Below are 72,089 nucleotides of genomic sequence, written 5' to 3' on the forward strand. Positions count from 1 at the left end.
TTATTTTTATTATTATTGTCTATTTTTAATCATTTATATATGTAATGATCATACTAAAATAAACAGGTAAAAGATATTCTTCTGTCATCCAAATTAAATCTAATTTAATAGAAAATTTGAGTACATCAACAAGATGTTTATTTTCTCTATTATAGGTAGAGCCATTAAAATTGGAGATAACCACTGCATTTTTAAAGAATCTACAGTATAAATAACAAAAAATTAACGACCCAGTTCTTTCTTAGTCATTTAGACAATAAATGCAGCCATAATCAAAGTAGGCTACTGTTTCAAGGTAAGGTAAGGTAAGGTAAACACAGGGAAATTTGTCTTGGGCCCATCACCCATGCTGCAATTAATTGACAGACAAACAAAGCACACCAATAACAATGCAAATAACACAACAATAAATAGATAAATACATAACCCCAATAAAAATAAATAAATAAATAAAATGTTACAGCTCCATACTACAATTATTTAACCACTTTATAGACACAGTGGTGAATGAATTTTTAAATCTATTCATTCTACAATAAGGAACTCTAAACCTCCTCCCAGAAGGCAACAACTCATATTCTGTGTACAAAATGTGTGTTGAATCACAAACAATCTTATTAGCTTGTCTTAGAGTAGCCTTTTCATAGTCTGCAGTGATGTCTGTTCATTAACAATATTCAAAGTGCAAATAGAGACCGAATTTTTGAAGCATGATACAGTTATAGACAACTACAAAACTTAATATATAGCCCACATATTAATAACAGCCTAAATATGTTATATAGCCTAATTTGCGCGCATTGTGGGTTCGCTCTCTAAACACGGGGTATTAAAATAGTATTTGAATGCGCGTGCTACTTTCGGTTTCGTTTTAACGACCGCGCGAAACTCTCAGCAGTACATAGCGTCCATTCTACAATAAAATAGATTGCTTTAACAAAACCTTGTTTTGAAAGTGGCAATACACAAACGGGATTTTGAAAAAAGCGTGTCCCCACAGTGGAAATGATGCCTATGAGTGAGCGGTCCTCTGCAGCTGAGTTATCATTTGATTTGAATGTGTGCCGCGTTGTACCGTAGCCTATATTAAGACTGAGGCGGCAGAATTGTATTTGACAGAATGTGCGCGCTCTAACACAAAATATAGATTGTGTGGACCTTTTAACTGTCCACAGTAAAACATCGTCATATCACACACACCTAATTGCAATGCAGTTTTTGCAGATCCGGAACAGAGGATAGTTGAGAGAAAAAAAACAGCCGGTTCCTAGTTCAGCGGAGCGCAGTGTCAGTGACAGGGAGTGACTGACGGCTAATTTCTCAAAAGTTAATTATAGGGAATAATATAAAGATTACGTTTAAATGGTTATGTAATGCTGGAGAGAAAGGCAAACCTGTCACACTGCAGCTCACAGCAGTCTGTGCAGTAGTTAGCCTAGCGAAAGTTTTGTAAAGAAATGAAACCAATTAAATGCCATTTATCGCAACTCTCTACGATACCAATATCGCATAGACTGTTATCGCGATAACAATATAGTTAATTTAGATATATCGTGCAGCCCTACTTTGTGGCACGAAAATTTTCACGCAATCGTGCTGTTCGTATGAGGAGGTTTTTAATTACCAGCTGAAGTGCAGCAAGGACTTTGCAGCTTTGATTATGGACTATAAAAAAGCTGATTACCTCGCAAAAGCGTGACATCACGCGTCCTGTTCCGTGCTCCAGCACGGTTAGCGCTCACACTGCATGCGAACCGCGCCCGAGTCCAACTGAACCGTGCTCTGGACCACCTCTTCCAAGCGGGCCAGGGCCGGCTAATCGAGCCGCGCCCGGGCACGGTTCGGAGCACTCACACTAGTCAAACGAACCGCGCTTTGGTGGTCAAACGCACTCGGGCACGGTTCAAACTGCCTAGTGTGAGTACACCCTTAGAGAGCATACATGTGCTGCAATCTCAGCACTGCCACAAGGGGTGCTATAATGTTGAAGCCCATTGCGTGACTTTACCTCCCACATTTGAGACTTTATATCTTGCAATTATGAGTGTATTTCTTGCAGTAACAGAAAGTTGCATTTTCAAGAACTCTATATCTCATAACTGCGACTTTGTATCTCTATTGCGACAATTTATTTTTGCAAACTTTCACACAAATTACCAATTTTATAGTTGTCTCAGAGTTGAAAACAGGCTTCCATATTATAGTGTGCATTCATGGGTGTACTTCTCACAGTAACAGCAAAGTTGCACTTGCAAGAAACTAAGATCTTCATATCTCATTATTACAATTTTGTATCTCAGAGTTACAAGTTTGTTTCTTTTTTGCAAACTTTCTTACAATTATTCATTTTACTTTTTACACTGAGATGGAAAAGGGCTTCTATAATAAAGAGTGCAATAGCATATTTCTCACAGTTACTGGAAATAAAGTTGCATTTGCAAGAAACTAAGATCTTTAAATTGCAATTCTGTATCTCACAGTTGCAAGTTTGTTTCTTTTTTGTAAACTTTCTTACAATTATTTATTTTACTTTATACATTAAGGTGGAAAAGGGCTTTTATAATAACGTGGGCAATAGAGTATTTCTCAAAGTAAAAGAAAAAAAGTTGCATTTGCAAGAAACTTAGATCTTCTAATTTCATAATTGCAATTTTGTATCTCACAGTTGCAAGTTTGTTTCTTTTTTGCAAACTTTCTTACAATTATTCATTTTACTTTTTACATTAAGGTGGAAAAGGGCTTCTATAATAAAGTGTGCAATTATTTCTCACAGTTACAGGGAAAAAAGGTGCATTTGCAAGAAACTAAGATCTTCAAATTTCATAACTGCAACTTTGCATCTCAAAGTTGTTCCTATTTCTTTTTGTTGTGTATCTCACAGTTGCAAGTTTGTTTCTTTTTTGCAAACTTTCTTACAATTATTCATTTTACTTTTTACATTGAGGTGGAAAAGGGCTTCTATAATAAAGAGTGCAATTATTTCTCACAGTTACTAGGGGTGCAACGGATCGTAGGTGATCCGTGATCCGTATGGACCGGACTCCACGGTTCGGTACGCATGTGGTTCGCGGATTAACTGTTGAGTTTAACCATCATAGAGTAAAGGTTTATAATTTGCACGTGTTTTGTCTTGCCAATTTAGCCATTCAAACTGTTTAAACCGCTGCAGCAAAAGAGAAGACGCGCGTTGTTTTTTATGTATGTTTGTTGTTGCGCGAGCACGCGCACAGAGAGAGAGAGCGAGAGAGAGACAGAGAGAGACTCGCGATTCAGACTGCGTGATTCACAGATTGATTCCTCTTCAAAACTTCTCTTAACATACATACAAAGTTATTTTTAAATACCCCTTTTTGTATTCTGGTAAACACAGTCACACATTAGGCCTTAAAGAGACAGCATCCTATAAATACCTGCAGTGAGAAGCACTAGTTGTTTTACAATTAATTATTACATTTCTGCACCTGAATACTAGTGTTATTGATTTTATTAGTAACTTTGTTGTATTCATCTACACTTGTCATTTGTGTAATTGTTCTTGTTTTGTTACTGACTTTATTAGTTCAGCTAGTAGTTTTTGCTATGGATTAGAAGTACTTAAAGCATTCAGAAATTATTAAAAAACAAACTTTTTTTTGTTTTGTTTGTTTTTTGCTGATCCGAAAAATGATCCGATCCGTGACTCAAAATCCGTGATGTGATCCGAACCGTGAGCTTTGTGATCTGTTGCACCACTAACAGTTACAGGAAAAAGTTGCATGTGAGAGAAAATTCAATCTTTTATATCTCATAATTGCGACTTTGTGGGAGTTTTAAATAGTGATGCTCCGATTGATCGGCCACCGATCATGATCGGCTGATATTGGCTTAAAATAGCTTGATTGGCGAACCCCAAAAGCGCCAATCAAAAAAGCCGATCACTTAACATAAATTACTCGCGCGACTTTTTCACACGTGCATGCAGGGCGCACAGGTAAACAACAGCAGAGCGGAGCTTACCAGTGGCAACATGAGTACTAAATTCCTTATTCGTTTTGTAAGGGTAGTCTTGTTACTGGGCATGTGACTAAGTTGTGCGTGTACAGAGCGCTATAGTTTTTCCGGAGACGTTCAAGTTTACTTTCGGTTTCATTCTCTGCTATCGTCAGTGAGTGGTAAATGTGCGTGCTTTAATGTAAATGGATGTATCTTTTTATACCCGTCAACCCGTCATATTGCAATAATGTTACCGCTGTATGTCTGATTGTTGTCATCAGTTCATGTTGTAGTTCAGTTCATATAGAATGAGGAGAAACGGTGCCCGTGTAATTCACGTGCGTATGTTTAGCGCCATTTTATCGCATCGTAATTCTAATGAACGCATATAGATGTTACTGAGGTGAATGTTTATGTTTCCTATATAGAGACGGATTCTGATATATCGTATTTAATTCAGCCTAAACCACATTTTACTACCTTTATCCTAATGACTGTGCAATGCTGGATAATATAATCCTTACATCAACAACATTATCAAAGAACTTCATCACTAACTAGTGTAGCCTAGTCTAGTGCGAGGTGTACTTTAAAAAACACTCCCGTTATAATCAGTTTATCTATCTACACCAGGGGTCCCCAAACTAAGGCCCGCGGGTCGAATGCGGCCCGCCCCCACATTTGGACATTTGGACCGGCCCTCTGAACAATGCCAGAAAAATGAAATGAAAATGAACATTAGATATCTCTAACTATTGTCGATATATATATATTTCAATATAGTTAATTTAGAGTTAGTTTCATTTCTACAAATGGTGCAAACTCTGCTAGATTATAGATAAAAGATTCCCATTCCCCTGCCATTCTGTGATCGGCAGATCATGATCTTGGTGAACGGTAATCGGTGACAAAAATCGGAGCATCTCTAGTTTTAAAGAAAAAGTTGCAACTAAAAATACAAATACCCACTATATTTCACTCTGAGAATGGAAATGGGCTTCCAAACTAGTGTGCATTAATGTAATTAGCTAAACTGTTGCTAGGTTTATAGCAGGCTGCATGAATAACTAAGCATACTCAAAGAAATGAAACATACAAATATAGTATGAATTAAGACTACACTCAAGGGCCTACCTTCTCAATGCCAGCGTGATGTCTGTGCCTGAATATGTTCAATCTCCAAGCAGAATATCCTAGCAGACGTAGATGGCTTTTCTGTTTAGTTTGGGGCTGCCTGGCTCTGGCCGGACTCTCTAATGATTTCGGAAGCGTGGCTTCAGCCATGTAAACAGACTGTGTGGCCTGTAAACTCTGCTTTTCCTGTTATCTGCTGCTAGTCGAACATTTGGACAAGAGTCTGCGTGCCTTGCGCCTCATTTTCTGCTCCAAACACAGCGCGATAAACAAATGGGGGGACAGTCACACACACATAGACGCAGAACAAGTAAAGCAGACCCTCGCTGAACAAGTGCTCTCTCACACACAGAGGCCTGCACACATCAATAAACACAAGACCACTTTAAAAAGACAGATTTCCTGATGTTCACTCTGTGCAAAAGGGTTGCAACTTGAAGATCAGTAGCATGACAAGAAACATGTCTATAGTAGTAGAGTTTTTAATGCCAGGTCAGCAACTAGAGTTAAGGTTTTCTGGTAAAATCTTACTAAACAAGTCCTTAAGTGAGCTTACTGAATAAAATATACTTGTATTAAAAGCAAGACAAGTCTCATCAAATGTTTAAACATTTTCAATGTTTGTACAAAGCATTGTGAAACATCCCTTCAACTACTATGTACACTTGCACACACTCTCCTTTAATGGGAGAAACTGTTTTGTGTACCATTAGGAGCGTGCAAAATAAAAATAAACCAAGCTTCCTTTATGAATTCTCATTTGAAAAATTCTCTACATTATTCGGTTACATCAGCAACCAGGAAGGTACCTAATGTTATTGGCCAAGCCTAGTGCTCTCCGTTCAACAACTGAGGTAGACCATAAATCTTACACTTGTCAAAACCTGGTCATTTATGGTAAACTCCAGGGTAAGGGCAACAAAGAGCACAGTAACTAAACACATGAGCTTGTGCCTCCAGGCCACAAGCGAATTTGGGCAATTAACGGACACAACGGCGCGAAAAAGTTACTAACAAGGTTCACCGACTACACATTTTGCAATCTTTGAGCAACGTCATGAATGACGCATTGAGATGTAGCTGGAGATCAAGATGATGACAAGCTAAATCTCAGTGACTCATTAAATTGTAAGTGCAGATCAAAGAGATTCAAGAAGTGATTCACTTCAGATTCACTTTCTAAGCCAAAAGTGAAACGTGAACTGTGAATTGAGTACATGGCCACCATCTCTAAAACAGGTTTGTTGAAATCAAAACAAAGGAACTTTTAACAGCTAAATGTACTTTCAGACTGATCATGTCATAAGGAGAAAATATCCAATTAAAATCTTTGCTTTATTGTATGCTTTATCATCTCTGTCCTGTAATCGTATTCAAGACCTGATGAAAAGACAACATGGGTCAAAGACATTAGGATGTCCACATTAAAGGAAATTTACAAAAGTGATTATATGTCCATAGAAAGAACATTAAAAGTAAGTAAAGTGTCTACTTTTAAGGTTTCAAATACGTTTTTGGAGAATAAAATGTCAAACTTATTGCATGAACACAATATTCATGTAATAATTTAAACAACATACTTATTCTGACTTTATATATATTAAATATATATATAATATAATCATTAATATATATATATATATATATATATATATATATATATATATATATATATATATTAAAATATATAAACGAGCATATTAAATTTATAAATAGAAAAATGGGAACATTTTGAAAAAGGTAGAATTACAACTAATAAGTATTTGGGGTGAAAGCAATTCCTCTTTTGATATGTCACAAATTGATTTTTGTTGTAAACATGCCTGAATGACGTTTTAGTGGGTGTCTTCTGTAAATTAGTGGAAAATGTATGATATTTATTTTTTGCCACACCAATTTAAAGCAGTATTACACTCATTGTTTTTATGCTTAAACCCTTTTTCATCTTTGACCCACATATGTGTGATCCTGGACCACAAAAACAGTCTTGCATGGTTATATTAGTAGCAATAGCCAAAAATACATTGTATGGGTCAAAGTTATACATTTTTCTCATGCAATTATTAGGATATTAAGATCATGTTCCAAAAAGACATTTACAAGTACTAGTAATATGCATTGCTAAGAACTTTATTTTGGACAACTTTAAAGGCGCTTTTCTCAGTATTTTGATTTTTTTGCACCCTCAGATTCTAGATTTTTGATGTTACAAATTGGTTTTTGTTGTAAATATGCCTGAGAAGACACATTTTAGTGGGTGTCTTCTGTGAATTAGGGGAAAATGTCTGATATTTATTTTTTGCTCAGAAAAACAAAAACAAAAATGCAATTAAATGCAATTTTTGAAAAAACACAACAATTTAAAGCAGTATTACACTTATTGTTTTTATGCTTAAACCCTTTTTCGTCTTTGACCCACATATGTGTGACCCTGGACCACAAAAACAGTCTTTAAGTAGCATGGTTATATTAGTAGCAATTGCCAAAAATACATTGCATGGGTCAAAATTATAAATTTTTCTTTTGCAATTATTAGGATATTAAGATCATTAATTATCATCAATTTCCTACCATAAAGTACTAGTAATATGCATTGCTAAGAACTTCATTTGGGACAACTTTAAAGGCGCTTTTCTCAGTATTTTGATCTTTTGCACCCTCAGATTGTAGATTTTCAAATAGTTGTATCTCAGCCAAATATTGTCCTATCCGAACAAACCATACACCAATTGAAATCGTATGTATTCATCTTTCAATATAAATATATAAATATAAATCTCAATTTAATCAAAATGACCCTTACGACTGGTGTTGTGGTCCAGGGTCACATATTACAATCCTTCTACCCTAGTATTGTGGTTCTGGTTACATCTGAATCTAAATCTAAATCAATCAAGCTTCACACGACACTTCAGGATAGCGGAATAACAGTCGACTGACAAGGCCTTATGTATCAAAACACCAGCAAAGGAAGTAGCGGTTATTGTGGGATCGGTGGTAACGAAGACAAGCGTCGTTCTCATCGCCTTGTAGACCGTTTGACCTGGTTGGGAGGACCTACCGCGTTTATATTAACCAGTAGTGCGTGTTTGTGTGGAAGAACGTTAAAAAGGTGGCAGCTGTAACATATCTACCATTTCCTCACACACGGCAGGCGTTATGTAGCCTAACGTTGCCTCAGAGAAAACTTAGCATATAGCGAACACGCTCCCTACACGGAATAACTTGCATTTTTAAAAATCACGACGCGGAAAACGGATGTAGGAGGCTGATGTTTCGACCCGTAACACGTACCAACTGTCAAACGGTAGTGTTACAGCATTGTGACGGCGGTGTTACGTCGGTTACAGATGAACTCGCTGGAGGTGTCCGAAACAATGTTTCGGGTCGCGCTGGATAAATTCACACAGCATCTGCTTGAGATTACATCATCACGATGGGTGCACGAGCAGCGGTTCCGCGGCTGTAAAATTTGGCAAAGTACATGCGATGAAAACATGATTCGCGATAGTTTTCCGTACTCACCCTCTCTTGCCTTCAGGAGTACCGTGTTTGCAACAATATTCTCCAGCTCCATCAAAAAACCCCTCCGTGATATTGCCGTGGAAGCCGAAGAGTAGATCCTTATTGCTCCTCCCAGGCGAATACGCTATTTTCCGTCGGTGTAAAAGTGTTTAAATGAAAAACCTAGGCATTTTAAACTCTCAACGCACGTATAGAGCTGTAAAACACCGAATCGCTGACATACGCGTGAGGTTGTTGTAGTTTGCGCCACTGAACGCGTAAGGAAGGCATTGCCTGTTCAAACACAGCGTTGTCGAGCCACTGGCGACAAGTCCCGTTAAAACGAACATGCCAAAGACTGCAGGCCGAGGTCTACATCCTTTGAGGCTGCACGGCAGAAAACGGATCAAGTATCGTACGGTCGATCACAGATGAGTTGTTGAAGTGCCGCTGTCACTATCAGCGTGCTCCCTCTCTCGGTGCGTAATCAAAGCAGGGCTGGGTTTCTGCTTTCAGTTGTAATTTTTGGCCGCGTCCCAAGCGGCTTTCCCCGTGGCTCCGTTCAGATTTACAGCGGCGGAGCGGCGGTCAAATGGCGGAGCGGTGCGAAGGGATGCGAGGACGCGCGCGGTTATAACTGTATATGAGATTCATCTTTAGCGCTTGTCATGTTTCCTTGTCATTCCTATTCAACAAGCGTTTGGAAGGGGCGTGTTCAAATGCAGCTGTGACGCACGAGACTGAGAACAAGCATGCATGGCTGTCAAAGGATATTTGATAGCAGGGACATTCAAGCCGCTCCCGCTCATTCAGTCGGCGCTGGGCGCAATAATAGAAAATGGGATAGCCCGGGATCGAAAGTCAAGGCCAATAAATAGCAAAGGAGAAGAGTTACACTCCTGTTTTCATTTAAACGGTGGCCATTTCTACTCAACATAACATTTAGGCTACATGGCGACTGTAAGTTGTGTGTGCTTAGGCTAATTGAGCAACCTTTGATTAGGACTTTGACTGTACAGATCCAAATTAGATATAAACAAAAATGAAGGCCTATCAAGCCAACTGTGATTCGGCTGTAAACACAGAGTTAATTACTGATAATATTCAGACCGACACAAATGCAATGCAATTTGTTGTGTTGGTTTTATAACCAGGTATGACCTGTTAGTAGATTTTTGCTTATTTGTCAGAAAAAATAGTGCCAATAGCAAAACGTCAAGTTTTGTATCAGTGTACATACTGAAATCCGGATTGGATTAGCTGATGAGTGGACGGAAATTTCACCTGGCCCGGTTCAAATTCCACTCCGAGCTTTCTCTGAAACTTTAGCTATTAATACTAATAATAGACACTTTTACATCCAATAAAGGGAAATTTAGGGAATTTACTCCTTAACAACAATGCTTTACATTTTACATATTCTCTATTCTCAAGAAACGATGTAATATACACTATAAAATGATTTTTCGAAGTTGAAAATATAAGATTAAGATTATAGAAATTTGTTGGGAGTACGTTTTACAAGAAAATGCTATAAAAATTTGACCTGTTAGTAGATTTTTGCTTATTTGTCAGCAAAAATAGTGCCAATAGCAAAACGTCAAGTTTTGTGTCAGCGCACGTACTGAAATCCGGACTGGAATAGCTGATGAGTATACGGAAATTTCACTTCGCCACGTTCTGTAGTCGTCCGGTTCAAATTTTCAACTCCGAGATTTCTCTGAAACTTTAGCTACTAATACTAATAATAGACACTTTTACATCCAATTAAGTGAAATTTAGAGAATTTACTGCTTAACAACAATGCTTTACATTTTACATATTCTCAAGAAACTATGTCATATACAATGTAAAATAATTTTTCGAATTATTTTCGAATTTCGAATAATTTGAAAGTTGAAAATGTAAGATTAAGATTAAAGAAATTTGTTGGAGTACGTTTACAAGAAAACGCTACACAAGTGTTACACATACCCAATTTTGTTAGTGTAGGCAAAATTATTAGACTCACTGACACATGCAGAAACTATAAACAGGATAAATATATAAACAAAACTTAAGGATTATCACAAATTGTCAGCGAAAGTAGTGCCAAAATCAAAACATCATTTTTTGTGTCAGTGCACATACTGAAATCCAGACCGGAATAGTGGATGGAAATTTCACCTCACCCGGTTTGAATTCCACTCCGGGTTTTCTCTGAAACTTTAGCTGTTTTTTCCAGGTATATAGTAAGATTAAAGAAGTTTGTTGGAGTATGTATTGCAAGAAAACCCTCTTTACAGTCTACTGTAACTTGAATTCCACTCTGGGTTTTCTCTGAAATCTTAGCTACTTCTAATTGACGCTTTTAAATCCAATAAAGTAAAATTTAGGGAATTTACCACTTAACAACAATGCTCTGCATTTCACATATTCTCAAGAAACTATATAATATATAACAATATAATCCACAATATAAAAATGTTTGTTGGAGTACAGGTGCATCTTAATAAATTAGAATGTCATGGAAAAGTTAATTTTTTTAAGTAATTCAACTCAAGTTTATTAAATAAATTCAGTGCACACAGACTGAAGTAGTTTAAGTCTTTGGTTCTTTTAATTGTGATGATTTGGCTCACATTTAACACAAACACACCAATACACTCAACAAATTAGAATACTTCATAAGACCAATGGAAAAAAAAAAAAAACATTTTTAGTGAATTGTTGGCCTTCTGGAAAGTATGTTCATTTACTGTAAATGTACTCAATACTTAGGGGCTCCTTTTGCTTTAATTACTGCCCCAATTTGGCGTGGCATGGAGGTGATCAGTCTGTGGCACTGCTGAGGTGGTGTGGAAGTACAGGTTTCTTTGACAGTGGCCTTTAGCTCATCTCCATTTTTTGGTCTCTTGTTTCTCATTTTCCTCTTGACAATACCCCATAGATTCTCTGTGGGGTTCAGGTCTGGTGAGTTTGCTGGCCAGTCGAGCACACCAACACCATGGTCATTTAACCACCTTTTGGTGCTTTTGGCAGTGTGGGCAGGTGCCAAATCCTGGTGGTAAATGAAATCAGCATCTTTTAAAAGCCGGTCAGCAGAAGGAAGCATGAAGTTGCTCTAAAATTTCTTGGTAAATGGGTGCAGTGACTTTAGATTTTAAAACACAGTGGACCAACACCAGCAGATGACATTGCACCCCAAATCATCACAGACTGTGAAAACTTAACACTTCAATTCTTCAAAATCAACTTGGGCTATGAGCTTCTCCAACCTTCGTCCAGACTCTAGGACCTTGGTTTCCAAATTAAATACAAAACTTGCTCTCATCTGAAAAGAGGACTTTGGACCACGAGGCAACAGTCCGATTCTTCTCCTTAGCCCAGGTATGATGTCTCTGATGTTGTCTGTGGTTCAGGAGTGGCTTAACAAGAGGAATATGACAACCGTAGCCAAATTCCTTGACACATCTGTGTGTGGTGGCCCTTGATGCCTTGAACCCAGCCTTAGTCCATTCCTTGTGAAGTTCACCCAAATTCTTGAATCGATTTTGCATGACAAGCCTCTCAAGGCTGCGGTTCTCTCGGTTGGTTGTGCATCTTCTTCTTCCACACTTTCTCCTTCCACTCAACTTTCTGTTAACATGCTTGGATACAGCACTCTGTGAACAGCCAGCTTCTTTGGCAATGAATGTTTGTGGCTTATCCTCTTTGTGAAAGGTGTCGATGACTGTCTTCTGGACAACTGTCAGATTAGCAGTCTTCCTCATGATTGTGGAGCCTAGTAAACCAAACAGAGAGACCATTTTGAAGGCTCAGCAAACCTTTGCAGGTGTTTTAAGTTGATAAGCTGATTGGCATGTCACCATATTCTAATTTGTTGAGATTGCGAATTGGTGGGTTTTTGTTAAATGTGAGCCAAATCATCACAATTAAAAGAGCCAAAGACTTAAACTACATCTATGTGCATTGGATAATATTTAATACAACAGTTTCACAATTTGAGTTTAATTACTAAAATAAATATTCTGATTTATTGAGATGCACCTGTATGTATTGCGAGAAAACGCAAAATAGTGAGTAAAATAGTGAGTTAATCGTTTATGATATTCAGATAAACCCAAATGAGATTTGTGGTATTGCTTTTATAGAAACGATTCAAAAAAGGTGTCAAAACCAAAAAAAAAAACAAAAAAAAAAACGTATGTTTCAGGTAAACATTTGACCGGTTAGTAAATTTGTACTTATTTGTCAGTGAAAACTATAACACACACTATAAAAATGATTTTTAAGGTTAAAAATGTATATTATTATTAGATAAAATAAGATGATTTGATTGTTTATTTTCAGTCCTGCTGCTTCCAAATTTCATCAGTGTAATGTGCAACATTTCTTTGTAATATTTACAAGCGATTTCTAAGTGAAAATTGTTACACATACCAAATTTTGTTAGTGTCACTGTAATAAATCTGCAGTTTAGTCTAGTTTTTAATATATTCACTGTAGCCACGGCCTGCCCTTTTCTAAGTCTATAAAAACAGTGTTGTGCCATTTTAGCCTGTGTCTAATAGAAGCTTTAAACCATGTCCTGCTCTTGGAGAACTATTGCCTCAAAACACAACTAAGGCAAAATCACCCCCTAGCTACCGTTTAATGCAAGGACATGTTTCAAAAAATCCTAATTGGGAAATAAGGCACTGTACAAACATATAATACAGCTACACTACCAGCCAAAAGTTTATGAACAGATTTTTAATGTTTTTTAGAAGTCTCTTCTGCTCACCAAGCCCACATTTATTTGATTCAAAGTACAGCAGAAACTGTAATATTCTGAAACATTTTTACTATTTAAAATAACTGTTTTCTATTTGAATATATTTTAAAATGTAATGAATAAAGCTGAATTTTTAGCATCATTACTCCAGTCACATGATTCTTCAGAAATAATTCTAATATTCTGATTTGCTGCTCAAAAACCATTTATTATTTTGTTAAAAACAGTAGTTTTTTTCAGCTTTCTTTGATGAATAGAACGCTCAGAAGAACTGCATTTATCTGAAATAAAAATCTTTTGCTATATATATGTAATTATAAATGACTTTATCATCAGTTTTGATAAATTTAAAGCATCCTTGCTAAATAAAAGTATTAATTTCTATAATTTTCCAAGCTTTTGAATGGTATAGTGTAGAATGTTACAAAAACTTTTTATTTCAGATCAATTCTGATCTTTGGTTCTTCATATTCATCAAAAAATCCTGAAAGAACCTGTTTTAAATATTGATAATAATAAAAATGTTTCTTTAACAGCAAATCAGCATATTAGAATGACTTCTGAAGGATCACGGGACTCTGAAGACTAGAGTAATGATGCTGAAAATGTAACTTTGATCACAAAAATCTATTACATTTTCAAATGTATTTAAACAGAAAACAGTTATTTTAAATAGTAAAAATATTTAAAAATTTTGGATCAAATAAATGCAGGCTTGGTGAGCAGAAAATACTTATTTAAAAATACATTAAAAATCTTTTGACTGGTAGTGTATATAAAAGACTTATTATATATTTTATAATATTCTGTGTTCTAATTAAACATCTATTTTAAATGCACTTTAATATTTTAATACCAAGTTGATTGGCTTCTAAGAGCACTTTTGAAGATGAATCATCAAAAATCATTTTACACCAAAATTAAATGTGATTTCTCAGAGTCAAGTAGAGTAAAACAATTAACTAAAAGTAGATTGCCATCGGTATAAAATAGGTTTAATAGAACAAAAATATTTTCAGTGTTATTTCATACATACCAACTTAATAACCATAGCGCCATATCCATAACATAGTGAACACTGAATTCAACTTTTTTCTTGTATACCATTATTGATGTTTACAACGATTAAACCTAAAAGCCAACAGGCCAAGTGCTTCAGTTTGGTGCTCCATTCTTCATTTCGCTATGGCATCTGCCATACAAGAAACAAAGATGGTGAGCAATTCTCAAAACATGCCTTTACAACAACTAGTGAAACAAAATCTTGTGAGACTCACTCCTCTATCATCAGACCGCATGATTTTAAAGTCAAGACAGAATGCCGTCTCAAACCAAACAAAACCATCCAATAAACAGAAATAAAATCATCCAAAAAGAACTAAAGTCGTTTCAGAAATCATCTAATGTGTCAGCTTTAGGGATCGATAGCCCTCGCTCTTTCACCGCCTGTAGCTTCAGTCTCTCTGACTCTTGCTTGGCTTGCTGCTCTGTCCTCTGCTCCTCCAGAATCTCCTCAATGGAAACTCTCTGGAGGATCTGATCACACTCTTTATCCAGATCCTAGAAGGAAAAAGGTACATGGTTAAGTAGTGGCAAGATTTAGGATTTGTCACCCTCATGGAATTTTGTTCCATGCCATACAAATATTACACAAATTCATAAATCCTTCCAAGGGCAGAATGAACACATGCACTTACTACTTCTCCAAGCAAGACGACATTTTCTCCTCTGACGACAAATATCCCACGAGGTATGTCACCAAATTTCTTACCTACGTGGATACGTTCAACCGTCTGATGCAAAACTAAATTAGCTGTGGAAAGTAATAAACGTAACAAATTGTCATTTTCACATTTTTACTGGTCAAAAAAAGTCTTGACTTTTATTTTTATCATTTACTTTTTCTAAATGTGTACGACTTTCTTTTTTACGGAACAAATTTTTTTTTTTTTTTTTGAAGAATTCTGGGGTCCAAACATCACAGACTGCATTTATTTGATCCAACAGTAACATTTTGAAATATTTGTACTATTTAAAATAACTGCTTTCTATTTGAATATATTTTAAAATGTAATTTCTATGATTTCAAACCTGATTTTTTTAGCGTCGTTACTCCAGTCACATGATCCTTCAGAAATCATTTTAATATTCTGATTTGCTGCTAAAAAAGAAATGTATTATTATGTTGAAATAAGCGGAGTAAAATTATTTCAGGTTTCTTTGAAGAATAGAAAGTTCAGAAGAACAGCATTAATCCAAAATAGAAATATTTTGTAACATTATAAATGTCTTTATCATCACTTTATAAGCACTTTAAAGCATCCTAGCTAAATAAAAGCATTCATTCCTATATTTATTTCCCTAAAAAAAAAAAAAAGATTCTGACTCGTAGCTTTTGAATGGTGTAGTGCGTAATGTTACAAAAGCTTTTTTTTTTTTTTTTTTCTCAGATAGATGCTGATCTTTGACTCTTTTATCAAAGAATGCTGAAAAAAGTAGTTTTAAATATTGAGAATAGTAATAAAAAAATGTTCCTTGAACAGCAAACCAGGATATTAGAATGATTTCTGAAGGATCATGTGACTAGAGTATTCATGCTAAAAATTAAGCTTTAAAATCACAGGAATAAATTACATCTTAAAATATATTCAAATAGAAAACAGTTATTTAAAATAGTAAAATATTTCCAAATTGTATTGTTTTTGCTGTACTTTGAATAAAAAAAGTATTAAAAATATTAAAAAAAATATATATATATATATTAAAAAAAACTTTTGACTGGTGGTGTGTGTATACATATATATTGCAAATTAACAACGTCAGGCCACTTTTAAGCATTCTAGCTAAATAAAAGTATGTGTGTAATGTTACAAAAGCTTTTTATTTCAGATAAATAATGATCTTTGGATCTTTTATCAAAGAATGCTGAAAAAAATGTACTTAACTGTTTTAAATATTGATAATAATAATAATAATAAAAGACATTCCTTGAACAGCAAATCAGCATATCAGAATGATTTCTGAAGGATCATGTGACTGAAGTATTCATGCTAAAAATTAAGCTTTAAAATCACAGGAATAAATTACATCTTAAGATATATTCAAATAGAAATCAGTTATTTAAAATAGTAAAAATATTTTCAAATTGTATTGTTTTTGCTGTACTTTGAATAAAAAAAAATTAAAAAATATTACTTTTTTTAAAACGTTTTACTGGTAGTATGTGTGTAGCCTACATATATTGCAAATTAACAACGTCAGGCCACTTTTAAGCAGTTTAAAGCATCCTTGCTGATTGATTCTGACTCTTAGCTTTTGAATGGTATAGTGTATAATGTTACAAAAACTTCTTATTTCAGATATATGCTGATCTTTGCATCTTTTATCAAAGAATGCTAAAAAAAAAAGGTACTCAACTATTTTAAATATTGAGAATAATAATAAAAAATGTTCCTTGAATGACTTCTGAAGGATCATGTGACTGGAGTAATCGTGGTAAAAATTAAGCTTCAAAATCACAGGAATAAATTACATCTCATTACTATCTAAAATAGTACAAATATTTCCAAATTTGATTGTTTTTGCTGTAATTTAAATTAAAAAATGTTAAAAAAAAAATTACTTTTCAAAAACTTTTGACTAGTAGTGTGTGTGTAGCCTACATATATTGCAAATTAACAACGTCAGGCCACTTTTAAGCACTTTAAAGCATCCTAGCTGATTGATTCTGACTCTTAGCTTTTGAATTGTATAGTGTATAATGTTACAAAAGCTGTTTATTTCAGATATATGCTGATCTTTGGATCTTTTATCAAAGAATGATAAAAAAAGGTACTCCACTATTTTAAATATTGAGAATAATAATAAAAAATGTTCCTTGAATGACTTCTGAAGGATCATGTGACTGGAGTAATCGTGGTAAAAAATTAAGCTTTAAAATCACAGGAATAAATTACATCTTAAGATATATTCAAATAGAAATCAGTTATTTAAAATAGTAAAAATATTTTCAAATTGTATTGTTTTTGCTGTACTTTGAATAAAAAAAATATTAAAAATATTACTTTTTAAAAACGTTTGACTGGTAGTATGTGTGTAGCCTACATATATTGCAAATTAACAACGTCAGGCCACTTTTAAGCACTTTAAAGCATCCTAGCTGATTGATTCTGACTCTTAGCTTTTGAATGGTATAGTGTATAATGTTACAAAAACTTATTTCAGATATATGCTGATCTTTGCATCTTTTATCAAAGAATGCTAAAAAAAAAGGTACTCAACTATTTTAAATATTGAGAATAATAACAAAAAATGTTCCTTGAATGACTTCTGAAGGATCATGTGACTGGAGTAATCGTGGTAAAAATTAAGCTTCAAAATCACAGGAATAAATTACATCTCATTACTATCTAAAATAGTACAAATATTTCCAAATTTGATTGTTTTTGCTGTAATTTAAATTAAAAAATGTTAAAAAAAAAATTACTTTTCAAAAACTTTTGACTAGTAGTGTGTGTGTAGCCTACATATATTGCAAATTAACAACGTCAGGCCACTTTTAAGCACTTTAAAGCATCCTAGCTGATTGATTCTGACTCTTAGCTTTTGAATTGTATAGTGTATAATGTTACAAAAGCTGTTTATTTTAGATATATGCTGATCTTTGGATCTTTTATCAAAGAATGATAAAAAAAGGTACTCCACTATTTTAAATATTGAGAATAATAATAAAAAATGTTCCTTGAATGACTTCTGAAGGATCATGTGACTGGAGTAATCGTGGTAAAAAATTAAGCTTTAAAATCACAGGAATAAATTACATCTTAAGATATATTCAAATAGAAATCAGTTATTTAAAATAGTAAAAATATTTTCAAATTGTATTGTTTTTGCTGTACTTTGAATAAAAAAAATATTAAAAATATTACTTTTTAAAAACGTTTGACTGGTAGTATGTGTGTAGCCTACATATATTGCAAATTAACAACGTCAGGCCACTTTTAAGCACTTTAAAGCATCCTAGCTGATTGATTCTGACTCTTAGCTTTTGAATGGTATAGTGTATAATGTTACAAAAACTTCTTATTTCAGATATATGCTGATCTTTGCATCTTTTATCAAAGAATGCTAAAAAAAAAGGTACTCAACTATTTTAAATATTGAGAATAATAACAAAAAATGTTCCTTGAATGACTTCTGAAGGATCATGTGACTGGAGTAATCGTGGTAAAAATTAAGCTTCAAAATCACAGGAATAAATTACATCTCATTACTATCTAAAATAGTACAAATATTTCCAAATTTGATTGTTTTTGCTGTAATTTAAATTAAAAAATGTTAAAAAAAAAATTACTTTTCAAAAACTTTTGACTAGTAGTGTGTGTGTAGCCTACATATATTGCAAATTAACAACGTCAGGCCACTTTTAAGCACTTTAAAGCATCCTAGCTGATTGATTCTGACTCTTAGCTTTTGAATTGTATAGTGTATAATGTTACAAAAGCTGTTTATTTTAGATATATGCTGATCTTTGGATCTTTTATCAAAGAATGATAAAAAAAGGTACTCCACTATTTTAAATATTGAGAATAATAATAAAAAATGTTCCTTGAATGACTTCTGAAGGATCATGTGACTGGAGTAATCGTGGTAAAAAATTAAGCTTTAAAATCACAGGAATAAATTACATCTTAAGATATATTCAAATAGAAATCAGTTATTTAAAATAGTAAAAATATTTTCAAATTGTATTGTTTTTGCTGTACTTTGAATAAAAAAAATATTAAAAATATTACTTTTTAAAAACGTTTGACTGGTAGTATGTGTGTAGCCTACATATATTGCAAATTAACAACGTCAGGCCACTTTTAAGCACTTTAAAGCATCCTAGCTGATTGATTCTGACTCTTAGCTTTTGAATGGTATAGTGTATAATGTTACAAAAACTTCTTATTTCAGATATATGCTGATCTTTGCATCTTTTATCAAAGAATGCTAAAAAAAAAGGTACTCAACTATTTTAAATATTGAGAATAATAACAAAAAATGTTCCTTGAATGACTTCTGAAGGATCATGTGACTGGAGTAATCGTGGTAAAAATTAAGCTTCAAAATCACAGGAATAAATTACATCTCATTACTATCTAAAATAGTACAAATATTTCCAAATTTGATTGTTTTTGCTGTAATTTAAATTAAAAAATGTTAAAAAAAAAATTACTTTTCAAAAACTTTTGACTAGTAGTGTGTGTGTAGCCTACATATATTGCAAATTAACAACGTCAGGCCACTTTTAAGCACTTTAAAGCATCCTAGCTGATTGATTCTGACTCTTAGCTTTTGAATTGTATAGTGTATAATGTTACAAAAGCTGTTTATTTTAGATATATGCTGATCTTTGGATCTTTTATCAAAGAATGATAAAAAAAGGTACTCCACTATTTTAAATATTGAGAATAATAATAAAAAATGTTCCTTGAATGACTTCTGAAGGATCATGTGACTGGAGTAATCGTGGTAAAAAATTAAGCTTTAAAATCACAGGAATAAATTACATCTTAAGATATATTCAAATAGAAATCAGTTATTTAAAATAGTAAAAATATTTTCAAATTGTATTGTTTTTGCTGTACTTTGAATAAAAAAAATATTAAAAATATTACTTTTTAAAAACGTTTGACTGGTAGTATGTGTGTAGCCTACATATATTGCAAATTAACAACGTCAGGCCACTTTTAAGCACTTTAAAGCATCCTAGCTGATTGATTCTGACTCTTAGCTTTTGAATGGTATAGTGTATAATGTTACAAAAACTTCTTATTTCAGATATATGCTGATCTTTGCATCTTTTATCAAAGAATGCTAAAAAAAAAGGTACTCAACTATTTTAAATATTGAGAATAATAATAAAAAATGTTCCTTGAATGACTTCTGAAGGATCATGTGACTGGAGTAATCGTGGTAAAAAAATAAGCTTCAAAATCACAGGAATAAATTACATCTCATTACTATCTAAAATAGTACAAATATTTCCAAATTTGATTGTTTTTGCTGTAATTTCAATTAAAAAATCTTTTTTTAAAAATTACTTTTCAAAAACTTTTGACTAGTAGTGTGTGTGTGTACACATATATTGCAAATTAACAACTTCAGGCCACTTTTAAGCACTTTAAAGCATCCTAGCTGATTGATTCTGACTCTTAGCTTTTGAATTGTATAGTGTATAATGTTACAAAAGCTATTTATTTCAGATATATGCTGATCTTTGGATCTTTTATCAAAGAATGATAAAAAAAGGTACTCCACTATTTTAAATATTGAGAATAATAATAAAAAATGTTCCTTGAATGACTTCTGAAGGATCATGTGACTGGAGTAATTGTGGTAAAAAATTAAGCTTTAAAATCACAGGAATAAATTACATCTTTAAAATATATTCAAATAGAAAAAGTTATTTAAAATAATAAAAAATTTCCAAATTGTATTGTTTTTGCTGTACTACTAATACTAAAATATTACTTTTCAAAAACTTTGACTGGTAGTGTGTGTGTACATATTGCACATTTACAACATCAGGCCTCTATACCTACCAAATTGATCTATGCTTCTAAGGATCCCAATCAATGTTCTTCCATCGCGAAGGAGAACAAGGTGTTTCTCTATAACAAGGAGGAAACCAAAGCATCGTCAGGTACATGAATGTTGAACTTGAATATTTTCCAAAGATTTAATTATGTATGATCATACGAACATCTGCATTGATTGAGGCAATTATCATTCATGCGAACTAGTTCAGCTTGCGGAACAATAACAGGACAGGATTTCTACTTTTAGCGTATACATGTACCACCAACGTGACTTTTATAAATGCTTAAAGATGCTAGGCGAACATCATTACACAAACGCCAACTGTGTCTCTGAGCGGGTGAATTCAATTATACTTTTCATTGTTTTGCAGTGAACTTACTATCAATGTCCTCGATGAGGCTCGCAGTCCCTGGCATGTAATTCATTTTGCTCACATTTGGGAGATATGTATATATTTTTAAACGTAAAGTATCAAGCCATGGACCATTTCAAACGTGTATCCTTATTCCACAGGATGTAACACTGTGAAAGTGCTTCCGGTTCAGTTTAACCCTTTAAACTCTCGCTTGCTTGTTCTAAATGTCCCAAGCTTAACTTAACTAATATTTATAAAATATAGTGACAGCAAAATGGCGCTGTTTTCTGGTTTTTAGTTAGATCCACTGATAACCAGTAACCTTAGTTAGATTACATAACGCGAACACGAACGAATCGTTCAACTGAGTCGAATCTTTTCAATGAACCGATTGAACTGATTCACATAACCGCTCAACCTAATTAGACTGAATCGTAAACCTTCTTTTCTGACAAGAGATTCATTTCAGATAGATTTTAGATAAATTTTAGTCTCTAAGAAAAGACTTTAAAAATACAGCCTAATGTGACTAGATAAGGTGTTTTTTAACGAATTTTGAATTACGCATTGTTTTGTGTTTTACGAAATGTCCGTAAACTTAACGGAAATACTACCATGAAATGATCCGTGTTTGTATGGATTTTTCTTACATTGTAGTATTATTTAAAGTAACTAAAATTATATTATCGGTATAAATTATTTTTTTTTTTTATGAATGCTACGAACTGAACGGTGAAACGTGAAACTGAAATCAAAATTCTTATTAATAACTCTGTTATTAATTATTAAATTGATTACAGTACCAGTCAAAAGTTTTTTAACAGTAAGATTTTAAATGTTTTTTAAAGAAGTCTCTTCTGCTAACCAAACTTGAATTTATTTAAAGTATTTAAAGTACAGCAAAAACAGTAAAAAATGTTTAAATATTTTTACTATTTAAAATAATTATTTTCTATTTGAATATTTTTTTAAATGTAATTTATTCCTGTGATTTCAAAGCTGATTTTTTTAGCATAATTACTCTAGTCACATGTTCCTTCAGAAATCATTTAAAATATACATATGTATTAGTTATTATTATTATGCTAAGATCAGCTGAGTAGAATTTTTTCAGGTTTCTTTGATGAATAGAAAGTTCAGAAGAAGAGCATTTATCTGAAATAGAAATATTTTGTAACATTATAAAGGTCTTTCTCATCCCTTTTGGTCAATTTAAAGCATTCTTGCTAAATAAAAGTATTTACTTTTTATTTCAGATAAATGCTGATCTTTGGATCTTTCAATTCAGCAAAGAATTCAGAAAAAATGTACTCAACTGTTTTAAATATTGATAATAATAATAAAAAATCTTAAACAGCAAATCATCATATTAGAATAATTTCTGAAGAATGTAAGAATGTAACACTGAAGACTGGAATAATTATGCTTTTAATTCAGCTTTGAAATCACAGGAATAAATTACATTTTAAAATACATTTAATGGTAAATACATTAAATGGTAAAAATATTTCACAATATTCCTGTACTTTAAATCAAATAAATGCAGGCGTCAGCAGAAGAGAATTCTGACGATTACGTTTTAATGTAAAAGAATCACTGAACCGAATCTTTTGAAAAGAACCGATTCGCAGAAACGGACTTCCCATTACTATAAACTTTGCCGCTGTCACATCAGAGCCATATAAAAAGAGAGTTGCGACACGCTTTGATCTCGCCGCCGCACGGTCACGTGGTTCATGGAGCTCTCAATAGTTCCAAACAGCTCCGCGCTGTCAATGTGTTTGAATGGGGTTAAATAGGATAGACAGCAGTTTTACTATATTTGCAGCAATTTCGAGTAATTATTAACACATAATGTGCATTGATTGTGTATTGATAACTTCTCTGAATACGCTTTACAATCGCATTTTATTCTGGGGAGTGATAAAGAGACATAATTAATATGTTCTCATACTCTTTGGCAGTCAAATGTGACCAAACACCTTAAGTGTAACTTTTATTCAATTAAATAACTGTAATATATATAGTTAAGTTCTATTTAGTAAATATTTTGAGGTTTTTTTTGTACTTAATATGTGCAATAATGATCCTGACCATTTAAAAGATAACATTTTCTAATATAGTATTTAGATTACAGTTAGTGTAATATTTAAGGTTAAATACATCTGTATGTGTATTTGGACATGATCAAACACTTTTTTATACAGTATGTTTCGATTTAACGATTTAATGTTAAATAAAAAAAAGTAATTTACTCTTGTTTTATGATATTCAAATATACAACATAAGTGAATATTATAAAAGGCAAGCAAAAATGGCATTTAACATAATAGAAAAGATGAAAATAATGTTTAAAAAACACAAGGCAACGAATTGCATTCGGCATACATTTTTATCGTGTTTCTTGAATGCAGTCTTTACTGAAACTCATTCAACCTCCTACAGTGAGAGAAAGATTGCAGAAAGACTAAAAACATAAAAATATAACAACTAGTATCTGGTTATGGTCGCTATTACGGTGTTTCTCACGTTATCCAGCTGCATTTACAGTTTAACTGTTTATTTTTTAACGATAAACATTAACTATAACACGCTTCATAAAACACCACTATTGGCCAGTTTTTCGAGAGGTCAGCTGATGCGTTAAAATGTAAAGAAATGCAGTAATTTCTTCAATATACTTGCGACTGTGCTTGAGAAGCGCTGAAATGAATGGGCTTCAATGGAGGAGCTATTGGTTGTTTGGAACTATTGACCGCTCCATGACACGCTTTACTTCCGCATTCCTCAGTTCCTATGGAAGCCTATGGGAGTGTCGCAACTCTCTTTTTATATGGCTCTGTGTCACATGAGTGTGGCATCACCGCAGCGCTCGTCTTCTATTGGCCGGTTGAGCTGTCAATCAAGCGGCGTCGGCTGGCGAGTTGAACTGAATGACAGCGCCGTGCCTCAGCAGTGCATATACCAGACAAAATGGGAAATATATCCAGTTGACGCACTGTAGCGACGGCGTTTTGTGAAACGTGGCGGCAGATCACTAAACACCGGTTTTGAGAAGTCCTCTTTCATTCTAAACCAAGCTGTGAATTAACAAAAGTGAACTTAAGACAGCAAGAGTTAGTGGTTTAGTCACGAATGGCTTTCGATTCAGTTGGCAGCGACAGAGGCGGAGGTGAGGCTGCGTGGATCATGCATCAGCAGATGCAGTCTGATCCCAAGTCATCCTGGCCTTCCAGCTACAACTCAGAGAACAATAACTGGAACAACGGCATGGTGAGTCTTTTGTCATAGGATACCGATAGAGGCTGCGAGGAAAAAGCAGCATGGACGCTGTTACGGCGTTTAGACTGTTTTCTCACACGGAAAACAACGAGCGGTACACCACTGACTCAACAGTATGGCCCGCGGGGTTTGTTAGTAAATCACCAGGCAAACGCACATGCTTTCTGTCTAGCGCGCACGGGTATACGTGGACAGTCTTGTTTACTAGCGAAATGACTCTTACTGAAACAGTCATTTAGCGTGAACATAACGCTTCATTGATGACTCATACGGAGTTACAACATGCATTGTATTTACAGCTTGTGCAGTCCCACCTGAAGTAACCTGGGTTTAAATGCCTTAAAGAGCACACAGGGTTGATAAACCTCCACTGTGTTCTCAGTAAGTCTTTATTTCCTGGATAACTTCTACTTGAACCTGAGCTTGAATACTTAGCACTCTCTAAGTGGAAGGACAAAATGTGTTTTTATATCAGTCATTATAGGACACCATCATGAGATACTAAAACAATGTGTCAAATATGTATTGTGAATATTGACTATATCTTGAAGGAATGAGTTTACACAACAGCATGGTTTCGAAATGATTTTCAATTCTATTTTCTGTCAGAAAACTCAACGTGACAGGTGTTAAAAGAGTAGTTCACTTTCAGAATTAAAATGACAGGTAATGTACTCGCCCCCTTGTCATCCAAGATGTTCATGTCTTTCTTTCTTCAGTCGTAAGGAAATTGTTTTTTGAGTAAAGCATTTCAGGATTGCTCTCCATATAGTGGACTTCTATGGTGCCCCCGAGTTTGAACTTTCAAAATGTAGCTTCAAATGGCTCTAAACGATCACAGCCGAGGAAAGAAGGGTCTTATCTAGCAAAACAATGGGATATTTTCTAAAAAAAAAACAAAAAAAAAAAAAATACAGTTTAAATACTTTTTAACCTCAAATGCTCGTCTTGTCTAGCTCGGCAAAACGAGCGTTTGAATTAAAGTATATAAATTGTAAATGTTTTTAGAAAATAACCGATCGTTTTGCTTGATAAGACCCTTCTTCCTCGGCTGGGATCATTTAAAGCCCTTTGAAGCTGCATTTAAACTGCATTTTGGAAGTTCAAATTCGGGGCAGCATAGACGTCCATTATATGGAGAGAAATCCTGAAATATTTTCCTGAAGAAAGAAAGACATGAACATCTTGGATGACAAAGGGTGAGTACATTATCTGTAAATTTTTGTTCTGAAAGTGAACTACTCCTTTAAATGTAGTAGGCATTTGTTTTTCTGGTGTTTCTAATAATGGGAGCCACGTATATATCTACTTGTAATAAGGCAAATTATGTAATAATCCCATATAATTTCTAAAAATGTTGTTTGAGGGAGTTAACATATGGTTGTGACTCAGAAAACATCATTAAAATCATTGCACAAGAAATATGGAATAATAACCTTGATAGTGGTAATGAATGTCTGACAGCGAGAAGGAAAACAGCTGTGAGACTTGTTTAAAAAAGGTAATTAACCGTTTATTTCAATTTTTATGCAAGTCTAATTAATAAAAGTTAAATTTTTCTGTGAGTCTAATATATATATATATATATATATATATATATGCATATGCAAGACACAAACTTTAGGGGAATAAAGAAAGAAATCTATAAAGAAATCTTTAACAGATTCATGCAAAAAAAAAAAGGTATACAGTATATACAGTCGTGGAGAAAAGTTTTGAGAATTACAAAAATATTGGAAATTGGAAAAGTTGCTGCTTAAGTTTTTATAATAGCAATCTGCATATACTCCAGAATGTTATGAAGAGTAATCAGATGAATTGCATAGTCCTTCTTTGCCATGAAAATTAACTTAATTCCGAAAAAAACTTTCCACTGCATTTCATTGCTGTCATTAAAGGAGCTGCTGAGATCATTTCAGTAATCGTCTTGTTAACTCAGGTGAGAATGTTGTCCAGCACAAGGCTGGAGATCATTATGTCAGGCTGATTGGGTTAGAATGGCAGACTTGACATGTTAAAAGGAGGGTGATGCTTGAAATCATTGTTCTTCCATTGTTAACCATGGTGACCTGCAAAGAAACGTGTGCAGCCATCATTGCGTTGCATAAAAATGGCTTCACAGGCAAGGATATTGTGGCTACTAAGATTGCACCTAAATCAACAATTTATAGGATCATCAAGAACTTCAAGGAAAGAGGTTCAATTCTTGTTAAGAAGGCTTCAGGGCGTCCAAGAAAGTCCAGCAAGCGCCAGGATCGTCTCCTAAAGAGGATTCAGCTGCGGGATCGGAGTGCCACCAGTGCAGAGCTTGCTCAGGAATGGCAGCAGGCAGGTGTGAGCGCATCTGAACGCACAGTGAGGCCAAGACTTTTGGAAGATGGCCTGGTGTCAAGAAGGGCAGCAAAGAAGCCACTTCTCTCCAAAAAGAACATCAGGGACAGATTGATCTTCTGCAAAAAGTATGGCGAATGGACTGAGTAGTGATGGGAAGTTCGGATCATTTTACCGACTCGGATCTTTGAGTCTCGTTCAGCAAAATGAACGAATCTTTTTTTGAGTCATTTCGTTCATTTTAGCAAAATATAATTAAAAAGCTATGTGTTACTTCCATGACACATGTACTGCTTATACAAACGTTGATCACACTACAAACAAGACAAAACTATAATGCTATTAGAAACAGAAAAGATTAATTCATTTTTTACCTGGATCTTCAGTCTATGATTAGCTCCCTCACCTCTATCTGTCCGGGTTTGAGTCGTTCGTTCATCACGTGACAGCCCCATATTAACTTAACTAACTAGAAATAGAAACAGAATTGATTAGTTCATCTCTCGAGTCTTTCGGGTTTGAGTCGTTCGTTCATCACGTGACAGCCCCATACGCTTAACCTATGCTGGCTGAGCCGGAAACAGAATTGATTAGTCCATCTCTCGAGTCTTTCGAGTTTGAGTCGTTCGTTCATAGTTGCGCAATTGCGCATGCGCGACTGAACGAATCACTCCCGAGACGACTCGTTCTTCCTGAGTCACATTAAAGATTCGTTCAAAATGAACGAATCGTTCAAGAACGACCCATCACTACTGCTGAGGACTAGGGCAAAGTCATATTCTCCGATGAAGCCTCTTTCCGATTGTTTGGGGCATCTGGAAAAAGGCTTGTCCGGAGAAGAAAAGGTGAGCGCTACCATCAGTCCTGTGTCATGCCAACAGTAAAGCATCCTGAGACCATTCATGTGTGGAGTTGCTTCTCATCCAAGAGAGTGGACTCACTCACAATTTTGCCCAAAAACACAGCCATGAATAAAGAATGGTACCAAAACACCCTCCAACAGCAACTTCTTCCAACAATCCAACAACAGTTTGGTGAAGAACAATGCATTTTCCAGCACGATGGAGCACCGTGCCATAAGGCAAAAGTGATAACTAAGTGGCTCGGGGACCAAAACGTTGAAATTTTGGGTCCATGGCCTGGAAACTCCCCAGATCTTAATCCCATTAAGAACTTGTGGTCAATCCTCAAGAGGCGGGTGGACAAACAAAAACCCACTAATTCTGACAAACTCCAAGAAGTGATTATGAAAGAATGGGTTGCTATCAGTCAGGATTTGGCCCAGAGGTTGATTGAGAGCATGCCCAGTCGAATTGCAGAGGTCCTGAAAAAGAAGGGCCAACACTGCAAATACTGACTCTTTGCATAAATGTCATGTAATTGTCGATAAAAGCCTTTGAAACGTATGAAGTGCTTGTAATTATATTTCAGTACATCACAGAAACAACTGAAACAAAGATCTAAAAGCAGTTTAGCAGCAAACTTTGTGAAAACTAATATTTGTGTCATTCTCAAAACTTTTGGCCACGACTGTACACTGCCAGGCAAAAGTTTTTAAACTATAAGATTTTTTTTATGTTTTTTAATGTTAAAGTCTTTTCTGCTCACCAAGCCTGCATTTATTTGATTCAAAATACAGCAAAAGCAGTAATATTGTGAAATATTTTTAATATTTAAAATAACTGCTTTCTGTTTAAATATATTTCAACAAGTAATTTATTCCTGTGTTCCAAGCTTAATTTTCAGCATCATTACTCCAGTCTTCAGTGTCACAAGATCCTTCAGAAATCATTCTTATATGCTGATTTGCTGTTCAAGAAACTTTTTTTATTATCATTAATTATCATCATCAATATTTTAAAAAGTTGAGTACATTTTTTTCATGATTCTTAATGAATAGAAAGAGCCAAAGATTTAGCATTTATCTGAAATAAAAACATTATACACTATACCATTAAAAGCCTTGAAGTCAGTTTATATTTTTAGCAAGGATGCTTTACATTGATTAAAAGATGATAAAGACATTTATAATGTTACAAAAGATTTCTATTTTAGATAAATGTTCTTCTGAACTTTCTATTCATCAAAGAAACCTGAAAAAAATCCTACTCAGCTGTTTTAACATAACAATGTTTTTTGAGCAGCAAATCAGAATATTAGAATGATTTTTTTTTTAAGGATTATGTGACTGGAGTAATGATGCTGAAAATTCAGCTTTGAAATGATAGGAATTTTGAATGTATTTAAATAGAAAACAGTTCAAAATTTTATTGTATTTTGGATCAATTAAATGCATTTATCAGATTGGAGCAGATAAAAAAATCTTACTGTTCAAAAACTTTTGACTGGTAGTGTGTATATATAGTTCTGCACCCTAGTTTCTGTCTTATACTCTATAACCATATATGCATGAACCCATTTTTATTTCAGGAATCTCAGTATCCCGGCTACTCAAATTATTGGTATCCCCAGTCGCACACGGCGGGACCTTACGGAAACACATACCCCCCAGGAACAGAGGTCAATGGACAGGCGTCATACAGTCCCCAGGTACCCGACATTTCATGCTTATGTAACGCCTTCTGTCAGTCAAATACATAGCAGACTCATCCCGGTTCACTCTGCTGTGCCCTTTTCAGGCAATGTCAGCCTATCCCAATGGGGTGTACAATCCAGGACAGTACTCCGCGAGTATGCTACATCCCTCCAATCCCTTCTACTGCAGTGACCAAGTTCCTTCAAGACAACCTCAGTATCACAGCCAGACCTGCCCTGAGCAAAATGCAGGGGGTTCAGCTCCTCCGCCCTACCCCGTACCTCACTGCCAAGGGGTAAATTCAGTTACATGTAAACATAATACAAGAATGGTAATTTAGTTTTGCACCAAGTACAATTTTGGTTCAAGTATTAATAAGAGTGTCTATAATAAAATAAAGGAATAATCATTTAAAAATTATTAAAAATAAAAACACAGATTGCCAAGTTCTTGGTAATGTATTCTTGTATCCATGTGCTTTTAAAAAAGGTGTATAAACTTTTCAAGAAAAGTTTCAATTTAATGGTAAACTGTTATGTGGTGTAACAATCAAGTGAAAATAATAACATATTTTTTAAAACTTTGAATACATGTGAGTAACAGTAATGCTATTGTTAACTTAAATCATTTTGGTAATTGCAAAATGGTAAGCTGGTAGTTGTGAAAAAAAAAAAAAATGAATGTACCAGCAGTGTTTTTGTAATAATAATGAAATGAAAAGTAAATATTAGCTGAAACTAAATTTTGAACAAACAAAAATGAAAAATGTTTTCTTCTAAAATACTGTGACTGAAATAAGTTGAAGTACTAAATTACTGAAACTAAAATAGAAATACATTAAAGAGAAATGGAAATGTTAAATAAATTATTAAATATTAATAATTAAACAAATATTAAATAACAATTCTGAAAAGATTACTAAATAAATAAAACAAACTAAAATGAGACAATGCTAGAATAGAAATAAATAGAAATAAATGTAAAATATATTATTAAATAAATATAGACTTATAGACTTACTTATTAGATTTATAAAACAATCTTTACATAAACTCATTATTTACATGTGCCCTTTAGCAAGTAGGAAATATACAGAAATTATGTTATACAAGTTATCAAACACTAAATAGTAAATAAAGATGAATTTTAAATCGTAATTGCTTTCTTTTTTTGTTCTTTGCTTAATAGACATCACAGCAGCTGGGTTATAAGCATTTTGGCTGCTATTACTTTAAGAGCTGCCGCTGCTAAAAAAATATAATTTATAAATATAATTATGTATTAATTATTAAATATAATGTGTTTAAACATTTATTTTTAGTAAAAAGTATTTTTAACGGAAGTTTTTAGGAGTCGCACCACATAATATTTTGACATCTTAACTAACATTGTCATATTATCTGATATTTTAAAAGACGTTAACTTCCACGGAGATCTTACTTTTTTTTTTTTTATCACATTCTGTTTTATTATTATTTTTATTTTCTGAGTTTTGCTTGCACCACATGAAAAAGTATATCTTAGTGTCATAGTTCTTTCTGGACTTCTTTTTCTTTGCTTAGGCTCCTGGCTACCCAGCAGGATCGTACCCACACTATGGAGAAGGATGTCCTCCGAATCCCCCCTACCCAAACCAGCAGCCCATGCTCTCAAGACCCCAGCACGAGGCCTGGTCCCACTCTGGAGGGTACGGGCCCACACCTCCCCAACAGCAATGGCCGTCCAATACCCAGACACCTCATGGCCACTATAACCATGTACGACCACCTCACCCTCCACCGTGGCAAGGACCCGCACCGCCTCCATATGAGCACAAGGTGATGTTTTAAAAATGTGTATTAATAGTATAAAAGTTAGGTTTATAATGCTTTTTTCCTGATTGAGATTCCTGAAGGAGAAAATACAAATAAGTGACATAAAATAGAGCACTTCCTTATGTCCTTTTGAGAAAATCTTACCTTTGTTGTTTGTACTATTACTACATAGTGCATAATATATCAAATTGGATGTAATTTCTTTAATTTGATAAACAATTAAGTGAATAATTAAACATATTTTTTTTTAGCAACTGAAATATGGACATTTGAAACTTAATTTAACATGTAATTAAATTAAAGATTATTGCAAACACATGTAGATTAAGTGCAAATATGTAATATATAAACTAAACTATCAGGCTAATCAGGTATATACAGTCAAGCCCGAAATTATTCATACCCCTGTCAAATTCTGACTTAAAGTTGTTGTTTTTTTTGACTGGAAATGACACAGGCTTCCCCCAAAAGATAATAAGACGATGTACAAGAGGCATCATTGTGGAAAAAATTATTATTCATCTTTCATTTACATTTGAACAAAAAGTGGCATGTCCAAAATTATTCACACCCTTCTTAATAATCAATAGAAAATAGTAATAGCCTTTATTGGCTATTACAGCAATCAAACTCTTCCTATAATTGCTGACCAGCTTTTCGCCTGTCTCCACTGGTATTTTTGCCTATTTATCTTTAGCTCCCTCCAGATTTTTAATTGGATTTAAGTCAGGACTCTGGCTGGGCCACTGCAAAACGTTAATGTTTTTGTCTGCTAACCATTACTTCACCACTTTTGCTGTGTGTTTTGGGTCGTTGTTGTGCTGAAATGTCCACTGGTGGCTAAGGCCAAATTTCTCTGCAGACTGCCTGATGTTGTTGTTGAGAATTTTGATGTATTGCTCCTTTTTCATGGTGCCATTTACTGTGATTAGATTCCCTGGTCCACTGGCTGAAAAACACCCCCAAAACATTAGGTTCCCACCACCATGTTTGACAGTGGGGATGGTGTTCCTTGTGTTGAAGGCTTCTCCTTTTGTACGCCAAATGAAGGCTACATCATTGTGGCCAAACAATTCAATTTTTGTTTCATCTGACCATAAAACAGAAGATCAGGAGTCGTCTTCTTTGTCCAGATGAGCATTTGCAAAGGCCAAGCGGGCTTTTGTGTGCCTTATCTGGAGAAGTGGTGTCCTCCTTGGTCTGTGGTGGTGATCCTTGGATTCTTTTTTACCTCTCTCACTATCCTCCTGGCCAGCACAGGTGTCACTTTTGGCTTCCGACCACGTCCTCTGAGATTTTTCACAGTGCGGAACGTAGGGCTGCACGATATTGGGGAAAAATTACATTGCGATATATTTTTTTCTTGCGATATATATTGCTATGTGTACAAATTCATTTATGTTCATCAGGTTGTTTTGATCTGCTTAAAAATCAAATAATAATTCAAGAATAATTTGGGTAATTTTGTAAGCATTTTCAAAGAATAAAAAAAGTAAAAGTACAGTATAATCAAAACCCTGAAATAAAATACTTTTTAAAGCTTATTTTGGGTAGTTTCATAAACTGTTTGACTCTCCTTATTCACTGTCAATTCAGGCAAATCAAGGCTCTAATATGAAATTAATAATAAATGTCGCTTTTACCCTGATGAAAGGGAAATCAGCTTCTTCCTTTCACGAAAAACATTAAAAGCTTAGCCAAGATGGAGGAACAGCTGATCATAGCTGTTACAGGGATAACATTTTTCAGCAGCAGCGCTACTGCAAGCAATTTTTAGTTTTGGAAATCCATTTATCTTTGTTTATTTATCTTTGCTGAAACTTCCGCATCTGTAGCAACGGCAGACGCCACTGGAGCTCAAGTTACAGAACGCTTTGGAAAGAAGGAGAAAGCGGCGCGCCTAGCGTTTTCCACGCGTTTTTAGGCGCGACATGTGAACGGTCCCTTCAATTCGTAGTGTTTCCGCGAGTTGTGGCAACAACTGACAGGCACTCCCGACAAAGCACCTGTTTTTGGTCAGCAGCATCCTTTTTGTATCCAAAATACTTCCATATGACCGACGTTGCCTTTCTTTTTGCGACCAAATCTTCCATTTCGGCGCTTTTCTCCCGTCCCGCGCTCATTTCGCCATGCGCACACAGAGACTGCATGAAGTAGGTGAAGCAACGTGTGCATTGTAGTTTTTAAAGAACCCTTAAATATGAGTTAATTACTTTATTTTAGACAAATATATATCCGTGAATAGAAAGTTTAGAAATATAGAAAGTACATTTTTAAATCAGACACATAATTTTTTTTTGCCCTGCATTGTGACTGCCACCATGTGACTATCGCGCATGCGTACATCGCGATGACGATGCTGAAATGATCTATCGTGCAGCCCTAGCAGAACGTCTTGGTTTTTTTTTTTTTATATAATACTTTGCACTGTAGCCACTGGAACTTCAAAACATTTAGATATGGTCTTATAGCCCTTTCCTGACTTGTGAGCAGCCACAATGCGCAGGCACAGGTCTTCAGTGAGCTCCTTTGTCTTAGCCATGACTGTCCACAAACCAACAGCAGAGAGCTTCTGTTTTTCACCTGTTGAGTTGATTAAAACAGCTGTTCCCAATGAATCAGGGTAATTAGGATGCTTTAGAACAGCTTGGACTATTTGGAATGGTATAGAACTTTGGATTTTCCCATAGACTGTGACAGTTTGCAAAGGGTATGAATAATTTTGGACATGCCACTTTTTGTTCAAATGTAAATAAAAGCTGAGAAATATTTATTTCCACAATAATGCCTCTTGTACATCATCTTATTATCTTTTGGGAGAAGCCTGTGTCATTTACGGTCAAAATGCCTTGATTGTATATATGCTTTGCTGAGGCATTTATTTTCATAACATAATTTGGTAGGAACTGGAGTCAGGGGCTAAAGAGAGTAAACAATAAAAGTAATTTAAGCTAATGTGATCAATTGCAGTCCTAATAGAGACCTGATTTTGAGGCAGGACTTCATTTGTTACCATACTAGACATTACTATAAATAATGACTAATAATTTATGAGTAATAATTTTGGGATGTTACTTTAAAAGATTATGGTAGGTCATAGAGTTTACATCATTACAGGTTTTAAAAACTAAACTTCGATTGAAATGTTTTATAATCAAGGTAAAGTGAGTTTTGCATGGTCGAGCTGCATTCTTCATCTATCTCTCCTAGTTCACATGACACTGTATTTGAATACTAAAGGATTAATATGCGTGCCAACCCTGTATTTCAGAGCAAGCGTACAACAGCGAGGCCAAAATAAATCTGGATTTGTTGTTTTAATTTTAGAGTAAAATGTCTACATGACATTTTATAAAGACAAATTATTGTATCAGTTTGCCAGATATCGAACTTCTAAATTGCATGTAAACGTACTGACTGGCACTTTGGCAAATACGCAGTGGGAAGGCTTATTTAACAGTTAAGAGTCTGCTGGGTTTACCTCATGTAACCCTCCCAAAGCTGATTACATAAGACAGCTCAACGCTCCCACTTTCAGGACATGCTACTGTACATCAGAGCACTTGGGCTTCCTGTTTTCAACTCAAAAACATAGACTGTTGAATATTTAGTGCTGTCATTCTACAGTCTTATTTTAACTGTCAATGTCTGTTTCTTTCAAGGAATCAAAGTTCATAAAGGGATCTTAATCTTAGACTTTAAGTGCCAGTTTTACTAACAGCTTGTCTTGTCTTGGCATTAAAATAGTACTGTCCTGGCTTTACTAAAGACAGTGAAATTTAGCAAGGTGTGGACACACTTATTTTTGCACCTGGCCTTACTGAATATGCATTTGTATGCAAAATACTAACATTTCTGCTTGTCAAATTTACTGGTATTTAACGCCATTATTTAATTTCTAGCAATAGCCAAAAGTACATTGTGTCAAAATGATAGATTTTTCTTTTATGCCAAAAATGATTAGGATATTAAATAAAGATCATGTTCTGTAAAAATATATTAAAACTTAATTTTTGATTAGTATATGAACCCTAAGAAGATAAATAGTTGAATAAAGTCATTATTTTTGTTTTCCTTCCAAACAAAAAGTATTTTTCATAGCTTCATAACATTACGGTTGAACCACTGATGTCACATGGACTATTTTATTGATGTCCTTACTACCTTTCTTGGCATAACGCATTAAAAAATGCAGAATGGGAATGTTAAGATGTGCATAAACTTTGAGTTACCTGAGTCTGATAATTTATTATCTGACAAGGAAATGTGCATAAACTTCAGTGGAAACACATTTAATGAAAAAAGTCATGTGACTTTGCATGATGGGATGGCATAACTGGAATAACCTGCAGACCAATCTCACTGCACAACATCTGAAGTGTTGTTTTAGTTATTCTGAAATGCCCAAGTCTGTCGAGTAGTTGCGTATAATTACTTCCCTAAACTGAACATGAGTGCGCTCCCAAACAGCAGGCATCTGCCTCAGAAGCAAAATAAAAAATGACCGCATTTATTGTTTCATCTATGTGCTCTGAGGTGCAAGCAATTTATTATATATTAAAAAGACTCACAGTGACTTCTCTTTGCTCTTAAGTTAAATTCACAACTATGGATGGAAACAAAGCTACTATCTTACAAACTATGCACAGTTAGAAAAATCAGGTTATATACATACAGTTTGCGTATACTATGCTGGTGATGAAAATTATGTCACCAGCGCTATACACATGTTCTAGCATATGCATTGAAGCCAAAGTATACTTTGAATTTATTACATGCAAAACTAGAATTTGTACAGTTGAGGTCAAAAGTTTACATCCCTCTTTTAGAATCTGCAAGATGGTAATTATTTGACCAAACTCAGAGGGATTATACAAAATGCATGTTATTGTTAATTTAGTACTGACCTGAATAAGAGATTTCACAAAAAAGACATTTATGTATAGTCCACAAGAGAAAATAATAGTTGAACTTGTAAAAATGACCCCATTCAAAAGTTTTCATGCACTTGATTTTTAATACTGTGTTGTTGCCTGAATGATCCACAGCTGTGTTTTTGTTTAGTGATGGTTGTTTATGAGTCCCTTGTTTGTCCTGAACAGTTAAACTGTCCGCTGTTCTTCATAAAAATCCTTCAGGTCCCACATATTCTTTGGTTTTTCAGCATTTTTGTGTATTTGAACCCTTTCCAGCAATGACTATGATTTTGAGATCCATTTTTTTCACTCTCAGGACAACTGAGGGACTCATATGCAACTATTACAGAAGATTCAAACGCTCTCTGATGCATCATAATGAAAAACGATACATTTAGAGCTGGGGGTGTAAACTTTTGAACAAAATGGAGATCCCATGGAGTTCCGCCCTTCAGAAGCTATAGAAGATACTTGCATGTTTCCCAGAAGACAAAATAAGTTAAATTTACCCTGATCTTCAAATTCATAAAGTTTTCACCCCCCCCCCCCCCCAGCTCTTAATACATCGTTTTTTCCTCAGCATCAGTGAGTGTTTGACCCTTCTCTAATAGCTGCACTGAGTCCCTCAGTTATCCTCAGTGTGAAAAGATGGATCTCAAAATCATCCAGTCTTTGTTGTAAAGGGTTGAAATACACAAAAATGCTGGAAAGAAAAAGAATTTGTGGGACCTGAATTTTTTTCTGAAGAACAGTGGGCAGTTTAACTGTTCAGGAGAAACAAGGGAATCATGAACAACTCAGTGTTGTTTTCGTCGACAATGACGATGACGAAATCATTTCGTTGACGCCACTTTTTTTTCATGACAATAACGAGACGATGACGAGATAAAAATGGCTCTTTGATGACTAAAACATGACGAGACGTGTGTGTTTTTTCGTTGACGAGATGAGAATAGACGAAAATGTTAGTGGGTGGTCCGTCAGACATTTAAAATGCATGACATTTCTGCTTATTGTGCATGCCAATTAAAACCGAAAAAGTATCTGCCGCTATGGCAAGCCGTTTTAGCATTAAATACTCTTTGCCATACTAGCATGGCAAGCCGTTTTAGCATTCTATCCTTGTTTGGTTACGCTCAACACGTCACATTGTTGTCACTCAGACAGACAGACAATTAACCATGATGGCGGCAGTTTGCACACAGGGTGGTCTCAAACGGTGAGAGGACCTATGGGTGTATTTCAAATATATGTCTTTTATGTCTAAAACCATTCCTTCATTATTGTAATTATTGGTGAAAATAGTCGATCCGGAAGCTCACATTGTGTTGAACTATAGATCTGTTATTTTCACAACTTATAATTGACACTACCCAACAGCAAAATACTTACTGACATACATTAATTTGTTAAAAGACTTTCCCCCCCTTTTTTTTTTTTTTTTTGACTAAAACTAGACTAAAACCTTTTTGACTTTTCGTCGACTAAAATTGGACTACAACTAGACTACAACTATCACATATAGAAGTGACTAAAATTTGACTAAAACTAATAAGCATTTTAGTCCAAAAGACTAAGACTAAATCTAAGATGGTTGTCAAAAACAACACTGGAACAACTATCACTAAAAAAAAAAAAAAAAAAAAAACACAGCTGTGGATCATTCAAGTAACGACACAGTATTAGGAATCAAAGATATGTAAACGGGTCATTTTTATAAATTAAACTAGCATTTTCTCTTGTGGGCTTTATGTAAACATCTTTTATGTGAAATCTCTTATTCCGGTCAGTACTAAATAAACAATAATTGGAAAGGGATTTAAAGTTTTGACCTCAACTGCATATTGTTTAATATTGCAGACTTTTTAATATCTAAATGAATATCTTTCTCTTAGGACCCACCATATCACAGTCAACCTCATATGCACCCTCGAAACCAGCCTCCAGGCTCCAAACCACGAGCCAGCACTCCAAACCCAACTCCACCTCCACCCAAATCCGCCCAGTTCAGCGCTCCGCCTCAAATCTACAACAAGGCTCCCTCTGGAGTTGGAGGACCTGAGCCCAGACCAGCCCAGAATGAACAACCTCCAACGTCTTCTCGCCAAGGGTCGTCCACCCCAGCCTCACTAAGCGATAATCCCAGCCTGGCTCGAGTTCAGCAAGTTCTGGCCAGAGTTCATCTCCTCCAAGAGGATGTGGACGAGTTTGTGGGGAGAAAGGCAGACAAGAGCTACCGATGCCTAGAGGAACTTTTGACAAAAGAGTTGCTGGAATTGGACTCTGTGGAGACCAACGGGCAGGAAGTCGTTCGACAGGCTCGCAAAGAAGCCGTTCAGAGGATCCAGGCCATCTTGGACCGCCTTGAGAAAAAGGCTTTCTAATAACAGAGTGGATTGGTCCTGGTTGTTTCTTCTTTTTTTTTTCTTCCTCATGATAATCGATTAGGATTTTCACAGTTAGTTTGTCAGCATTATATTTGTGGTGTTTTTGGGTCATGCACCCTAATAGCAGTAATGTATTAGTTAAAACACAGGCGCAAAATGTCCTAATCATTACAGTGCCATACTCAAACCAGCCTTCTGCCATCCAGCAAAGAGCAGCGGCAATCTGACATCTGCTCAGAATTAAACATAAGTCTCATTGCAGAACACCATCTTAAGACTTTAATTTTTTTTCTGAGTCTAGGCAGCCTGAGAGGATAAAACAGAGCTAATTCAACCACATTCTAATACTTCCAGGGGTTTTTGGTAGCACAACCTTTCAAGATTGAAGCCTTTTGCACTTGGAATGTTGTTTAGCACTGCTATCATACCAATACATTCTTGATTTTATTGTAAAATATCTTGATTTATAAATAAAAGATGGTCAGTTTTTTTGTAACTCACTGCATTTAATTAATTTTTACAGTTTCATTCATTCTGCTTTTTAATGGAAATGTATAAAGGTGCAATCACATTAGCTAAATTTAGCAATTGAAGGAGAAGTTCCAGAACAAAAATTCACAGATTTTACTCACCCCCTTGTCATCCAAGATGTTCATGTCTATTTTTTTCAGTCGTAATTAGGGATGCACCGATAAGTATCGGCCGATCACTTGCGCGTTTTGTCAGTAAAGCCGGTTCTGTAATCAGCGGTAAATGCCATCAGGTGCGTGATTTCACGTTGAGCCGTATATACTACACACAGCCGTTGTTTACCGACGAGCTGCGCAAATCAATGTTCATTATCAGTGTGAATGTGCGCAGCTCGTCAGTGAACAACGGCTGTGTGTAGTATATACGGCTCAACGTGAAATCACGCACCTGATGGCATTTACCGCTGATTACAGAACCGGCTTTACTGACAAAACGCGCAAGCATGATCGGCCGATTCGTATCGGTGCATCCCTAGTCGTAATTATATTACAGGATTTCTCTCCATATAGTGGACTTCTATGGTGCCCCCAAGTTTGAACTTCCAAAATGCAGTTTAAATGCAACTTCAAAGGGCTCTCAGTGATTCCAGCCGAGGAAGAAGAGTCTTATCATTGAAATGATTGGCTATTTTCTAAACAAATGGACAATTTATATACTTTTTAACCTGAAATGCTTGTCTTGTCTAGCTCTATGTGTACTCTGTGTATTCCGGCTCCATACAGTTAAGGTATGTTGAAAAACTCCCATCTTATTGTCTCCTCCAACTTCAAAATCACATCGCTGCAGAAGTACCGACCCAGTGTTTACAAAGAGAACGTGCAAAGAGGATCAAACGCCCTTTATAAAAAAAAAACATAAAGCAGCGATGAAGGGCAATTTTGAAGTTGGAGAAGAAAATGAGATGCTAGTTTTTCGACGTACCCTAGAGGTCATTGCAGTCCCAATTTTTCATCCGAAATTTTCACACGTGTATATATATATATATATATATATATATATATATATATATATATATATATATATACAACCTCGTGTTGTGTCAATCACGTTAACACACTGCCTCTGAAAGTTTCGCCCATCATAAAATGGTTCGGATCAGGTTCGATTTTCAGTGTTTTTGCATCTGTAGCAAGCATTTTGGAAAGTGTGCAATGACCTTAACTGTCTTGAACCAGAATACACAGAATTTACGCAGAGCTAGATGAGCATTTGAAGTTAAAAAGTATATAAATTGGTTATTTTCTAAAAAAAAAAAAATTACAATTGTTTTACTAGATAAGACTCTTCTTCCTCAGCTGGGATTGTTTTGAGCCCTTTGAAGCTGCATTTAAACTGCACTTTGGACGTTCAAACTCACGGGCACCATAGAAGTCCACTATATGGAGAGAAATCCTGATATGTGCTCCTCAAAAAACACAATGTCTTTACGACTGAAGAAAGAAAGACGTGAACATCTTGGATGACAAGGGGGTGAGTACATGTTCTGTAAATTTTTGTTCTGGACGTGAACTTCTCTGTTAAAAAAAGGTTCAATCTCCACTGTTATTAATGTAGCAATGCAAGCTCACACAAAAGTCACTTTCCGTTAATCAAGAAACAAATTGCCATTACGTGAAAATTCCAGAATCTTGAAGATTCTGATTGCAATTATTGCATTTCACTGGCAAAATCTCAGATCAACACTCCCACTCCCATCGGATCCTTAGTTCTTATCCTGCTACTCTATTTCCAGATCGCATCTGAATTTTAAAGACCTTTTGCAATTAAAAATAGTGTTTATGTGGGTTTTAGACCAAATTTGATGCTAGCACGCTATTTAAAGTTAACAAACCTGCCTCTAACAAACAATAGCAAGTAGCAAATCATGTTTTTTTCTAAACTGTAATGTAAACTCTTTATAAAAAGATAACCTGGTCTCGTGACGAAAACACACCTGTAGGAACTTTTTCGCAAGACATGAAATACGTACTGATGAGTACATATCACTGCAGTTTCCAACAGAAATGAAAAAGAGTGTTCGTTAAAAAGAGTGTTTTTCCCCTGGAACAGATAAATGTACATATGGTACGTTTTACGCGACGTTGGTTTTGTACATGCCTTCGCAGTTCGGACTTGAAATGTCCATTGAGTGTTTTAAAATAACGTACCATCTAAACCTACCCAATAGTATGAACAAAAGTGAATGTGACGTAAAAATGCAATTGCAATCATGCCATTTTAGCTTGTTTTTCGATCTCCCACCTTTCAGCTCTTTCATCGTGAGTCATGTTTTTCACGGGATTTGTACCCAAGGATCACGCATCCTAAAGTCCAATTCAGCACCATCTGAGCTACCAAACAAATTTGTTATGTTCGGAAAGAGAAACATATGGAGCTGTAATCATAACTGTGTATGAAAACGATTACAAGCGCTTGCTGTTTTACCGCCTCTAGTGTTCACTTCTGTTGGAAACTGCAGTGATACGTATTTATTCCCACAGGCATGTTTTTGTCATACGATCAGGTAGTAAAAAGACAATCCCTTTGATGTTTTGCCCTGCATTTGTGTTTCAATATTTAAAAATGACATTCGTGAGGTCTTAAAAGTTCAATGACGCCTCCACATCATCTGCTATGGTCACTTCCTGTGCATCTCAGTTTTACCTTTTAGTACAGGCCTTAGGGTTAACGTGATTGTTTACATCCCGCAGACTGGACTTTTGGCTATTGCACGTTTCCTTTGTTTGTGAGACTACTGATCTGTAGCTCATTCATTGTGTTCAGGTGGCGGTAGCCATCTGCAGGCCTGTATAAACTCAATCAGGAGGCCTTTTTTTAAAAAAGACATTAAGGAATAATGTACAGTTTATATCTGAAGGACTGGATTATGGACAGACCATCAGCACCTCTCCATGGAATAAAAGTTCCCTTTAACTTCACTACATTTAATACTTTGCACCAAAGTCACTGACGTCATAGACCGTTCAACAGGTCTTCCTTCTACCACGAGGATTTTATGTCTGTTTTGTAACCAGGAAAAACAGTGCCATAATATCAGCAGGTGCTTTTTCATACCACAACAGAGAACTATATCCAAATCAACTGAGCTCCGCATGAAGTCTCGGATTCCATGTTTATCTTTATTGTATGTGTTTCTCTCTCTCTCTCTCTCTCTCTCTCTCTCTCTCTCTCTCTCTCTGTAAATTTTTCTCTTATGTATACCTGAAATTGTTTATTAGATTAATCTTTACAGAAAAAAGCAAAGCATATTTGTATAACGAATATATTGAAAACACAAATCCCAAGTAAGGACCAAAAACCTGCCTGCTGAAGTCCCCATGTAATGCATGTTTTTGAACACAAGCGCGGACTGTTTCTCTATCACGTTGTAGGACTGAATAGGTCAACTGACTGTAGGCTCTCATATTAAAAACCAAGACATTCAAATGATTGTGTCATTATCATAATAGTTCAGTAGATAATCTATGAGTTTTTTTTACATTTATAAATAACTTCACTGTAGTAGCCCATTTGAAAACCGTAAGGTATTCGCTCAGTCCTTCACAATATAGAAGAACGAAAAAACGATGTACTTTCTTATTGCCAAAATGTTGCATATCGAATTAGAATAATGTATGTTTTCAGTTATTATTAATTCCTAATATGCTCAAAAACAAATAAACAATTAAATTTGTATTTTACAGAGTTATACAAGTAAGTTTAAGTTTTATGCCTTGGTTTTGGGTGAATGAAATTAAATTCGGGTCATATTGACCCACACTGACCAACAGAAAGCCGCCTGGCTTTAAATTTAGTGTGAGTTGAGGGTAAATTTAACTTATTTTGTCTTCTGGGAAACAAGTAACTATCTTCTGTAGCCTTCAAGGGGCAGTACTAAATAAGAAAAATGTACACATCTTCTGTTCAAAAGTTTTCAACCCCTGGCTCTTAATGTTTCATTTGTCCTTCAGAGCATTTGAACCTCCTATAATAGTTGCACATGAGTCCCTCAGTTGTCCTCAGTGTGAAAAGATGGATCTCAAAATCATACAGTCTGTTGGAAAGGGTTGAAATACACAAAAATGCTGAAAAACCAAAGAATTTGTGGGACCTGCAGGATTTTTCTAAAGAACAACAGGCAGTTAAACTGTTCAGGACAAACAAGGGACTCATGAACAACTATCACTAAACAAAAAACAGCTGTGGATGATTCAGTTAACAACACAATATTAAGAATCAAGTGTATGTAAATGGAGTCATTTTTATAAATTCAGCTATTATTTTTGCTTGTGGCCTATATGTAAACATCTTATTCAGGTCACTACTAAATAAACAATAACATGCATTTTGCATGATCCCTCTTGTTTTGGTAAAATAAGTAACATTTTGCAGATTCTAAAGGGGGATGTAAACTTTTGACCTCAACTGTATATCGCTACAGTATTTACAATCTACTGTATTCTTCAACGTTTCATTAGCCGCTATAGGGAAATAACGAGAAGAATAACAACGTGCAGTAAACGGTAAAACTGTTTGCACTACAAACCAGTGTGTTCAAAATTAAAGGGGTCATCGGATGCCCATTTCCCACAAGTTTATATGATTCTTTAGGGTCTTAATGAAAGGTCTCTAATATACTTTGGTTAAAAATTCTCAATAGAAGTGTAAAAAAATACACTTACCTTGTCAAAATCAGCTCGGGATCAGCGCTTTTGATTTAAAAACGAAAGTAAATTTAAACCTCTGCGTCTTCAGCGGCTCAGATGACGGAAGTAAATGCCTACTGCTATGTTCATTATTACATCCAACAACAGAACACCTCAATCACTCAATTACAGTCTTCCTCTGCACCTGAGTCACACAATAGCGATTGTATTCGACTGTTTCAGCTTAGTGGGGGGGGGGGGGCAGTTGTGGTCCGTTCTCTCTAAAACTTTGCATGCTTGTTTAGAATCACCTGTCGCATGTACTCACCAGGTTTTGTGAAGTTTTGAGTTTTCGTTTAAATGTCAACTTTTTTTGATAATTAGTGACCTAGAGAGTCCAGCGAATTGCACTGCAGTTTTTTTTTCTTTTTTCAGATTGGGCCAAAAACCTATAAAATGTAGGTTTACATATAGAAAATGTTTATAATATATAAGAAAAGTTTTTTTTTTTTTTTAACGGTTTTTATTGACAGCAGCGGTACTAGAGGCAAAGTTGTTTGGAATGGGAAGGTTTATCATATGATACCAATATTGTTCATATGTGTGAAAAAACACGCAATATACAGTCGTTAAGGCCTTGAAAAATGCGGTATCGCCTCTAGGTTTGCCACTCGTCCCTTAAAATCATAGACTGTAAAAAATATGGACGTAGTATCCGTGAGGTCACCAGTAGGATTCTGAAGCGCTATTTCAAAGTCCCTTTAAGGCAAGTCATGTCACTCGGCGGCCATCTTTGAAACGCCTCTCGGGCATACAAGTGCAGCTCCTATCTGTTTGAATGGGGAAACATCAAATTCTCCAAAACTGTTCACCAAGCTTACGATTAAATTTCATATTTTAAATCTCCAAAGAAATCAACTGCCTCATAAATATGGTTCCTTGTGCTCCAATAGCGTGAAAAAACGCTTATTTTCCCGGCTGGATGAGCCAGTGCGCATGCGCAGTACTGAGCGCATGTCTTAGAGCGCCGATTGTTTCTATAGCAACCGGGACTTCTAACGACAGCTGCAGTGACGCGCTGACTTTTCTAATCAACGATTGGCTCTTTCACTAAGAAGGCGGGGCTTCGCGGCCATAATGAGCGTTGCATTTTTCCCCATTCAAAACTACACGAGTGACATGTCTTGGGTATTCTATAGTCTTTGGCTATTTTGAAGCTTGTAGTGGGCGGGATTAGGCCGTCGCCATCTTGGAATCGCGTCACCGCGCGTCACTCCCGGATAATCGAAAATGGGCAAAAAGGCGGGTCGTGGGTGGAGCTGGTTGCTGAAACCACGCCCACCTAGCGCGACAGTGGCGACAGCAGCGGCAATCCCCCTGTCACTCAAGTGGCCACGCCCTTAATTATGCTGAACTTTAAGGCTTAATATAACTTAAACGGATGAGTTATAAAAAAATTCACCCCCCTCACAGTTGACATGAAGGGCAAAACTAGCTATTGTGGCGAGGCGTCTGCCCGCCCCCCTAATTTTCATCACCACCCCGTCCCGTATTCGCCGCCCTTCTCCAGGCTCCCGACGGGAGTGGGTGTGTAGGGGAGAGGAGGGGCGTGTAATCGGCTCGGGCTGGCGGCGTGTGATGGGGACACCTGATGTAAATGAAGCCTCATCACCGCCGCTGTTTAAATCCCGAGCGCGCCTCTCCTCGGGAGACCGGTCTCTTTCCCCCGTGCATGCACGCTGGTGTCCTCGCGGGTCCAGGAGGGGGTGAAGAGGGAATCCCGCGCCACAAGAGTTTGGAGAGCCGCCGGACCCGCGGTCCGGTTGAGGCCGCCAGAAGCCGCCGCCCCAGCGCCGGACAGCTCGAGAGGGATGAGCCTGCCGGAGATGCCGCCGCCCTAGCACCCCGGCGCTAGCATGGAAAGCGCCCGCGGCCGCCGGACTCCGCCCCTCTCCTGGACCCTTCCCCTCTGAACACTACCGTTCCGTCACGCTGCCCCAGCACCCGAGGACACCAGACTCCCCTTTTATTTTGGACACTGTTTTACTTTATGGACTCACTTTCCCTTATTTTCTGTTTAATAAAAGCCTCTCCGAGGCCTGACGCCACACCCACTGTGTCTGTCGTTTGCCCCTCCCGCCACAGTGGTGGAGAATGCGGGCAAGGCGGGGCTTAGACAGCGCAGTGGGCAACACCTGATGACGTCATCCCCTCTCGCTCGCAAAAGTTCGTGAAAACCCGGACAGGGACGGAGGAACGACGGAGACGGCCTCCCAGCCGCAAGAAGGGTAAGTGATGTTTCAGTTAGTCACTTATCCTGCGGTTGGTTGAGGCTGTCGACTAATACCGGTTTTTCTGTCCCTGTTCCGGTACGCGGCGAGAGGGAGCGTTGCCTTGGAGAGGAATCCCCGCCCACTCCGACCGCTGGAGCCTGGATGAGGAAGGTAGCACTCCTGCGTGGGCGGCGACCTTAGGACGGGGATGTCGCTTGGGGGGGGGAATGTGGCGAGGCGTCTGCCCGCCCCCCTAATTTTCATCACCACCCCGTCCCGTATTCGCCGCCCTTCTCCAGGCTCCCGACGGGAGTGGGTGTGTAGGGGAGAGGAGGGGCGTGTAATCGGCTCGGGCTGGCGGCGTGTGATGGGGACACCTGATGTAAATGAAGCCTCATCACCGCCGCTGTTTAAATCCCGAGCGCGCCTCTCCTCGGGAGACCGGTCTCTTTCCCCCGTGCATGCACGCTGGTGTCCTCGCGGGTCCAGGAGGGGGTGAAGAGGGAATCCCGCGCCACAAGAGTTTGGAGAGCCGCCGGACCCGCGGTCCGGTTGAGGCCGCCAGAAGCCGCCGCCCCAGCGCCGGACAGCTCGAGAGGGATGAGCCTGCCGGAGATGCCGCCGCCCTAGCACCCCGGCGCTAGCATGGAAAGCGCCCGCGGCCGCCGGACTCCGCCCCTCTCCTGGACCCTTCCCCTCTGAACACTACCGTTCCGTCACGCTGCCCCAGCACCCGAGGACACCAGACTCCCCTTTTATTTTGGACACTGTTTTACTTTATGGACTCACTTTCCCTTATTTTCTGTTTAATAAAAGCCTCTCCGAGGCCTGACGCCACACCCACTGTGTCTGTCGTTTGCCCCTCCCGCCACACTATATAGACCAAAACCATTTTTTGAACCAGGCTGTAAACATACTTTTTTCTGCTGTAAAGTTGGGCATTTTAACATGGGGAGTCAATGGGACTGACTCCCTTTTGCAGCCAGTCTCTAGCGGCCAGTCGATGAATTGCAGTTTAAGTCACTTCCGTGTTGGTTTCAATAGAGAGAGCGGGAGGTTGCCGCTTGCTTAAAATACGGAATCGTCCCGTATTTGAGAATGAAATTGCGCGTCCCATTTTGAATCAATACGGGACGGGTTTTGTCCCGTATTTTTTATCTTTTTTCTTTTAAAGCAGCATATCATGCAAATCATCCCACACTTATTTTATGAAGATGCCTCCTTTCCTACTTTTGATTGGGTAATACTTGATGTCATCGTTAGTTTGATTGGTCTTTTTAACTGTCCAGTGAGGAGGGCGGGTCTTTTAAGCAGAGTCTGGCAAGTCTACACTGGACGCGACAGTTGCCGCGCCGCAGTAGCTAGTCTATCTACACTGGACGCGACAAAGTGATCGTTGCAAATCATTTAAACTTTGTGTGAGCACGTCATAAATAGAACGCGGCAGCAAATTACTGTCAGGGATTTGCCGTGTCGCGCCGCGCCGCCCAGTGTAGACAGCATAATAGGTTCTATTGTATTTTGTCGCGTCACGCCGCGCCGCTCGCGTCCGGTGTAGACACGGTGTAAAAATGGCAGATACTTCTCCAGGTAACCCCCCGCAAAGGGTTCGTTTGCAGCTCTGTTACTTTTTTCATGTGACCTCAGATTCAGCTCTTGCTTTGTGAGTTTGCAAAGATATCTCATTCCATTCAAAAGTTATAGCGGCCCTGCCCCTTTGCGATGGAGTCGAACATTAAACTTTTTTATAATTACTGATATTCACTCTCCAGAGAATCTTCCTGTATTGTTTGGTTCCGATCAGGCAAAAATGTAGGAGTAGTTCGCAAAAAATGCTAAATACTCGAATGTTTCGGTCTGCCCAATCTTTTAAGTTTGCTGATCCTTGGCCACTGTAACAATTACAGGGTTTCAGCACTACGTGCTTGAACCCTTGAACCCCTAATAATATTGTAAGAAACAGCAATTTGCACAAAACCAGTCATATCCTCCTGAGACCCCGCCCATTGACTTATGTCCTCTGTAGTGGACCTTGTGTTTTCATGAATTTTCTTTGAATTTTTTGAGCTACTCTGTCAAGTCCTGTTGTACTGTGCAGAGGACATCCTGGGCTTTCTAGTGATATGTCATTTGATTGGCTGGCATGCTAGGAACCACTTTTACACTGAATCCAAAATGGCCGACATGCAAATGAGCACATTTTATGGGAAGGACAGAGATATGTAAAATTTAGCTTTTTTACATGTTTTTTACTATTATTATCACATATATATTTGTTTATTAAAGTGTCAGTAACAATACATTTAGCTTTCAAAGCTGTTAAATTGTTTATGTTTCAAAATATCATCCTTTTTTAAATGTCAACTATAGTGGACATCAGGACCATCTTAATGTAATTAATGACTGCATGTTGTAGGAGGCAGAACTGAAGCAGAGAGGATTTTTATAAGATAGTTGAGGGAGACTCTGACTTAGAGCTGTCAGATGAGGATAAATTTGAATGTAACATACAAGAAGATGTTGAAGAAGAGGAAGAAATTGCAGGAGACTCAGATGAGCAGACTGAGACAGACACAGAGACAGAAAGGGAAGAACAGGAAAGATACCGCACTCTGTGGTTCTGCAGAAGGACAATGTACACCAGCAAATTCACTTCTGAATGGTTGAAGAAAAACAAAATGAAGACTTTGGAGTGGCCTAGTCAAAGTCCTGACCTGAATCCTATTGAGATGCCCACAGCATGACCTTAAAATAGGCGGTCCATGCTCGAAAACCCTCCAATGTGGCTGAATTACAACAATTCTGCCAAGATGAGTGGGCCAAAATTCCTGCACAGCGCCGTAACAGACTCATTGCAAGTTATGGAAAATGCTTGATTTCAGTTGTTTTGTTTTTGTTACATAAATGTTGGATTAATATCCCTTTACAGCCATATTCTGTACAGTTTTGTTGTCTGAGTTTGGCTGTCGTTTCGAACTAAAATGGTCCTGTGGTCCACTACAGTGGACATGCTGTAAAATTAAAAATAAAAACAAAACGTAAAAACTCTAAATTGTAGAATTTTTTTTTTAACCCAAAGGATGTAGGAAATCACAAAAAAACAACAAAAAAGAGGCACTTTTTTTCTTTGGGTCTCAGGAGGATAAGGGTCATTTTTTTTTAAATTGAGATTTATACATCATCTATTGATTTATATTTGTTAGGGATAGGACAATATTTGGCCGAGATACAACTATTTGAAAAACTGGAATCTGAGGGTGCAAAAAAATCTAAATATTAAGAAAATCGCCTTTAAAGTTGTCCAAATGAAGTTCTTAGTATGCATATTACTAATCAAAAAAATTTATTTGGTAGGGGATTTACTAAAAATCTTTATGGAACATGACCTTTACTTCATATCCTAATGATTTTTGGCATAAAAGAAAAATCGATCATTTTGACCCATACAATTGCTAATAGGCTATATGTCGAACGTCACCTGACCAACCCCGGAAAACAGGTCTCATTGTTTCCGCTTGTCGGAGAACGTGTTAATAACCGTAATAAATAATGGCGATATCGACGGACTTTTAAGGTAATCAGTTAAACAAGCCAGCTGTTTATTGTGGACGTTTCATTCGATATTTATATATAAATGTTAGTGAAAATAATAAAAATTTAAAACTTTTATATATCAATCCACATATGTGATGGACATTGGTTATGATCATTTTTAGTGTCTACTTTGAATGAATCTTGAGTAAATCATGCTCATATTTAAAGAGGGATATGCAAAACGCATGAACCGGAAGCAACGAGACCTGTTTAGCAGAAAACGGAAGCCTGTTGGGCATAACGCCCATTGTATTGCTATTGCTACAAATATATGCGTGCTACTTAATAATGGTTTTGTGTTCAACAAAACTTTATGCTTTGGTTTTGTGCAAATTTAGATCACATTGACTGTTGTACGATAAAATTTCTTATGAGTTTGGTTTTAAAGTGCTCTTCATACATCGCTGAATTTACTGCAACTTTTTGGCCGCTTTTATTGTTTCAGCAACTTGCTGATTGTCTGATTAAGTAGAGAACTGGAAAACCAATCACAATGCAGTATATAAATAATGTAAGTAAGAAGACCAATCACAATTCAGCATTTCAATAAACGTATAAGAGGACCAATAACAATCCAGTATACATAACCGATCAGTTGTATACATTCAAGTATTACAATAACGCCATCATTTTAAAAGGTGAACATTTTAACAATGTAAGTCAAAGAGTATTTTTACAATTTTAAGTTATTTTACTCAAATAAAGTATAATATTATATTTTTACAGTGGCTAATACCCAACTGACAACCTAGAAACAATCCAAACTCATGTCAATTTATGTTAAATTTACAGTTAGCCTATATATTTCCTGCATCGCCTTAAAAGGTGTATGTTGTAATATCAAACAAAGGGATAACGCCAGTCAGAACGGTAACGATACTAAAGATTAAAGCAATCTGCCTGTATAAATCATCTAGCAGATACAGTATATTATTACATTGCGTGTGTAAATGATCTGCTGTGAATGCGCAGGCCCGAGAGACTCCCTAGTCCTAAAATAAACCCTGCACTGGCATCCAAAGCACGGCTTTTATTCAAGCAGACTAGTCTGAATAACTTTAACCATGCGTAAATGGATCTGATATTGTGTCGTGCACTTAAATCAGTCGAAACAAATTCGTGAGGCTAATATACATTTTCATTATTTACAACTTAAAATGTCTTACAGGTGGAAATGCACAAACGAGAGCTCACATTCAACTCAGCCGGCGGTTGATTTCACCTCTCCCGGTTTAGCGGTGATGGACATTGAACGTCTTCTGGTCTCTGGGAAATCCATCTGTTCTAACGCAAATGAAGTCTGGCCCAATCTTTACATCGGCAACATGTAAGCACACTGCAGTTTTTCCTCATTAATTCTTATTTATAGCTTACACAATCATAAAAATTACACTTTTGTTGTAAAAAACGTATTTTTAATGCTAGTAAGTAGATTTACGTATATTACGAGTTGCTATTCCTAATGAAGTACATGTTTTTGAACACAAGAGAGAGCTGTTTCTATATAAATGATTAATAGCTAACACAATAAAATGTCAGGGTACCCAAAACTTAAAAAAAATGCTATTTAAGTTAACAAAGCTGTCAAATAAACAGTGAGTTCTACTATCAACAACAGAGCATTTCTGTTTCTGCTGACACTTTATAACCTGTATATTCAACAATAATGCAATATAATGTATTTTTTTCTCTTTGTTTAGGGATATAGCTGAAAACTGCACAGAGATGAGAAGGCATCGCTTCACCCATGTTGTAAACTGCGCCCATAGCTCCAGACGAGGCGCTGAGATTTATGATGGCATGGGCATCACATACATGGGTATAGATGCACACGATACAATCACGTATGACATGAGCGTCAAGTTTAACAAAGCCGCTGATTTTATACATACAGCACTGCAAGGTGGAGGTAAGCGTGAGTACAAAAATTAAGCTGGTCTAGCTTCCTGCAAATGAGAGTCACTAAACTCTATCTTCTAATCAAAGGCAAAGTCCTGGTTCACTGTCACGTTGGAGTGAGTCGATCGGCAACTATAGTTTTGGCATATCTGATGCTGAAACAGAACATGACGCTGGTAGAGGCAATCCAGAAGGTAAAAGAAGGAAGAGGCGTCTTTCCCAACCGAGGCTTCCTCAGACAACTCATTGACCTTCATATTAAGTTATATGGGGCCCAGAAACTAGATAAACAACAGCCGTGAGAGACTATGAAAGTTGAGCAGACTGAAGAAGTATGGATAGGTGTTAGGTGTGGGTTTACATTTTTTTGGAGCACTTGTGCAGCTTGTTCATTTGAATGTATTTGATCCATTTTGTGATTGGTATTGTTTTATTCAATCCAAATAAATTTTAAATGAACATATTAAAACAAACATAGCTAATGACGTTGCTTTTATTAATTGAGTGAACATTAACATACATGCCTGTTCATTTAAATGCAAATATTCAACAGTATACAATTGTGCATATAAAAATAAAACATAAAGAAGGGGAAAAGAGAGAAAAACAGCTACAAAAATACACATACATAAACAAGCATGCCAGGAAGAAATAGAATAAACTGAAAGGTTACAATCGGGTATAAAAATGTCAGATAAATACTCTACAGAGCTTACAAACATTTAAACCTGAAAGAAATAAAATAAACAGAATATAGATATAATCAGTTATAAAATGTCAGATAAACACTTTGTAGAGCTTACAAACATTTAAAGCCAGGAAGGATTAAAATAAAATAAATAAACAGAATATGGGTATAATCAGGTATAAAATATTTAAAGCCAGGAATAAAATAAGGGTATAAAAATGTCATATAAGTACTCTGTAAAGCTTACAAACATTTAAAGCTATGAAGGAATAGAAAAAAATAAATAAACAGAATATAGGTATAATTGGGTATAAAAATGTCTGATAAATACTTTGTAGAGGTTTCAAACATTTAAAGCCAGGAATAAAATAAAATAAGGGTATAATCGGGCATAAAGTGTCAGATAAATACTTTGTATAGCTTTTAAACATTTAAATCCAAGAAAAAGAATAAAATGAATACATAAATAAACTAAAGTAAATAGAATAAAGGTATAAGTGGGTATAAAAATGTCAGATAAATACTTTGACTTTAAAGCAACAAATGTTTAAAACCAGGGGTGAATAAAATAAAAAAAAAAATTAAGAAAATAAATACATACATATACATAAGCAAGCAAGCCAGGAAGAATAAAACAAAATAATGCAATAAAATAAAATAAACAGCATAAGGGTATAATCAGCTATAAAAATGTCAGATAAATACTTTGTAAAGCTTAAAAACATTTAAAGCCGGGAAGGAATAAAATGAAAAATGATTTTTTTGACCCATACTGTCACAGGGAGTCAGACTGAGACGTGCGGATCCATTTGCAGCATTTATTGAGAATCGTCAACAATCAAGATGCCCTAATCACCGGAAAACAGGAACAACGTAGGAAATCCAGTAAACAGTTCGATACTCAGGCAATGGTCGCAATGGCAGGTAGCAGGAATCGTCAACGGGGTACACAGTCCAGAGTCATACACAGAGAATCCAACACAGAGATAAACGCTTAGAATTACGACCATAGGAACAATAAGACTTCGCAAGGTGGCTGTGTGTGTGAGTGGCTTAAATGCAGACAGTGTGATGAGGTGCAGCTGTGAGCAGTAATCAGTAAAGTGAGAGCAGGTGAATGCAGTGATTAGTGCAGTGGCTTGTGGGGAATGAAGTCCATGAAGTGTGGTGCAAGAGTTCATGATGACAGGATAGACCAGATACGTGACAGAGCCCCTCCCCAAGGAGCGGCTTCCAGACGCTCTAACCACCTAATACAACCTGGAGGGTGGTGGAGCGGAGGCGGAACAGGGGGAGGGATGGAGGGCCAGGTCCATGTAGGGGTACTGGAACCACGAACTGAGGCGGAGCCGACAGAGGGAGAAGCCATGGTGGAGGAAGGGTTGGCTCCTGCCTGGGGCCGACCGACGGAGGTGGAGCCCGAGGCGAAACTGGAGAGTCGATGGTCCTGGGCGACACAGAGCATCCGGAGGACCAAGGCGGAACCCAAGGCTCTGGCGACCCCGGCGGAGATGGAGGTCCGGAGGTACGCAGCGGAGCTGGAGTGACAGAGGATCGAGGCTGTGCCCACGGGAGGGAGGAGGTCCACAGAGCCGGCAGGACGGAGTGACGAGGCGCAGCCGGAGGAGTAGAGTCCAGAGGCGAAGGTGGGGCGACGACTGACCGGGGCGGAGCCGGAGAGACGATGGAGCCCGGAGGAGCTGGTGGGCCGACGGCCGACAACGGAGACGAGGGAGCACAGAGCCGGGGTGGAGCCGCAGGGTCGGAGGGCCGAGGTGGAGTCCAGGACTCTGAGGCTGGAGGTGATGGTGAGGGATCCTTCAGTCTGGACACTGATGGAGACTGGCAGTCCCACGGCAAGTCCTCTGCACCGAAGGTGGGATGTGGGTGAGCAGAGGGACTGTCAGGAGACAGAGGTGGCGGGACTGGAGCCGCAGGGAGGGTGGGTGGGAACCCACACAGTCCATGCATGGCCTCCGTGACCAGAACCGGGCAGACAGGAATCTCAGGACGACTGGATGGAACCAGCGGAGGCTCTGGAAGGCTTGGCGGAACCAGCGGAGGCTCTGGAAGGCCGGGCGGAACCAGCGGAGGCTCTGGAAGGCCGGGCGGGACCAGCGGAGTCTCTGGAAGGCTGGGCGGAACCAGCGGAGCCTCTGGAAGGCTGGGCGGAACCAGCGGAGGCTCTGGAAGGCCGGGCGGAACCAGCGGAGGCTCTGGAAGGCCGGGCGGGACCAGCGGAGGCTCTGGAAGGCCGGGCGGGACCAGCGGAGACTCTGGAAGGCCGGGCTGAACCAGCGGAGGCTCTGGAAGGCCAGGCGGAACCAGCGGAGGCTCTGGAAGGCCAGGCTGAACCAGCGGAGGCTCTGGAAGGCCGGGCGGGACCAGCGGAGGCTCTGGAAGACTGGGCGGAACCAGCAGAGTCTCTGGAAGGCTGGGCGGAACCAGCGGAGCCTCTGGAAGGCTGTCTTGAGGAGCGGGCTCTGGACAACGCTCTTGAGGAGCGGGCTCTGGACAACGCTCTTGAGGAGCGGGCTCTGGAGAACTGGACGACCCCAGCGGAGATTCAGGAGGGCTGGGCGTCTCCAGCGGAGACTCTGGAAGAGCAGGCTCTGAGCGAGCGGTCACTGGAGGGCGCTCTGGCGGCGCAGTCACTGGAGGGCGCTCTGGCGGCGGAGACTCTGATTTGACGGTAGCCATCTTAGGTGCAGACTCAGGTTTGGCGGCCATCTTGGCAGACTCTGGAGGGGCAGCCATTTTGCGAACAGGCTCTGGACTAGCAGACATCTTAGGCTGTGGCTCTGAGCTGGAACTTACTGTGGGAAGATGGTCCTCCTCCACAATTCCCACAGTAAAAGGAGAGCCACACAACGAAAGAGCAAGATCCATATAAGATTGCAACGTCCAGCCCGGTTCAAACATTGGCATGAGGGAAGCCAATGGCTCTAAGAGTCCTCCACGGAAGAAAATCATCAGGTAGTGATCATCCATCGTAGACCGATTAGCCAATTCAATGAAGGCCATAGCATAATCCTCAATAGTCCACTCCCCCTGCTTGAGAAGCATGATCTGCACCGTTGGATTCATGCTGGAACCGGATAATTCCACAATAGCTGCTGGATCCTTGTAATGGCGAAGTCTTCTGTCACAGGGAGTCAGACTGAGACGTGCGGATCCATTTGCAGCATTTATTGAGAATCGTCAACAATCAAGAGTAATCACCGGAAAACAGGAACAACGTAGGAAATCCAGTAAACAGTTCGATACTCAGGCAATGGTCGCAATGGCAGGTAGCAGGAATCGTCAACGGGGTACACAGTCCAGAGTCATACACAGAGAATCCAACACAGAGATAAACGCTTAGAATTACGACCATAGGAACAATAAGACTTCGCAAGGTGGCTGTGTGTGTGAGTGGCTTAAATGCAGACAGTGTGATGAGGTGCAGCTGTGAGCAGTAATCAGTAAAGTGAGAGCAGGTGAATGCAGTGATTAGTGCAGTGGCTTGTGGGGAATGAAGTCCATGAAGTGTGGTGCAAGAGTTCATGATGACAGGATAGACCAGATACGTGACACATACAATTTTGCTATTGCTATTTTGCTATTTTAATTTTGCTATATTGCTATTGCTTCAAATATACCCATGCCACCTAGGAATGGTTTTATGGTCCAGGTCAACTTTTATGAAAGAAAGAAATACAAAGTTACACAAAGTTTTAAGTAAGTGTAAGCTTTATGCTTTGGGTTTGTGTAAATTTAGCTCACATTGACTGTTGTACGATGAAATTTTTAGTGAGCTTGGTTTTAAAGTGACTTCTATATGAGCTGCTCTGCATACATCGCTACAGTATTTATAATATACACATTTCTCTAGCTACCGCAACTTTTTAGCAATCTGCTGATTGTCTGATAGATAACTGGAAGACCAATCACAATGCAGTATATAAATAATGTAAGTAAGAAGACCAATCACAATTCAGCATTTAAATAAACGTATAAGAGGACCAATAACAATCCAGTATACATAACCGATGAGTTGTATACATTCAAGTATTACAATAACGACATAATTTTGAAAGGAACAGTTTAACAATGTAAGTCAACGAGTATTTTTACAATTTTACTTTATTTTACTGAAATAAAGTATATTATATTTTTACAGTGGTTAATACCCAACTGAAAACATAGAAACAATCCTAATTCGTGTCTATTTATGTTAAATTTACAGTTATATATTTCCCGCATCGCCTTAGTAGTAGTTTATGTTGTACTATCAAACAAAGGGATGACGCCAGTCAGAACGATAACGATACTAAAGATTAAAGCAATCTGCCTGTATAAATTACATTGCATTGCATGTGTAAATGATCTGCTGTGAATGCGCAGGCCGAGTCCCTCCCTAGTCCTAAAATAAACCCTGCACTGGCATCCAAATCACGGCTTTTATTCAAGCAGACTAGTCTGAATCAAAACAATCGAAACAACTTCGTGAGGCTAATATTATTATTCATTATTTACAACTTGAAACAGGTGGAAATTTTGGAAAGATAGCTCACATTCAACTCCAACTGCGGTTGATTTCACCTCTCCCGGTTTGGCGGTGATGGAGATTGAACGTCTTCTGGTCTCTGGGAAACCCACCAGTTCTAACGCAAATGAAGTCTGGCCCAATCTTTACATCGGCAACATGTAAGCACACTTAAGTTTTTCGTATTAATAGCTTACACATTCGTAAAAAGTACACTTTTGTTGTAAAAAAAACGTATTTTTAATGTTTGTAAGTACATTGACGTAGTTATCTGCACAACGAGTTGCTGCTGTTCCTAATGTAGTGCATGTTTTTGAACACAAGAGAGAGCTGTTTCTATATAAATGACAAAAGAAGATTACCCAAAACGTTAAAAAATGCTGTTGAAAGGAGTAGTTAACTTTCAGAACAAAATTTACAGATAATATAGGCCTACTCACCCCTTGTCATTCAAGATGTTCATGTCTTTCTTTCTTTCTTCAGTCATAAGGAAATTATGTTTTTTGAGTAAACCATTGGAGGATTTCTCTCCATATAATGGTGCCCCCGAGTTTGAACTTCCAAAATGCAGCTTCCAAGGGCTCTAAACGATCACAGCTTAGGAATAAAGGGTCTTATCTAGCGAAATGATGGGTTGCTTTCTAAAGAAAAAGGTAAATTTATATGCTTTTTAACCTCAAATGCTCGTCTTGTTTATAAGTTGTAAACGTTTTTAGAAAATAACCGATCATTTCGCTAGATAAGACCCTTCTTCCTCGGCTGGGATCATTTAGAGACTTGAAGCTGCGTTTAAACTGCATTTTGGAAGTTCAAACTCAGGGGCACCATAGAAGTTTATTATATGGTGAGAAATCCTGAAATGTTTTCCTCAAAAAACACCATTTCTTTACGACTGAAGAAAGAAAGACATGAACATGTTGGATGACAAGGGGGTGAGTACATTATCTGTAAATTCTTGTTCTGAAAGTGAACTACTGCTACTAAACTAAAGCTGTCAAATAAACAGTGAGTTCTACTAACAGCAACAGAGCATTTCTGTTTCTACTGACATTTTATAACCTGTATGTTCAACAATAATGCTATATAACGTATGTTTTCTCTTTGTTTAGGGATCTAGCTGAAAACTGCACAAAGATGAGAAGGCATCGCTTCACCCATGTCGTAAACTGCGCCCATAGCTCCAGACGAGGCGCTGAGATCTATGATGGCATGGGCATCACATACATGGGTATTAATGCACAGGATACAGTCATATATGACATGAGCGTCAAGTTTAACAAAGCTGCTGATTTTATACATACAGCACTGGAAGGTGGAGGTAAGCGTGAGTACAAAAACTAAGCTGGTCTAGCTTCCTGCAAATGAGAGTCACTAAACTCTATCTTCTAATCAAAGGCAAAGTCCTGGTTCACTGTCAACTTGGAGTGAGTCGATCGGCAACTATAGTTTTGGCATATCTGATGCTGAAACAGAACATGACGCTGGTAGAGGCAATCCAGAAGGTAAAAGAAGGAAGAGGCGTCTTTCCCAACCGAGGCTTCCTCAGACAACTCATTGACCTTCATATTAAGTTATATGGGGCCCAGAAACTAGATAAACAACAGCCGTGAGAGACTATGAAAGTTGAGCAGACTGAAGAAGTATGGATAGGTGTTAGGTGTAGGTTTTCATATTTTTGGAGCACTTGTGCAGCTTGTTCATTTTGAATGTATTTGATCCATTTTTGTGATTTGTATTGTTTTAATTTCAATTCAAATAAATTTTAAGTGAACATATTAAAACAAACAAAGCTGATGACGTTTTATCACTCATGCTTTTAATATTTTTTTAATATTTGAGTAAACATTAACATGCAATAAATGCAAATATATAATATAATAAAACAGAAAAAAGGGGAAAAAGAGAAAAAAACAGCTACAAAAATACACATACATACAAACATAAATACATACATACATAAACAAGCAAGCCAGGAAGAAATAAAAAAATATATATATAAAAATAAAAATAAACTGAATAAGCGTATAATTGGGTATAAATACTCTGTACAGCTTACAAACATTTAAAGCCAGGAAGGAATAAAATAAAATAAATCAAAAGAATATGGGTATAATCAGGTATAAAATGTCAGATAAATAATCTGTAAAGCTACAAACATTTAAAGCCAGGGATGAATAAAATTATGAATAAAATAAAGAAAATAAATACATGTATACATACATATATACATGAGCAAGCAAGCAGGCCAGGAAGAATAAAATAAAATAATACAATAAAGTGAAATAAACAGGATAAGGGTATAATCAGCTATTTAAAAAATTCAGATAAATACTATATAAAGCTTAATAACATTTAAAGCCAGAATAAAATGAAAAATAAATAAATAATTAAAAAAAAATTATATATATATATATATATATATATATATATATATATATATGAATTAAATTAAATTAAAAAAGGGTATAATCTGGCATAAAAATTCCAGATAACTACTTTGTTTTTTAATAAAAAATAAAATAAAGTATAATAAAATAAGGGTATAATCGGCTATAAAAATGTTAGATAAATACTTTGTAGAGCTTACAAATGTTCAAAGCTTTTAATAGCCTTTTATATAGATTTCATCGTTTTTTTAATAGACTTGTAGCTTTTTATTAAAATAATATCTAATACTGTCTATGTACGGCCTTTCTTCGTAAACAAAACCATAAAATTTCCATTTATGAATGGGAAATATGGTCAAAATGTTTGTCAAAAGCACATTTTATCCCTTTTAGAGTATTCGGTGAAGCAAAAAAAAGTGCATTTTCGCATAAAAGTTAGAGAGGTCTTAAATACTTAATATTTGTATTAATTAATTTCTGTATTATCTCTCCTGCTGTTGAAGGAATTGTACGTAGTTTACGTTACTGCCTTGCGTTAGTTCCGCAGTAACCATAGCAACCGAACTATATACGGAAATAATTACAAGCAGCGGACGATACAAACCAGCGAAGAAGGTATTTTTGTCTTTAACAAGTTGTTAGTCTGCATATTCTGATTTTGAATGTTCGTGTAAACGTTTAAGGAATACTTATTTACATTTAGAAAGTAAAACCCCCAAAAACCCGACAAACTTGAAACTTTTCCATATAAATACATTTAATGAAATCAAATCCTAAGCTCTCTAACGGAGAAGATGGCAAGTCCGCAAACATCCGAGCTCCCCCCGCCGCATATTGACCCGACGCAGGCACCGGTGGCTTTCGGTAACTGGGCGATTCCGAAACTGATGCTGGAGCTGCAGGACGCGGAGCTGTTTAACCGACAGAGGGCGCTCGCTGCTCTCTGCGACCTCGTCCATGACCACGAGCGGGCCTATGAAGCCATTCTCAGTGGTAAACACATCCTTATTAACCATCCTGTCCATCCTAAGGAACGAAATAGATGCTAAATTAACTTATTTTGTTCAACAGTCTAATTATTATTTTTTTTTAAATCCCACACTGTTTTTAAACGGTTTCTTTTCGTCCTCACAGGGTGTATGGAAAAACTTAAAATGTTGCTGCAAGATGAAGATGACTCAGTCAGGGTCAAAACTACTGAAGTGCTTTATGTGCTTGCTTCACACAGCTTAGGAAGGTGAGTCAGGCAATAGTAGGCTATGTTTTTCTATGTTACATTAAGTCTATATATTTCATAAATTGAGTACATTAACAGTAGGCTATGTAGGGTAAGTGAAACCTTAACAAGGAGGATCACATTTATTTAGATATATTCATATTATGTACCATACACTAACAGTCAAAAGTTTTTGAACAGTAAGATTTTGAATGTTTTTTAAGTCTCTTCTGCTCACCAAGCCTGCATTTATTTGATCCAAAGTACAGCAAAAACTGAAACATTGAAATATGTTTACTATTTAAAATAATTTTTCATTTTCAAATGTAATTTATTCCTGTGATCAAAGCTAAAATTTCAGCATAATTACTCCAGTCTTCACATTACTCCAGTGTCACATGATCCTTCAGAAGTCATTCTGATTTGCTGATAGGCTGTTTTTATTATTTATTATTATTATTATTATTTACATTTTTATTATTAATGTTGCCAATATTTAAAACAGTTGAGCACATTTTTTTCAGGATTCTTTGATGAAATGAAAGATCCAAAAATCAGCATTTATCTAAAAATAAAAACCTTTTGTAACATTATACATTATACCATTCAAAAGCTTGGAGTCAGTATAATTTTTAATAGAAATTAATACTTTTGTTTTACAAGGATGCTTCAAATTGATCAAAAGTGATAATAAAGACAATTATAATGTTACAAAAGGTTTCTATTTCAGATAAATGCTGTTCTTCTGAACTTGCTATTCATCAAAGAAATCTGAAAAAAAAAATCTACTCAGCTGTTTTCAACATAATTAAAATAATAAATGTTTTTTGAGTAGCAAATCAGAATATTAGAATGATTTCTGAAGGATCATGTGACTGGAGTAATGATGCTAAAAATTCAAGTTTGATCACAGGAATAAATTACACTTTAAAATATATTTAAATAGAACAGTTCTAACAAAAACAGTTATTTTGAATATTAAAAATGTTAAATTTTTTTACTATTTTTGCTGTACATTGGATCAAATAAATTCATATATATATTAAGATAAATACTTTTATCCAACAAAGGTGCATTAAAATAATAGTTTATAATGTGGAAAATGCATTACAGTTTACAAATGATTCTTCAAGGATCATGTGACAATGAAGATTAAAGTAATTAATTACTAGTTACTAATTGCATCTTCAACATCTACAACATATTTTTAATATATATATATTCTTCGAGGATCATGTGACACTTGTCTTTTTTTATCAAAAGAATATTTTAGAGCATTTAAGATTAGCCAAGACTTTAAAAATGTAAGTAATCACAAAGATAGGTGATCTTTTTTGTAAACTCCACTGAAATACTTGCAAGACAAACTTTTTACTATTTTGACTTTTGGTTTTCAATCAGATTTTAGTATGGAAATATGTTCATTCACACAGAGATGCCTTTTTGAAGTTGGACATTGTGGGTCCCCTTGCAAACCTGATTGAGGACCCTGTGAATGCCTGTCGTAAAAATGTGCACCAGGCCCTCAACAGGGTCGCTGAATTTCCTTCAGGTGACTATTGTTTCTTATGCTTCTTATACAGGAAATGCATTTCAGAAGTTTTTCTTTTGACAAGTCTTTCTGTCATGTCCTCTACAGGAGCAGTGTTTATGGTGACTATGGGGCTGGTGCCCAAACTAGTGCTGAAGGTCTCAGATGAAGAAGAGAGCATCCGTGCTTCAATTCTCTCCACATTAAGCTGCTGTGAGAGTGTGAACGCCCTGCCTGCGCTGGAGAGTGATGCGGTTCCTGTCCTGAGAGATCAGCTCTCTCACGCCTCCCCTGACATCCGTCGGGCAGCCACATCTGCTTTAGTAGGAATCAGGTAGGCAACATAATACACAACAATCTAGTTTGGGTTAAGTTCACTACGGTGATTAGTCATCGTAGAGCAGATCATAGGCTCTTTTAAACAAAAGAGCATGCATTTCTCTCCTGTTCTCTCTCAGTGTGCCTGCAGATGGGAAGATGAAGGTGTGTGAGGAGAATCTTCTGCCTGTGTTGGTCAAGCTGCTGTCGGATGATGATCAAGGAGTTGTCGCTAATGCTGCAGGGACCATTATGAACACGGCTGTTATCACTAAGGGTCAGCACAAAATTGAGTTTCAGTTGTGCATTTTTGTAATATGTTAGAAACACTTCAACATCTATTATAGTGCTGTATGTAAACACTAAAGGGATAGTTCACCCAAAAATGAAAATTCCGTCATTTATTCACCTTCATTTCACTCCAAGCCTGATTTTTTTATTTCGCTGATCATGAATGTAGGTGTTTTGGTGACCAACATTTAGAACTGTCACCAACATTCTTCCAACATTGTTTTTTTTTTTTTCCTCAGAACAGAAAATTAAATCCTTTAAATCCTCTAGATGAGGTTGATGTCACTTACATGCACATACATAACATTGGGGGTTTCAGACTTTTTGATGCTATAGTCTCCCAATTATGATGGTCCACCTTAAGGCAGTATAAACACAGTTTAATTAGGTTGGTGTCGACAGCCTTGTGTGCAGCGCGCCGACATATAGCGAATCCTGGCTCACAGACTTGTTGATCATGACAAAAATTAAAATCAGGTGCTCAGCCTGGATTGTAAAGGAAATAAATTAGGTATAAATCAGAAAATGTCGAAAAATGGGCAACACTCATTCTACAATAGTGTTATTTTAGCATCATGAGATACTATTATAGTTTTTATTAATATTTTGAATTCATTTTAATTTTTTATATTAAAAAAAGTATTAAAATAATTTTATTTATTTATTTTTGTTAATTTTCATTTTTATTTGTTTTTTAAAATACAGTACAGTTTTGATTCTTTTTTTTCAGTTTTTGTTATTTTAGTACATTAAGTGAACAAAAATACCATGTTGCCTTGGCTAGCTAGCTGAAATAAAATAAATGTAGCATTTTTAGCACCATGAGATAGTATTATAGTTTGTTTTTATTAATATTTTCAATTCATTTTCATTTTAAAATTGTATTAATTAATTTTTTTGTAATATATATATATATATATATATATATATATATATATATATATATATATATATTAAAGTGTATTTTTTGTGTTAATTTTCATTCTTATTTGTGTTTTAAATATGTTTTTATTTTTTTATTTAAATTTTAGTTATTTTAGTACATTAAGTGAAAAATAAAAATAGCATGTTGCCTTGGCCGCTAGCTGAAATAAAATTAATAAAATCTAGAAATAGCAATTTTTAGCATCATGAAAATTCATTTTTCATTTTTAATAGTTGTTTTTGTAAAAATAATAATAATAATAATAAAGTACTGTGTATATATATTTTTTTGTGTTAATTCTCATTTTTATTTTTTTAATATTTCTGTATAGTATTTATTCTTTCATTTCAGTGTTTCATTTAAAGATAAAATTAACATGCTGAAATTAAGTAAATGTAGCATTTTTAATATTTATTTATTTTTGGTTTAAAGTTTAGGTTAAATTTCATTTTTAAAACTATAGTAACCCTGGTCTACAAACTTTATTTCTTTAAAACGATGTTTCAGCCAACATCAGGACCATCATCAGACATTGAACTGTTTCTTAAAAGAACAACAGGCAACAGATGTTTAATTCTAATAATGTGAGCGGCTTCCAAATGAAATATACAACAAAAATAACCAATTTCTAATTCTATATAATTCTATTACTTGATTAGGTCCTCTAGAATATGTGTATCTAGAAATATATCACACAGGTGTTGTTTAAAATGTTAGTGCCACACTTTAGTAAAAAACTATTGCCTGAAACATATTCAGGTTTACTATTAGAGTTAGTTTTTCTAACATTGAAGTACTTTTAGATGTAAATGTTGTCTGCAGAATAAAATATTTTTCTTAATTTTTGATGAGTCAGAAGATAACAGTAATATTATCAGAATCCATAGATTTGATTTGTGGTCCTATGTGAGTCCTAGACCGCAGTCTGAAAACCTCTACAGTAGATTAGATTAGACTAAGCAAAATCTCATTATCTTCCTGTTTCCAGGTAAAACCGAGGCGCTGAACGCAGGTGCCATCGCTCCTCTGCTGCAGCTGGTGGTTAGTGAGAATACGGCGGTGTGTGCCAATGCCCTCCGTGCCCTTACAGTCCTGGCGGAGGTTCCTAGGGCCCGGGTACAGCTGCTGGAGCATGTGCCTTTGCTGAAGACCAGACTCACACACCCTACCGCCATCATCCAGAGAGCTGCATCCACTGCCATTGAAGTCATCTCCTGGAAACCATGAGGGAAACAAGAGTTCATAAAAAATATAATTTAAATTTAAGAAAAAAATAAAGTTAAAAGAACAGAATAATAATGATACAGAATTCTGATGGATGTGACGTTGTTTGTTTTGAATGCGAAATCTGTTATAGATAAGCTGCGTAACGTAAACAACTATTCCAACTTGCGTAGCCTACGTGACTGACATGCTTTATAAATGTTAACATAGTATAAACGTGTACTGAAAGGCAAACTATGTCAAATTCTTTCGGTGTTGTTTAATCCCAGTGTAGTGTAAATGTGCAGTGTCATGTTTTCGGAAAACCCCTCGGTGCGGCGAATGGATTGAACCAGCGGTCAACGGCAGCGAGCACGTTCTCGCTATCTGTCACACGACATGCGGAGTCACGACAGATAAATATCTGTGGCTGGTTGTTGGCAACCAGTCCGAGCGAATACAGGACACGCGCTGAGTTTGGTTTGCCCGCTCCATTCTATAAAGTCATATTTGTTTTTGTGGAATTAAACGGGAGGATTATATCGCAGGAGGAGGAGTGCGGGGTGGAGGCTGTGTATTTTGGCATCATATTTGCTGGATAGGTAAGTTTATATTTCACATACAGTATCTGTTTGATTAAATCAAGTGAAATTATTTTAACCAGTGCAAGAAATGCTGCGAATTCAACTGGAACGAGTGGCCTGTTACTTAAACACATCTGTAAAATATCATATAGGTTTCTTATTTAAGTCGAGCGTTATGGCAAGTGCACGTTATGGCATAAGATAATGTGTCTGGCTCTTTGTCAAACTAAAATCACAAATCGTCACAGGATTGATGTAGTCGGCGAGATTATGGCAGTGGATGATGCGATGCTTTTACATAACACGAGGCGACAGAGCCGGAGAACAGGTGCCTATGGCAAGCCATTTCAACACTTAATAGTATCCCCTTCACATGTCACAAGTACTCGCATGTTATTAGAAAATCATGATGAAGTAACTAGAATCTATTTCAGTTTGACTAGCTGTTGACTAAATATAGGTATTTGATTTGATGCTATTCATAATCCCAATAGTGGCAAGTATCTATTCCATTGTAACCGGTAACGAATTGCACATTTGGCACATTGCACAATTTGGCAAAGATAGAAATGACTAGCAAGCTACCTTTTTTTGCACTTACGTGATGGTTTGGTCAGTTGCGTAAACATATTGGCGATACCTGGATGTAAACAGCAGGTTGCATGGTTAATGTACTACAGAATACGTTGTTCTGCTAATTCATGCTGTCTAAACCATGGAAAAATGTGTGAAAGTCGCTAAATCACATAGAGAACGTCATAGTAAGCAGGAAAGGGAGCAATACTTTGACAAACTGATACAGTTTATAGCTGGTAAAGAAACATACAAGCAGTATTAATTGAGATATTAGCCTAATATTTCACCTACCTGACTGGAAATGATGAGAACAAACGCACACAAACACAAATGTTGTTAAGCCACGTGGAAGTCCTGGTTTAGTTTGGCTAACCGCGAATGCCTTTTGTTCCTCCGTTTTTATGCACTCTTGTCCTTCATTTGTTATTACTTTTGGTAGTCTTTAGTATTCCAAATGTTTTTTCCTGGTCCGACCGAAAAGTACAGCCCAAAACATGACAATAATTGACTATTTTCAGTGGCAGTAATCAGCAAAATACATTCAAACTTGTGACTTCGATCATTCATTTTAAGCGATTCACTCGCAAAAACCAGTTCAAATTAAAAGAGCCATTCATTTTCGAATTTCAGCATCACTTGTGACCATTTTAAAAAGCATGTAGTGATGGGTGAAACAGTTCAATTGGATCGCGTGTTGCAAAATCATTTGTTTCAGATTGGAATTCAAATTGCGTAATACAAATCATTTTATTTAGATTGGAACTTTGCATGTTGTGAATCATTTAATTTAGATTGGAACTTCACGTATCGTGAATCATTTGATTTAGATCAGAACTTCAAATTGCATATCCCAAATCATTTGATTTAGATCGGAACAAATTTGTGAATCATTTCGAATTGAATGATTAAAAAAAAATTATTTGCGATATGTGATTTGAAGTCCTGATCTAAATCAAATGATTCCCGTTTCGTGCTTCAGATCTGCAATGATTCATATTGGGACTTCAGAGCGTGAATCGTGAATCATTTGCTTTAGATTAGAACTTCAGAGCTTGAGTCACAAATCATTTGATTTAGATCGAAACTTTGGAGCGGGTTTGAGAATCTTTTGCATTAGATCGGAATTTCGGAGCGCAGAGCGTGATTCATTTGATTCAGATCAGGACTTCAGTGTAGGTTTGTGAATCAATTGTTTCATATCAGGATTTCGGAGCGATTTTGCGAAACTTTTACTTAAACTTTTACATTAAACCATTAAGGCAGTACAGTTATAAAAACAAAACAAAGAAAAAAGAAAGTATACACAAATACAAATCCCTTAACCTCTTAAACTCTGCGAAAAAAAAAAAAAAAAAATTCCGCCTAACAATTGTGAAGAATTATTACAAAGAATGTGTATTTCTTATATTTTTCACAAAACAGACAAGTCATATATCACAAGAAAGCTCTCATTCTCAAGAATCTGACCATATAAATTCTGACCACATTTTATTGTGTGACAAACACAGATCGAATAATCTTCAATTGAATCACGATGTCAGAATATAATAAAAAAAAATTCAAAATGTTGCTGCTTCATTTACATGACCTTCTTCACATAGTATCAGCCCATAAATGGTCTCATTTGAAAGCTTAGAGTCTCTTCTTTACTAGGAATACCATAACTTTTAGTTTTATGATTCATAAAGTAGTAAAATTGTGCTTAGAATTTATGTTGTTCCACACACAAATTTCCGCCTAACAATTGTGAAGAATTATTACAAAGAATGTGTATTTCTTATATTTTTCTCAAAACAGACAAATCATATATCACAAGAAAGTGCTCATTCTCAAGAATCTGACCATATAAATCATTTTATTGTGTGACAAACACAGATCAAATAATCTTCAATTGAATCGCGATGTCAGAATATACTTGAAGAATATGATGATATATTATATTACTTTCCTCCACATACTACTGCTTCAGTTAGCCGCAAATAGCCACTCCATTTTATCTTTTAGATTAGGATCTCTTCTTTCAAACAAGACCATTTTCACGTTTCTGCGTTGCACCATTGCTGAGAAACCGTTGTTTTGCCAGATGCGCTCGGGCGCGGCTTTCCAAACGCGCTCTGAACCGCTCAAGCAGGTGTGTGTGTGTCTGCGGCTGCACTTAGAGCGTGTCAGTAGATCAGATTACACCCTCCGACCGCATGCCGTGCTGCTCCGAGGTGTGAACGATGACAGCTCAGCCTCTCCAGACGCGAAGAAGAAGCAGAGCCATGGAGAGGTTCCGGGTCACAAAAGATGCTTCGACGGTGCCGGGCATTGTGGGATATGTAGTTTTTGGACTCTTACACCGGAGATATGCGTCTGTTGGCGTCTCAGAGGAATATAGCGGTCTCAATTATCCAAAATAGACGCTAAATGAATAAATAACGGGCCGTTTCCATGGAGAGCAGAGGATCCGCGGCTCATAAGCGCGTCTATAAGTATAACAGTGGTTCTATTCAGGTTTGTTTTATTCTTATAATTACTTTGAAACGTAAAGGACACCAAAACAATCTGCTAAGCTATGTATTGAGTGTATATTGAATGTTGACAGTAAAGTACAGTATGTGTTTCAGTAAATACACAGGCAAACATAAAAATGAAACATAATTCAGTCAATTATCATGAAAAGTGCTATGGTACATAGTAAAATAGTATTCTATTCTATTCTATTCTCAATAATGTGCTTTATAAAGCCTGTTTTTGCAAAGAAACAGAAGGATACTTTTAGGGGGAAAAAGGGGGAAAATGGGGCAATGCGACTCCCTTCGGTTATAATTCAATAACTTTCAATTAGAAACTGTTATATGAAAAAATATTTTTTCTGGTATATCCTAAGACCTAGTGGAATCAAACAAAACAATTTGCAAAGAACTGAGACACCTAAATCCTGAGTTATAGACTTTCAAAAAAAAACTTTTGAAAAAAAAATCAAAAAGCGCCTATGTTTTTTTTGTTTTTATTGTAATATTTGAAATCTATATAATGTTATTTATAAAGAATTACACTGATATTATGTAGTTTAAAAGGTTTTCTATACAATGAAACTTATTTTGTAAAAATATTTTTTTTTATTTCCTCCATTGTATGTGTATAGGGGAACCATTTGAATTTAGGTAGGCCAAATGCAGGCGGAAATCCCCCAAATAGCCGCAGAGCTTAAGGGGTTAAGAAAACTAACCACGGTTTTACTATAGTAAAATAGTATACTTTGTAATACTAGTAATACTAATCAGTTGCTTCACTATTTTTGCCATTTTATTAGTATATTTTTACTTATCTATTTCTTATATTTTTTTAATTTAAAATAGAAGACGTAAGTAAAATCTCTGATTAAACCTTGAAAAAAAAAGCAGTGCTTGAAAAGTCTTTGAAAGTCCTGGAATTTCATAATATTGCAACCCTATGAACTCATGTTCTTTACATGTATTTAAACAGTCTATTGTTATTGATAACAGTTTAAAATACTGATTAAAGTAATTGGGTAAATTTAAGTATTTTGACTTATAATAATAAGGCGATTATAAAAATTGCTCTCACAAAAAAAAAAAAGCCTCATGAAATTAATTCCAGGGGGCAAATCTTAGTCACTCTTGGATTTCTTACTAGTAATTCAAAAAAAATAATCACTAGTAGTGACATTAAGATAATAGTTTAAAGCAGTAAATTGTAAAAATGGATTGCCATAAATGTGTGACGCTAATGGGAGGTAAGAAAAAGCTTTTCTCCTAAATACAAATTGAATATTCTCAACCATTTTACATGCTCTTTGAAAACACTGAATATATGTTATGTACACCATTGTGGTTTTTATTTGCATTATACTATATAACAGCAACAACTTTGAGGCAGCTCATGCAGGCTACATCTTATACATCTTATAGATGTAGCTTTGTTTTAAACATTTGACCTGAAATCTCAAATGGAATGTGCAGCGTGTTAATTACTGACACCATCAATCCCCTGATCACGAGAGATCCTAATTATCTGTAGCTGATGCGCAATAAACTCTCTTTATATGGAAGGTTTCTGAATCCAATTAACCGGTGGTCGTTAATAACAACAACTACTCAAAGTCTGCCTAAGTTCATGAGCAGACATCTGCTTGAGCAATTCAGGCAATTATCCATGCATATATCACTTTATATCAAACCCCCACTTTTCGTACTGTCTCTTTAAGCAGGGAAAGATTATGTAATGCACCTGATGTCCATAGACAATACCTTTGAGAGGATAAAGGTATGTGGCCAGTATAATTGAGATCTGTGGATCAATTGACCACATGTAGCAGGCCATCTGCTTGCTCAAAAGCAGCCATCTGCTGGGATGACTCATCAGCCAGCATCTTAGTGCTTATTAAAGACGTCTCTGAAACCCACTATCAATCACAGACAATAAGCCCTTTACGTACTATGAGGCTGATTCGGTAGCTGTTGAAAATAAGATGTTTTTATATAAAAATGCATATGCAGTTTTATATTGAGTCATTTTTGTCATCTCTCATTAAAACAAGGACCATTGGTGCATGGCAACAGGTTGTCATGACAGTAGGAGCAACTTTATACTCATTAACAAACATTATTCTTATGCATAAACATAACCTCCTTAATTTGGAGGTTGCGCAAATGTGTATTTAGCGAAAACAGTGTTTGGATGAAGAGCATGAGCCTGCTTGACAAGTTCATTCACCGGATGGATTTGATTACAGCCTTAGGATAGAATAAAGCAAAGATTTATGTTTGAGTCTTTTGTACTCACGCTTCAAGCTTCTTAACCACGGAGGGATTACATAGGACCCTTCTATAGGATTTTTAATTAAAATGTGACGACCCCTTTGCAATCTGATCAACCCTGCAGGGATGAATGGATAGGAATCGGAGAGGGGGAACGAGGGTATGTTGATGGATATGGCAAGCCAAAATATTGCATAGTTGGTTTTTCCATTCATATTAGTTTTAAGTGTTCATTTATTTGATTGATTTTTATTGATTTGAGCTTGTATCGACTGGATCATTGGCTGTGATTGAGCGTTTATAAAGAGTGTCAAGCTTTAGCCTGGTGTAATGGGCTGAGATTGATGTTTGAAGAGCTGGAAGATTGTTTCTGCTTGTTGAACGTAGAGGAATGATGGCAAACGCATGAGTTTGGGGACGGCAGATGGGATGAGAGTGGGGGCTAAAGAGAGAAAACACAGAGCGCAGGGAAAAAGCATGTGTAAAAAAATGAGCCCTGCGATGTTTCAGAGGAAGAAAAACCAAACCAAAGCAAAAGAGAGTTTTAAGTTAAGCTAGCTTATTCCTTCAGCACTAAAAACACGTATGGCTTTCTTTCATGGAGCTATAAAAGAATATGCTTTGAAGAATGTTTTTTTGTCAACGCAATGGGATACAGTGTTGTTTTGGTCCCCAATGGTTTTCATTTTATGATCAAAAACAAGGTGACATGATTTCAGGTTTACCCAAAAATGACAGTTCTGTCTTCATTTGCTTACTCTCATGTCATTTCAAAACCTGTGGAACACAAAAAGAAGATATTCTTAAGTTTTAAGTGGGTCTCAAAGGAGTAGTTCACTTTCAGAACAAAAATGTACAGATAATGTGGTCACCCCCTTGTCATCCAAGATGTTCATGTCTTTCTTTCTTCAGTCGTAAAGAAATTATGTTTTTTGAGGAAAACATTTCAGGATTTCTCTCCATATAATGGACTTCTATGGTGCCCCCGAGTTTGAACGTCCAGAATGCAGTTTAAATGCAGCTTCAAATGGCTCTAAATGATCCCAGCCAAGGAAGTAGAGTCTTATCTAGCGAAACGATTGATGATTTTCTAAAAACATTTACAATTTATAAACTTTTTAATCTCTACACAGAGCTAGACAAGACACGCATTTGAGGTTAAAAAGTATATTAATTAATAATAATTTTTTTTTTTAATAAATAACCGATCGTTTTGCTAGATAAGACCCTTTTTTCCTTGGCTGTGATCGTTTAGAGCCATTTGAAGCTGCATTCTGGACGTTCCAACTCGGCGGCACCATAGACGTACATCGTATGGAGAGAAATCCTGAAATGTTTTCCTCAAAAAACATAATTTCCTTACGACTGAAGAAAGACATGAACATCTTGGATGATATTTACATTATCTGTAAATATTTGTTCTGAAAGTGAACTACTCATTTAACAAAATTGGACCCCATTGACTTTCATTGTATCAACAAAAACATTCCTCAAAATACCTTCTGTTCCATTTCTACAGAAGAAAGGAACTCATGACACGAGAGTGAGTAAAATTTTAATTTTAGGGTGAATATCCCATG

At 36.5% G+C, this 72,089-nt stretch overlaps 6 protein-coding genes across 6 annotated transcripts in view; 5 read left to right on the plus strand and 1 right to left on the minus strand.

The window, feature by feature from the left end:
- Positions 1-11,187: 11,187 nt before the first annotated feature.
- On the minus strand, positions 11,188-21,627 carry lsm1 (LSM1, U6 small nuclear RNA associated). Its single transcript, XM_073819046.1, has 4 exons — positions 21,333-21,627; positions 20,956-21,024; positions 15,064-15,179; positions 11,188-14,926 (listed from the first exon to the last, which is right to left on the minus strand). The coding sequence occupies exons 1-4, from the start codon at positions 21,376-21,378 to the stop codon at positions 14,756-14,758; spliced, it is 402 nt and encodes a 133-aa protein (XP_073675147.1). The 5' UTR covers positions 21,379-21,627; the 3' UTR covers positions 11,188-14,755.
- Positions 21,628-24,237: 2,610 nt separating this feature from the next.
- Positions 24,238-42,785, plus strand: bag4 (BCL2 associated athanogene 4). The gene is made up of 5 exons (XM_073818949.1): positions 24,238-24,581; positions 29,352-29,471; positions 29,561-29,752; positions 31,020-31,274; positions 38,083-42,785. Exons 1-5 carry the CDS (start codon positions 24,444-24,446, stop codon positions 38,569-38,571), a joined length of 1,194 nt encoding a protein of 397 aa, XP_073675050.1. The 5' UTR covers positions 24,238-24,443; the 3' UTR covers positions 38,572-42,785.
- A 7,845-nt stretch (positions 42,786-50,630) lies between these two features.
- LOC141286841 (dual specificity protein phosphatase 26-like) lies at positions 50,631-51,971 on the plus strand. Its single transcript, XM_073818950.1, has 3 exons — positions 50,631-50,924; positions 51,298-51,506; positions 51,584-51,971. Exons 1-3 carry the CDS (start codon positions 50,755-50,757, stop codon positions 51,796-51,798), a joined length of 594 nt encoding a protein of 197 aa, XP_073675051.1. The 5' UTR covers positions 50,631-50,754; the 3' UTR covers positions 51,799-51,971.
- Positions 51,972-56,619: 4,648 nt separating this feature from the next.
- On the plus strand, positions 56,620-58,503 carry LOC141287585 (dual specificity protein phosphatase 26-like). The gene is made up of 3 exons (XM_073819746.1): positions 56,620-56,873; positions 57,822-58,030; positions 58,108-58,503. The coding sequence occupies exons 1-3, from the start codon at positions 56,788-56,790 to the stop codon at positions 58,320-58,322; spliced, it is 510 nt and encodes a 169-aa protein (XP_073675847.1). The 5' UTR covers positions 56,620-56,787; the 3' UTR covers positions 58,323-58,503.
- Positions 58,504-59,704: 1,201 nt separating this feature from the next.
- rsph14 (radial spoke head 14 homolog) lies at positions 59,705-64,844 on the plus strand. Its single transcript, XM_073819777.1, has 6 exons — positions 59,705-60,092; positions 60,234-60,336; positions 61,749-61,867; positions 61,955-62,180; positions 62,305-62,441; positions 64,369-64,844. Exons 1-6 carry the CDS (start codon positions 59,894-59,896, stop codon positions 64,605-64,607), a joined length of 1,023 nt encoding a protein of 340 aa, XP_073675878.1. The 5' UTR covers positions 59,705-59,893; the 3' UTR covers positions 64,608-64,844.
- Positions 64,845-65,007: 163 nt separating this feature from the next.
- The window catches only part of LOC141287226 (dematin-like), a 50,921-nt gene continuing 43,839 nt past the window's right edge, over positions 65,008-72,089 (plus strand). Inside the window, exon 1 of the mRNA XM_073819359.1 lies at positions 65,008-65,185. The gene's annotated coding sequence lies outside the window, so the exon portion shown is untranslated. The remainder of the gene's footprint in view (positions 65,186-72,089) is intronic.

This window comes from Garra rufa, chromosome 15 (genome assembly GCF_049309525.1).
Source record: "Garra rufa chromosome 15, GarRuf1.0, whole genome shotgun sequence".
NCBI lineage: Eukaryota > Metazoa > Chordata > Actinopteri > Cypriniformes > Cyprinidae > Garra > Garra rufa.

Excerpts from the sequence above, each read along its gene's own strand:
- bag4 (XM_073818949.1), top strand. The coding sequence starts at position 24,444 with ATGGCTTTCGATTCAGTTGGCAGCGACAGAGGCGGAGGTGAGGCTGCG. Across the intron at positions 24,582-29,351 it reads ATAACTGGAACAACGGCATG|GAATCTCAGTATCCCGGCTA; the intron begins GTGAGTCTTTTG and ends TTTTTATTTCAG. Across the intron at positions 29,472-29,560 it reads AGGCGTCATACAGTCCCCAG|GCAATGTCAGCCTATCCCAA; the intron begins GTACCCGACATT and ends TGCCCTTTTCAG.
- lsm1 (XM_073819046.1), bottom strand. The coding sequence starts at position 21,378 with ATGAATTACATGCCAGGGACTGCGAGCCTCATCGAGGACATTGATA. Across the intron at positions 21,025-21,332 it reads CCTCATCGAGGACATTGATA|AGAAACACCTTGTTCTCCTT; the intron begins GTAAGTTCACTG and ends TCCTTGTTATAG. Across the intron at positions 15,180-20,955 it reads TAGAAGCATAGATCAATTTG|CTAATTTAGTTTTGCATCAG; the intron begins GTAGGTATAGAG and ends TACTTTCCACAG.
- rsph14 (XM_073819777.1), top strand. The coding sequence starts at position 59,894 with ATGGCAAGTCCGCAAACATCCGAGCTCCCCCCGCCGCATATTGACCCG. Across the intron at positions 60,337-61,748 it reads GCTTCACACAGCTTAGGAAG|AGATGCCTTTTTGAAGTTGG; the intron begins GTGAGTCAGGCA and ends TCATTCACACAG. Across the intron at positions 62,442-64,368 it reads CACGGCTGTTATCACTAAGG|GTAAAACCGAGGCGCTGAAC; the intron begins GTCAGCACAAAA and ends TCCTGTTTCCAG.
- LOC141286841 (XM_073818950.1), top strand. The coding sequence starts at position 50,755 with ATGTCTTACAGGTGGAAATGCACAAACGAGAGCTCACATTCAACTCAG. Across the intron at positions 50,925-51,297 it reads AATCTTTACATCGGCAACAT|GGATATAGCTGAAAACTGCA; the intron begins GTAAGCACACTG and ends CTCTTTGTTTAG. Across the intron at positions 51,507-51,583 it reads TACAGCACTGCAAGGTGGAG|GCAAAGTCCTGGTTCACTGT; the intron begins GTAAGCGTGAGT and ends TTCTAATCAAAG.
- LOC141287585 (XM_073819746.1), top strand. The coding sequence starts at position 56,788 with ATGGAGATTGAACGTCTTCTGGTCTCTGGGAAACCCACCAGTTCTAAC. Across the intron at positions 56,874-57,821 it reads AATCTTTACATCGGCAACAT|GGATCTAGCTGAAAACTGCA; the intron begins GTAAGCACACTT and ends CTCTTTGTTTAG. Across the intron at positions 58,031-58,107 it reads TACAGCACTGGAAGGTGGAG|GCAAAGTCCTGGTTCACTGT; the intron begins GTAAGCGTGAGT and ends TTCTAATCAAAG.